General features: G+C 38.1%; 2 protein-coding genes and 2 pseudogenes across 2 annotated transcripts; 3 read left to right on the forward strand and 1 right to left on the reverse strand.

Moving 5' to 3' along the window:
- Positions 1-80: 80 nt before the first annotated feature.
- On the reverse strand, positions 81-3,098 carry LOC149258935 (alpha-galactosidase-like; annotated as a pseudogene).
- Positions 3,099-38,867: 35,769 nt separating this feature from the next.
- LOC149258936 (pentatricopeptide repeat-containing protein At2g13600-like) lies at positions 38,868-41,971 on the forward strand (annotated as a pseudogene).
- Positions 41,972-43,218: 1,247 nt separating this feature from the next.
- On the forward strand, positions 43,219-43,963 carry LOC149258937 (TMV resistance protein N-like). The gene is made up of 2 exons (XM_089442642.1): positions 43,219-43,349; positions 43,444-43,963. Exons 1-2 carry the CDS (start codon positions 43,219-43,221, stop codon positions 43,961-43,963), a joined length of 651 nt encoding a protein of 216 aa, XP_089298768.1.
- Positions 43,964-44,032: 69 nt separating this feature from the next.
- On the forward strand, positions 44,033-45,142 carry LOC149258938 (disease resistance protein L6-like). Its single transcript, XM_089442682.1, has 2 exons — positions 44,033-44,539; positions 44,659-45,142. The coding sequence occupies exons 1-2, from the start codon at positions 44,033-44,035 to the stop codon at positions 45,025-45,027; spliced, it is 876 nt and encodes a 291-aa protein (XP_089298808.1). The 3' UTR covers positions 45,028-45,142.
- The last annotated feature ends 26,947 nt before the right edge of the window (positions 45,143-72,089 follow it).

Raw genomic sequence — 72,089 nt, forward strand, 5'->3', positions numbered from 1 at the left:
TACGATTGAACATACATGAACAACGTATATGAAAAGTGAGATGTCGATTCTCTAGTTCCAGCTTGTAATCTGTGAAAAGCTTAAACTGGGACAGAAGTATGGTATTCAATCATTTCCAATTGCAATTCTAAGGCCTGCACCGCTTCTGCTGCATGAAGCCCATGTAGATCTAAATTCCAAATGTCCTTATGTTTTTCATTTCTAAGTTGAAGAATTTCTGCAGCTGCCTTAGCATTTAGTTTATCTGCAGCCAAATGTTCCTCTTTTGATTTTAGAGAAATATTCCTAGCAGTGCTGTGATCGCCTCGCAAATAAGCTCTTTCAACTTCCCTTGAATGTCGATTTGCAGCCCTACTTGAAAACAAGCGATGATAATATATGTTCATGCCTTCCTAATTATCAGTAATGATCACCTAAGACATTGGCATGTTGAATACCTTCATAAGAGCCCAAATGCTGAAATGTGAGTGGTCCTCATCTGCAGTCATGTTGCCATTCCCAACCTCTAACATGTCCGGATCTGAAGATATGGGAAAACATACAAGGTGTCCAAAGAAATTAACAGAGGACAATATTTATAAATCGTTTCATTTCCTTTAGTCAGATATAATGTTTCAAATAATGCTTGTAATGATCTGGAATCGGTTGATGGTATTTATAGCGGTTGTTGAAGTAAGAAGTGTATGATAAAAAGATAAAGCTACTAATAATTCTCTGATCTAGATGTTGTTGAGCCTATATGGCAAAAGCATAACATGCTAGGTCTCTGTAGGGAGAGGGAATTTGTGTGATTGCGTCTTCTTGATATGCATTTATCTTGATTCATGATGAAATAACAACAACTAAAGTCATGACCAAATGATTGTAAACATTTCATTGGAGCATATCTTACCCAATATAAACAAAAGCCCAAAATAAAAAAGAAAAACAAAGACCTAAATTTCAAAGACATCGCACAGTAAATTTTAGTAGCAAGAAAGGTCGTTACCATTCCATCCACCAGGTCCTGCATAGTCGGCCCAAATGTTGTTTTGGTCTGCCCGGGATGTTATATTGGACCAGAGCAAGTCATAAAGTGAGTACAAAACTCTCCAAACTTGCTAAAAAAAAATTCTGAATATTTGCTTTCGATTTGCAAATAAAATGAATTATAAATAGTGCATTTCAATCCCTTCCACCATGTAGTATGGCCGACACCATACTATTCATGGTCATGCATTTCAATCCCTGGTTTTCACACCATTCAGTGGAAGTTGAAGCCAAAAAAGAAAACATAGCAGCAAAATTCGGTCATATTGGACTTTGTTGTATGGAAATTTAGCAAGTAGTAAAAATCCAGCAAATTTTCCATACAATATGGATACAATGTGATCATCTTACTTTTGATTGTCTTTTTGATAATATACCTCATGTATTTCATCCCGATCATTCCATAAACCCAAAAAAAAAACAACCCAAAAAGCTCTAAAATATTGAAAGAAAATCTCTAATACATCTTATAGATATAATCAAAAGACAAAATTTTCAAGAAGTGATTTTTTTTTTTTTTTCCTTTTTCTTATTTATGAAGTGTTCTCAAAGCTGAAATTCTTCTAAAATTTGGAACAAAATGCATATTTTGTTAGCTATGAGAAGTATAATTCCGTTCTGGAGCTGTAATGGATCTTTTTGTTACATAATTTTTCTGTATCAAATTGTATTCAAATTCAAACTTATATACGAATGTTTCTTTTATGCTAGAAAGACATGACCTAAATAGAGCTACAAACTACTTATGTATGAAATCTTGTAATATATGAGTGAACTTATAACCAAATTGAACGTGATATCAAAGATTTGTAAGCAGATGGTGCAGACCTCTCAAGCCACAAGTGAAAATGTGTAAGCCTCATAGTATATGGACTTATGTTTCAGTGTTGAGCTTCGCAGGCTCAAGAAAATTGTAATTTTAAATATGAAATCATGGATCTTTGATAATAAGAACAATTTGCAAAGGTCCAGTAAATTACCTCTCCCATTTATTCTATATGTATAGTGTTGTTCTCCAGCTATTTCCTACATTTCGAGCCCAAGTAGCCGGATTATCGACACCCCTGCAAAAATACCAAAAAAATTGGAAGTCGCCAAAAAAATACTTCTAAAACTCAATGATTTGAATGTTAATAAGTATACACTTTTAACAACATCCAGTGGTATACAAGTGTCCACAGAAAATAGAGAAGTCTTGCATACCACTCACACAAAGAATAGAATATTGGATGGTCTGTCTTAAGAAGTGCATCCCTCATCCTTGGGTACCTGCTATGCATACAAAGATAAACCCTTCTAACAACTGAAAGTATGAATCTACTCCAAAGATGAAACCCTGATGGAGAAGAACTTCACCTGACTTCAGGTTTTGAACCATCATCGAAACAGTTATCATACTTGAGATAGTCGATACCCTGTTGATGCAACATTGTTGATATTGTAGCATTTAATTTTTCTTCACAATTTACCAAATCTTAACTTCATACACACTAAAGAATATTTCTGACATACCCATTCAGTGAATGTCCGGGCATCTTCTTCCTCAAATCCTAATGAGCCAGGTTGCTTTTGACATGTGTATTGCCTAAAGCCAAAACCCCAAGTCAGTAAGTGGTTTTACAAATGGAAGAAAGAAAAACAGGATCTTACCTGAGATCAGGTAAGCTCACGTAAGGTCCCGAATGGGTTATGGTTTTCAAGAATAGGAAAGTCTTGCTAAGCTTACCCTGCATCTGAATATATGCCAATCTTCAGACCCTTCTCATGCACATAGTCAGCAAGGGCATTGATGCCCAATGGAAATGTCAAAGCACGAGGAATCAACTTTCCCTGTAAGCAAACACAATTTATATTATATTCTCTCATTGTTTGTGTTTAACATGAAACAAAAATGGCAATTATCACGCATAAAAATGCAGGAACTACATGATACAAATCATTTTTCTCCGAGTTCCTGTGAATATAATTAAAACATTATTTTCTGCATCTAGGCTTGGATTAGCTAGGCGGATATTTCCTGTATCAATTACTGACAGCCAAAAACACGCAACCCAAATCTGAAGGGCCATCCCCCACATTTTCATCACATTTTATCTTAAACGGCCAATTTTCAATCACAAAATAGAAAAAGTAGGGAGATGATCCTCAAATTCCAAGCCTGTTTGGAGAGATTGAATTTGAAGGACAAGATACAGAAATTTACGGCACATATTTCTTCTCAAACAGTGTGGAAGTCTCAGCTGAGTCTTTTCTGGCCTTCCGACCATGCCCTAAAATAAGCCTTCACCATTTAGGTAAACTAAAATCGGTTCATGCACTAAAAACAGTAAATTGATCCTAGCTCAATATCACCATGATAGATGAAAATACAAGTAGGCAAGAAGGGAGGAGATGGGGGAACCCGTCACCATCAGTGGCCAAGAAGGGGCCGATTTTCCTGCAAAATATAATTTTTTCAAGTTTGTTCCCTGTTAAGTTCAGACAATCCTTCTGACAAGTAACAGAAAACTCCAATCACCCACTATGGTTGGAATCCAAATGATATAACAAAGTTAGATATTTATGTCAGATTATTATCAGAGCCACCCGTCTGTACTTCCAGAGCTCCCGAAACCACGTGCAGGATTTCAGAAAAACAGAGTCGCTGGATTGCTGTTGTCGATTTTGCGTTTGTCTGAAGGATTTGATGTACAAAGATGAAGAAGATGCGTTGAACTTGCATTGAGAATTGGACTGAGAAACCATTAACAAAGCGCGTGAGCTCTAAGAAATTTTGACCCCCCTCAAGAATTGCAGGCTGAGAACAGACCCAAATCGAATTACTCTCGGCTCTTGCCCTGTTGCTATAGAAAAAGGAGCAGTTGGATTTCTGCGCGAATATATACACGGCGCTATACTAACCTACTAACCTCTAAACCCTATCGAATGTAGAGGGAGGAGCTGAGTTTGTTCAGACAGGTGCGTGCACCTGGACTTTGGGATTGTGCTGCACGCAAGTGCTGTCCTGGAACTCCAGCGTAAAATGGGTAACCACCGACTGTAAAATCGGCTGCAGAAACCACTCTTTAAATCAATGGTTGAAAGTGGGTCTAATTTGATCGAACGGAGTAGAGTACGCCGTAAAATGGGTAACCACCTACTGTAAAATCGACTGCAGAAACCACTCTTTAAATCAATGATTGAAAGTGGGTCTAATTTGATCGAACGGAGCACAGTAAATAGGACGACGAAAGTCTGTTCCAAAGGAAGGCCTATCGGCCTAATTACTTTTAAAACATATTTTTAACTATTTGTATTGTTTTTTAGAAGTGTTGCAACTTACATCATGACCATAGAAAATAAATCATTTTGTTATTTAAATATTCATGACACAAAATTAACTTAGTTATCACCATTCAACATCAATAGCGTAGTGTTATTGTTCTAAGAGTTCCTCTCCATCCATGCATAATCTTCCATTCACATCCATGGATGGGGTTTGTTGAAAAAATAGAGTTTTTTCATACAAATATATACATATAATCGATTAAAATGAACAAATATGACATTAAAGTTTATAAAAAAACTATACACAACTAGAATTATTCTTTGTCTAGTAAAAAAATATGCAATTATGAACTATATTGCTATAGAGCTTGCAAAAATACATGAACACCACCATACAAAAAGTTGTAAAAGGAGAAAAATCTCACATTTCACTTTCCCAATGCCACCCATGAAAAGCACTAAAGCTCTTGAACCAATTGGCGCAGTAGATCACACATTAAAAGAAAATGACAAATTGTTATATAGCATCTTGGAAAAGAAGCAATATGACAACCACGATACTTTTGACCATTTTTTGGACGAATTACATTTAACCAAAACTAATTACATCATAGCAATACAAAATAAATTAGTAGCTAAATTAAACTAAGTGATAGGGAACACTAGCTATGTGGCCTTGTTCAATAACACAACACATAAAAAGGCAACTATTCAACGCAACTCAATGTAGCCCTTAAAAAAATTCAAGCAACATACCATTCAACTCAATAAGAATTTTGACCAGCGTTCGTCCAGAGTCCAGGTTTAGAGTTTCAACCAACCTCAATGTAGCAAAAATTTAACGCATAGTGAAGAAGTGACCATAGCATTCATCATCGCTCACTTTCACTGCTGCAACAACTTCACAACGGGCATAGACGACACTTCAAATTCATAACCAATGACAGACAACATTCAAAACTTAATGCACAGGGAATTAATCGCTCCAGCAATACAATGTAGAGAATAATAAACGCTTCAAGAGTCGATGCAAAGGGACAGAGCATTCACTGAACAAAGAACATAGCATGGAATCTAGCAGCGGATAGGAGTTACATGAGAAAAGAAACTAATTTTGGGAGCAGACTCTGATACCATGTCAAGTCAAGAGGGTACCTTCACAAATCAACTTGTTTATTGCATTAGCCATATCATGAATTTATATATGAGTGGAGAGACTCTTGGGATTCCAATTCCAAGGCTTGGCTAACAAAATGCAAAACGAAAAACAAATAATATTTAAAAAGCACGGGAAGATTGATAATTTGTTAAACAACTCACTACATTAATTGACAGAAACTTTCAAGTTTTGAAGTTAAAATATTTGGAGGAGTTTAAGGGTTGCATTTTTTAATTAATTGCTTAAAAGTATGTAAAAGTGACTTAAACTTTTAAGTTTTGAAGTTAAAATATTTGGAGGAGTTTAAGGGTTGATTTTTTTAATTAATTGTTTATCTTACATAATTTTTTATCTTATTTTTATGTAGGGAATTTGATTTTATTATGGATGATTATTTCTTTAAAGTCAACGAGATTTCTAGAAAGTTTTATAAAATTATTGAAAGGGATTGGATTCTTTTAACTTAATTTATTTTATTTTATGATTATAGGATTAGTTTAATAAATTAGGGATTTATTTTTTATGGACACATAATTCATAATTTCAAGTGATTTGTTAAAAGATTTAAAGTTTAGGCTAGATGAAATATTTTTTTAAATAGATGATTTGATCCATTTTTAGTTGAATATAGCTAAACTATTATATTGTATATACATGCAATGTGAGCTCATATTGTATATACATGGAAGGAGAGTTCTAAAATAGATAAAGGAGAGTGTGTAGGATAAGAGAGAGCATGTAAGAGGGAAAAAGGTCCAAGGAGATCAAAAGGTGTGATAGGAAAATAACACTACAATTTTGTAGACATTCACCCTGTGTTTTAATGAATGGATAAATGACATAATTTGGTTGTATTGCTTAGTTGAAGGGAAAATTGGTATGTTTGCATTCATGTGAATTCCAATAAGTAATAAAATAGTGTTATGTGCGATTGTTGGGTTTGTATTTGTCTATTGAACAATAACTCTGCATCAAGCATTGAGGCCCATCGATATTCTCTCATACCTAACAAAACTGTGTAGTGAAAGGACGAACTAGTCAATGTTCCAACTCTGGAGTCCAACATTTGCTTTTATTTTCCTATTAGATAACCATCTATCGTGCAATTCCAAATTTAGGGTTTCACACAGATCCATCTGCATAGTGGCAAAGTTATTTGTTAATGGTTTCCAACATGGAAGTTCTTGTATATCAGAGAAAACTGCATAACACATAAAGTCATGTTTTTCCCAACTTCTGGTGGAGTATTTGTTTACTAACAGAGGATTGTATCAAACATATTATTTACATTTTCCACCACTCTACTAGAGCTTGATCTTTCAATAGCAAGATTTTAGTGTAGGGTGTTGCCTTGGCCTTGGAGTTTTGATGATTGTTTGCTTTGCATTGCATTTCAGTGAAATTATGATATGTTGGTGTCTGCCACTATTAACTGATAGGAACTCTTGAAAAAATATTTTCTTACAGGTAATGTTTCATTGATAAGACCGATATCATATATTAGAGAACTGCTATATTGGAGGTTTTTTGAAGTTTTGTTAAATGCTGATTACCCTATATATGTTGATCGCCATTATCTTGAGAGAGTTGATATTCCAGTGTTGTTAAGTGATGTAAGGCTATCTAGTGGTGTTAGTTAATGGGGAATTATATTAGGAAGATATAAAAATGGTTATGCGTCAAAATCCTACTCATCGATATTGTTGATATGTTGATATGATAAACACTTGGGCACAAAACTTGGTTCTAGGGACTTGTTTGGTGTAGCGCTTGGTGCTAAGGTATTAAGATTCCTTGGTGTTTTTTCATGGTTGTAGGGTTAAGTAAAGAGCGGGTAGTGAGCTCAATCCAATATGATTAGTGCTTAACACTAATTTTATAGAACTTGGTAATATAAAGTGGGTTATATGGTTGGGCTAGTTCTCAAGCACTTGAACACTGTTAAAGCAGGAATTAACTCATGTTAAGTTGGTAATAAAAGAAAATACGCTTCAACAAAAACTAGGTATTCAAAGAAGAATGATCTTTGGGAGATAATTAAGATTTTGAAAGAGAGAGCACAAATATAAGGAAATTTTAGAAGGAAGAATATGAAAAGAAACAGGAAGTTGTTGTAGATAGCAAAAGTAGGAACTCAGGGCCATTATAGAAACACTAGAACAAAGGTGTTGGCATATTTGGTGGTGGATCAACACAAATCCAAAAGAATAATTTAAGATATGAGATTAGAGTAGGAATGCTCTTGAATTTTGACAAGTTATCAAAGAGAATAAAAGAAGACACTAGCATATTGTTAAGAAAATATTGAAGAAGGAGAAGCAAGAATAAAGGTTGTATATATTGAGGCAATGGATTTATCTTTAGTAGATCCAATTTTACTAGATGGATATGAATATATGTTGACAAATGATGATCAAGGAAGAATGATAGATTATTTGATAAAGAACTAGAAGATATGCAAACAAAATTTGCAGCAAAGAGGTCTGAAATAGGGCAATGTTCCAGTGAAAGGAAATAGTTGGGAAAAAGAGAACACAAAAGGTATTGAAGTTGTAGGTCTGGTAATATTTTGCAGGTAAATATGCTTTTGATAGTTGGACAAAGTATGTGTTTGTGCAAGTAGTAGAAGAGAAAGAAAAGAGAAGTGTGGTAGAGACTATTACAACATATAAGCTATAACAACTTACAACTAAGGTTGGGTAGAAATTGTTGAGGAATAAGAGTAAGCTAGTACGAGAAGTGAGTAGAGTGTAGAATTCTAGGACAAGTAGAGGAATCCCAAGAGGTTTTAGAGGAAAAAACTATAGGTATGAAAAGACCAAGTTTAGGAGAGAATATTGGAGAGGTATAGTGTAGCAAGGTGAAAAGGAATTTTCACTATAGAGCCTTATCTGTAGCTTATGTTTGAGCATGGAGAAGCTCATAAAGAAATAGATGGAGATGACTAATTATAGTCAAGTAAAAATTCCAGGAGAAATCTGTAACAAGATGATGGAAGATGCCAAAGAATTTGGAAAAAAAAAGTGAGTGATAAGAAATGGGGCAAGCAATTGTCAAGCTAAAGGAACAAATTAGTGTAATGATGACTGTTGAGAAATGGAAACAAGAAATTCCAATTTAATTTGTCCTTGAATTAAACTATGAATTAAAATAGAATTCTTTTCTCAATGCAACTTGAAAATAATTAATTAAGTTTAATTAACTTAATTAATTTAGGAAATTTGAATTGGAAGTCTTTTAGAAGACATGTATATGTTCTCCCTAACTTATAGGAGTTCAGGATGAGTTATGAATGAGTTGTAATTAGTTAACTCAGTTTATTGAGTTAAGTCCAGTTAAATTAGTTCTAATCAGTTTCAGGAACTAATAGTGAGTAAACAGTCAGTTGGGACACTAGTGACCTAATTAGTGCTATGATAGTTAACTGAAGATTCGACAATCATAAACTCATGCATGTTGATTCTGAGAAAGACCCAGTTGAGACTAGAGTGCAGGGACAATGTACTATTTGTTTTAGATTTTTCTGAGTTGCACTGGCAATGCATGTAATCAGGAATTGGTCCTTGAGGGATTGCGCTATTTTTAGAGGTTTATTTCCCTTTAAATACAATCTATCCTTCATAGGAATTACACATTGGAATAGAGACTTGGAGAGCTTGTGAATTACCTAAGATTTGGCCTTGAGCTTGCTTATGAGTTGGAGATTGAATTTGTTGAGTGATGGGATTGTTCTAGAGAGAACAAGCATTGTAATTTCATCTTGATTTTTCGGATTAATACAAAACAGACAGTGGGGTTTTGAGTTGTGGATTTCCTCAGATATTTATTGTATTATGTGTCTTTGATTCTCTTCCTCTATTGATTATTGTTTGCTCGATGTTTATGGGCTTACACCGTAAAGAGAAAAAGTAGATTCTTGTCTCTTGCTTTAGCAAATTGCATTAGCTTGTGAAGCTATAGGTTTTTCTACATGGTATCAGAGAAAGATTGTTTTTTGGGCCGAGAGTTTGCAGAGAAGATCTGAGAATTTATGTGCAAAATTTTCAGAAAAAAGAAAAAGAAAAAGAAAAAGAAAATTGCAGATTTAGATTCCTTGGGAAAAGATACCCAAATTCAAAGAAAAAATCAGCCGAATCGAAGTTCGGATGAGGGAGATATCACTGATTTAAAATAATCTCTCTAGAGGAGATTTCAAAGTTTTGAGTTTCTGGGTTACATGTGAAAGTTGAATTTGCAATACATACTTCAGTATCGGCAGATGGGATTCCATGGGTTGAGGCTTGAGTATGCCTTAGAAGTCAGCTCAAATTTCATAGCCTGGAGGGACAGGGTTGAGGCTCTGCTAGAAGATAATGGCTTGAAGGAATTCATTGATCAAGAAGTCCCCAAGCCAGTAGCTACAGATGCATAGAACTTGGCCGAATGGAAGAAGTGTGTGGCAAAGGCAATGCAGATAATACTTGAGAGAGTTCGAGACCACATTGTCTCGAGTCTCCATGGCAAGGAAACTCCACATACTATGTGGAAAACATTGATGGAGTTGTATCAACATAGTAATGATCAAAGGAAGTTGGCGTTGAAGGATAAACTTCGTAAAATCAAGATGGAGAAAGGCGAGACGATTCCAAAGTACTCAACCAAGTTCACTCAATGTCGAGATGAACTTGGAAGTGTTGGAATCACAGTTGCCAAGGAGGATATGGTGAGCCTTGTTCTTCTTGGACTCCCCGAGAGTTGGCATAGTTATCAGGCTTCTGTTAATGGTCGAGAGAAGTTGTCAAATTGGGAACGACTATGGTAGGATTTGATGCAGGATGAGATCAGGAGGAACACCAGGGATGGCTCTTCATCAAAGACTGATGATGAAGAGAATTGTGCCTTAGCGATTAAGGCAAGGAAGGGGAAAGGTAAAATTTCTCATTCCAAATCAGATTCTTATCAGGGAGGTAAGAAGAAGGACGTGACGAAAGTTAAATGCTTTCATTGTCACAAGATGGGTCACTTTGCTACAAATTTTCCATTGAAGAAGTCCAAGGAGAAGTCCTTAGGAGGAGCGACAGGTGAGGCTTTGGCCTGCCAATTCGAATTGGGATTTTCACTCATTGCATGCATGGTGCCTTCAATGATGGGAAGTGTCCCGTACTTAGATAGTGGAGCTTCTTTCCTCATGACTAGAGACAAAGAGTTATTCAATGAATTAGAGGAGAAAGATCTCAAGATGCATATTAAGATGGGTGATGATGGTAAGTATAGTGTTACTGGTGTGGGCACTATTACTTTTCAGAGGGAGCATGCAGCTCCACTCACCTTGAAGAATGTTATTCATGTACCCGGACTGACGAAGAACTTGGTATTCGTTGCCATGGTTGAGGATAGAGGCTATGATGTGATCTTTTCGAAAGGAAAGGCGTTCCTTCGATACATAGCCACAAGTCAAGTAATGAAGATAGGGATTCAAGTTCAGAATCTCTATAAGATAGAGGTACAAGATTGTGCTGCTTTGAGTTCAAAAGCAGAAAAGATGTTGACCCAAGACGTCGACGAGTTGTGGCACATGTGATTGGGCCACTTGCATCATGGGGCTTTTAAGATATTGCAACAAATCTCTACTAGTCTTTCCAAAGGTATGCTTGAGAAAGTTGATACATGCAATGGTTATACTTTGGGAAAATACACCAAGTCTTCCTTTGGAGATATAGACAGCCAAGCAGAGTTTATTCTGGAGAGAGTCCATTCAGATGTGTGTGGGCCATTATCGACAGTATCTTCCGCCAAACACATGTATTGTGTTATATTTGTAGATGACTATTCTCGTAAATGCTGGATATTTTTCATGCAGAGAAAGGATCAAACATTCACAAAGTTTTGTGAATTCAAAGCATTGGTCAAGAAAGAGTCAGGCAAGAAGGTTAAATATCTATAGAGTGATAATGGTGGAGAATATGTCTCCAATGAGTTCAAGAACTTCTGTGCAGCGGAAGGGAATAAACGAAGTTGATGACACCTCATAAGCCTCAACAGAATGGGGTTGCTAAGAGGAAGAACATGAGCATAGTAGGGGCAGCAAGGGCGATGTTGCATGATCAGGTCCTACCACTACACTTGTGGGATGAAGCATGCAACACAACGGTTTATGTTTAGAACTGTAGCCCACATTAGATACTTGAGAGTAAAACAACAAAGGAAGCTTATTTCGGTAAGAGGCCAAATTTTGGTCACTTTAGGATTTTTGGGTCATCGGTTTATTGCCATGTGACCAAAGATGCACAAAAGAAGCTTGAGCCAACAACAGAGTTGGGGATATTTTTGGGGTACACTGATACTCCCCACAACTATCGGGTGTACAAGCAAACCAGTCAGATGACAGTTCGCAGGGATGTCAAGTTTGATGAGGAGAAGGCCATGCGAGTATCCCTTGAGAGGGAGCTTGAGCTACATGCAGAGGAGGAAATTTTAGTACTTAAGGCTTAGGAGCCTTAGATTGATGTGGAGCAACCACATGTAGAGGTTCCGGGAGTGGAGACATCCACTTAGGCAAAGTCTTCTAGAGAGGGAAGGAAGCGCACTAGAGAGGCTGACAGATTGTTGGATGATGCATGGGAGAATGTGGGAGCACCCTCTTCTCAGTGCATACAGAGGAGGTCACCAGAGAGGTACACTAGATACATGACTGTTATAGACAATTTTGTGCCTTACAGGAACAAGCATGAATTGTCAATAATCCAAGGGATCCAAAGTTCCCTAAACATGATGTTCCTACCCCTAGAGGAACAAGGTCAGCAAACCAACAGCTCTCAGATCAGTTCTCCACCTGAAAACACTCAAAAACAAGCAATCCTGAAATCAAAGCAGGTGCTCCACTGGGTTTCTGCGCTGAAACACAACTGCTCCATGGTGTACCTGCGTTGCAAAGCAGGCAGAACAAAGCCTACCTGCGTTGGGCGAGTTTGGACATGTGGCAGAGTGAGTCACAGCTTTGGAATCTTCCAAAATTGACACTTGGATCAGGTATTTCACCTTGAGATGAGTCAGAGGCTTTGTTTCTCCAAGTGGAAGCAAGGTTCACCAAGTGGACTCAAGAACTGAAGATCAACTAAAGATTAACTGAAGAGAGAGAGGACACAAGGCAGCTACACATCAGTTGCAAGCTGACTCATCCTTTCTCAATTCATCTATATATTGAGCTCTCTCCTATGAGCTCAGGAGGCTGGAATTTTGTGCAAAGTAATGCTATGCTATTGGTTTCATTCTTGAGTTATTGGGTGATTGTTTGAGAGAGGTGAAGAAGAGCAATTCTTTCTGCTGGGAGGTGTTGCTGGGTTGGAGCCTGCAATGGTTGTAATCCTCTCAGAACCTTTATTTCTTCATTAATAAAAGCTATTGAGGTTCTTCTATGTGCTTTTTGTTCAATTATATATTGTGATGATTGCATGTTTGGTTTACACTAATCCATGAACCAATTATGATTGCATGCCTCTTGTAGTTTCCTTCTTTGTCATTGTGTAGGATCTCATTGTAGCTGGGCGAGCAGAAGGACAAAGAGCTAGGAGCAATCGGCCAAAGAGGAGAGTTTGGATTCGACATTAAGCGCAAGGCAACGGTTAGTGCTTCCTCCATCCTCTTTTGCTTTCATAAAGAAGAAAACCTTCAGTAGTTTGCTTTACAGTTGTTGCTAAGGAACTGTCACCCTTAGAGTGGGTTAGGGTCATCCGAGTCGGATACTTTTCCCTACAACAAACTGGCGACTCCGCTGGGGATCGTATCCGTTTGATTGTGTTTGTAGTATCTTTGCTATTCATTTCCTGAACCAAAGAGTACCAAATCGAAAAGCTTTTGACTATATTAAAAGCGAAGTAGAGGGGCAGCTACTCTTGCTCATTTTCTGAGCAGATTCATGATTTGAAGAGCTGATCTACAAAGATCCTTGTAAGCTCTTAGTGATAGCTTTGCACCTTCTAAATCATCCCTTTGAGTATGCTTGACTGAATGCTTCTGATTTGAGCAAAAACCGTGCATTTTTGAGAAAATTATGACCCGGAGACTGTGAAAACGCAATTCTCGTTTTCCAAAGCAGGTAGTACACAGGCTACCTGCTTTGCAACGCAGGTCCCGAACTGACTACCTGCGCTGAGAGCCAGTTTGACTGTGCAGAGCCTGCGTTGACCCAAATTTGCTTAATGCATTTGGGGTTTCCTCTTTTCTCTTGCCTGTTTTCACTTAGTTTTGCTGCTAAGTGTCAGTCTTGTACCTGTTTTGAAACCAATATTACTTGCCATTATTCCGCCTCTGTTATATAACGAAATTGTACTTGTTCTTTGTATTTCTTATTCATTTACAATTTCCCATAACGAAAAGTAAACTAGTCATGCTTTTGGCCTCTTAGATCTGAACCTGTGTTAGGCGTTTTGTTGGTCTAAAGAGTTAGCTTGTTTGCTGTCCATAGCTGATTAGTCATTTTACTTTCGTCAGTATGGTTTGATTTCATGTATTTCCAGTGATTAAGCAAGTGAATCTTAAGGTGTCTTTTGATTTTGGACAAACTTGTTTACTTTCGCTTTAAATCGAAATCAAAGTTATATACCCACTTTCTTTTTGTATCCATCCACATTAAGAAAGGGGAAAAGAAAATACATGCATTGTGCATTTTGCATTTGAAAAAGTTTGCATGATGATTTAGGAGAAAGTGCATTAGTTTGTGCTGTATGAACTGTGTGAAAAGAATTTGCTTTTCTTCTCCCTCAGTAGTTAAGATTTTCATCAGTCAAAAAGATTTGAAAAAGCTTGCTTCTCATCTTAGGCTGCATTTAGGAATTTGTCATATACATCTCGTGGTGAACCTTGAAAGGAAAACTTTAAAAAAGATCAACTTAAAATATACTGAATGAACCTAACAACGCATTTGAAACATAACGCAAACATCTAGAGGTCTAGGTAGAGACGTGTTCCGGCGTCATTAAACATAGTGACTGTCGATCTCTACGAAGGTGGGTGATTCCTCCTGAGAGTCGGTGGCACTAATACGGACTTGTGCTCCCACGTACCGTCGCGTATATATTGGGAGACCCCTATAGGCAATTATCTTTTATCCATAGGAAGCCGTGTCGACCGCCCTACTGATCGCGATGCAGTGAACACAGCATTCACGAAGATCGACCACCCGTACCGTAAAACGTATTCTGTGGTTTCGCGAAAGGTTTGGCACACCCTCTGCCTAGATCTCCAGAGCAGTTTCTTTTGGCCCTTTTCAAACTCTATAACTGAAAAGGTCCAACCGAGCATTTGTCACTTCGGGCTCGTTAATACATCGAAGGCGACTAGAGTCATCTTTAGCTTTTTCTCGACTCTTAAAACATGAAAAAGCAAAGTTATGTTTAAAAGCGTCTAATAAAATTCATTCAAATCGGAAACACAAATTTTCCCCTTTATATTTTAGTTGATCGAGTAATCCGCAATCGTGGAAGAAAGTCAATTGAATATCTGTCGTTCTCGGAGGATTGCGAGTCAACCGTCTTTGTCTCCGGAATCGAAAACAATCCGGACAAAGCGAGCTCGTCGAACCAGTTCAAAATCTCCTTTAAAAGTTAGAACAAGCGTTCCAACAACATCTGAGATTCTGGTCCCTCCAAACATTTCCGGAAACCCTGCCTCTATAGAAGAAGTTCAACCGCCACAGAGGGACAGTAATACTGATCCTAGTCTGGGGGCAAATACTTGTATGACTGAACCAGTTCCATCTGTAACCGGTCCAGAGAGTTTTGTTCCTCAAACATCCGTCGCGGTCGATACAACCCCTTCTTCGGCACCGGAAATCTTTTACGGACCTGACGGTCTTCCTCTTCCACCTGGTCTGATTGCGATAGAGGAAATTATAGAGGAACCGCAAGTATCCACTCCAAGTCAGTTTGGAGTAGGGGTCGCTCTATTTCCTGCTACAACAGAATTTTGTCCATCACCAGTGGAAGTTCCTGTAGAATCACTAGGTGATCAATTGGATAGACTAAAAATGACTGAACAACCGTCGACATCTAGGACTGTGTCGAATGACACGGCGACGGCAGAATTACCTGCTGCAAATCCAACAATGTTCGCCGGCATACCATCTGTCCCAACTAGCTCGCAGTCGCTAGAAGGAGTCCAGCAAGAGACTATCTCGACAGTATGGTCTGTTCCTGTTTGTTCCGGAGTAATGTCTGGTAACTCTCATGGTGAGGCTCATCAAATTGACCCTTTTGGGAATCTAATTAGGCCATCCAGTCCTCCAAGGCAGGCAGTTGCCTTGAGTTCTGGGTTGCTACCGTATGGGGGGCAGTACCCATATGGGAGCTCTCAACCTTATTCAAGTTATGGCAGAATTGCAACGAGTAGTTGGGTACCTGTGCTATCCCAACCACCGAGAGTTGTATATTCTATGCAACAGTGTGTACCTGTGACAAACATCCCAACTACACCGGCTATTGTGACCGTGTCGCAAGTTCAAACAATGCCTGTTGTGTGTCAACCTCAGATCGCTCAGGTTCTCATGCAACAGCCACTTGACCCTGCGACCCAACCACAATCACCTACTGGTGGGACAACACAAGTACAGTTGGGTACAACTACCCCACATCTTGGTCCAATGGTTAGCATAGCGCAACAACCCATGGTATCGCAACCGTGGATAATGCAATACCAGCAGCCGCAATTACAACAAGTGTACCAAGGTTCTGAACAGCAAATATTTGCGAATACTGGACAACCATATATTCAAAATGGTCAAAATCAACCACTTTATAGTGGTCAAGTCCATCAACCGTATTCATCATACCAACATCAGCTCCATTATGCTGGTATGCAAAGACCGACTGTTCAGGCGATTCCATCGTATCCTGGTTACGCTTCACCTAACTTGAACCAGCAGTTACCATTCGTGGCGACTTTAGAGTTGCCTGATCTACATTGGTTAACAAACGATCCAACTGCTTACGCCCCTTGGTGGCCAGTGATTCCACACAAACTCCCATCCGACATTCCTAAATTCAATGGAAATCCAGGTGAAGACCCGTCGAATCACGTGATGACATTTCATCTATGGTGTTCGTCGAACACTTTGAATGACGATTCGATAAGGCTTCGCCTCTTTCAGAGGACATTGACAGGTCCAGCGGCAAAATGGTATATAGAATTGCCTAGAGCTTCGTTCGACAATTTTGGCTCCCTTGCCACGACATTTTTGACCCACTTTCAATTACCAATAAGGTATGAAACAGGAACAGAGATATTGACTAACTTCAAACAGACAACCGCAACTCATATATCAGATCATATACATGAGTGGCAACGTCGACGAAGAATGGTTACAACATACGTTCCTGATCAGCTTTTAGCTGAGTGGTTTATAAAGTCATTACTTCCGGCTATAACGGAAGATGTAGCAAAGGGAGGAGTCGTAACAGAAGAGCAAGTTATCGCTCGTGCACAATACTTGGATTTAGTATATACTCAGTCCGGCACGCTCTACGACAAAATACCAGACGCCCCTAGACCAGAGTTTTCAATCCCTCCTCCTCCTAAATCCAACAGTGACTCTCATGCCGGCGATGGCGTGATTGGCACGGCAAACACGAATCCGAAAAGGACCAATCAAAAGAAAGCCCGTAAGGATTCGAATCAAAATGCGCATGAAGAAGTTCTTGCTTCGGAAGTAAATGCCGTATCGACAGATAAGGGCAAAGAAACCAATCAACCAGGAAGCAAGAAGAATCAAAACGAAGGGAAGAAAGATCAAAGAAAATCATCTCCTCGAAAAAATCATCGTAGAAAGGAGAAAACAACTAGGAGATGTCACATATGTGACGATGATCATTGGACGTCAGATTGCCCATACAAAGCTGAGTTTAAGAGATTCGTAAAGAATCCGCATACTCCAGCCGTATTGACTGATCCATTTCCCGACCCAAGTCAGAATCTGGTTGATAGTGGAAACACTTCTGGGTGCCAAGTTCTAATGTTGTCGAGTGCTAAGCAACCAAACCATGCTTTAACTTTGACAATGAACAAAAATCATGGGAACCCGCAGTCGTTGAATGGCGAGAGAAAAGGTCGACCAGACAGTTCGACAACAACTTCGACAGAAGTTGTGCCGCCATCCAACACGAGAAGCATTCCAACGATCCATGGAGGCAATCATCCTCTCCAATATATCGGAGTAATTTTCCTAAAAGGCCCTTCTTTAATGGGCACTTTTGCCCCACCACCACCAAGTAATCTTACGGAGATGGGTGCAACGGAATATGAAGCCTTCTATTTTTAATGGATCTAAAAGTTTCGAGGATAGTTCCTTTCTCAAGTCAAACTCGTTTAAAAAATGAAATAAGGAGTAAAAGAGGATAGTTCTTTACGATGTCAACCTCTTTAAAAAATGAAATGTCCCCTTGTGATTTAGGGGACATGTGCCTCATCTGCATGCTGGGGGCATCATCGAGCAGTTTTAGCAATGTTCATGCTCGTTAAAAAATAAACGTAGATTGTGAGCAATCTTTCCCTAGCAGTTCAAGCTCACGCATAAAAAATGAACCGGTAAACAACCTTGAGAAATATAACCTTTGAAAGCCATATTAAAAGCCCTTGGTCGTGTTTTATATGCCATCACCTCCATCTGTTCATTTGGCCAATCGTTCACCTCCATATGTTTGTTTACCCATTTTGAGGAACAACTGCGAAGAGTGATTTCACTTAGCCATCCTTGTGACACTGCCGTGATTGGAGAATTCCAACCCGTACCTGGAATCTGCTGCTATCCCTGTTCATCACTCGTTCCTCAAAAGACGAGTCTTCTTTGAGCTCTTTTCACTGACTCGTAAAATATGAAAAGTTTGCCGAGTTTTGGCCTTCCAGCTCGTTAAAGCGACCGGAAAGCTATCCCTCCTCTAGATTTTAATCTTTTTGGACCTGAGGGATTATTGCACAAAAAGATCGAGCGCTTGTTTTGTTCGGCTCGTTAAAGCAACCGAAAATTCATCCCTTCTGTATTGTTTTATACTTTTTCGGACTTAAGGGATTAGAAGACGAAAAAGGAATTTTGGAGTTAACTTTTCGTACCTTTTCAGACTCTCTAAAAATGAAAAGGACCGAGTTTTCCTTGTCGTTAGACTCGTTAAAATGATTAAATAGCGACAAACTTGTCTTTAGACGAGAACGAGTTTCCCTATCGCTAGGCTCGTTAAAACATAGCGATGGGCTTGCCTGAAGGGCAGGTTATAGAACAAGCATATGTTATCCTCCTCAAGCTTGACAAAAATAAAGAGGTACTGGTCAGCAATGACTGGGGAAAAATTGGGAGAACCTCACAGTATTAATGGTAGCAAGTCGTTCTTGAACATGACACTTTGTCCTCCGTCCGCTTCGGGTTGGGTTGTTTCATTCACCGATCGCAGAATCATGGTCCTCGCCACACCATCCACAATTGGGGTAATGCTACCAATCCATCACATCAGTGTCGTTATATGTTCAAGAGATGTGGTTCTGTAAAGAGTCAACCCTGTTCCACCCACTGCCATACATTATCCTTCATCCACTTCATGACCGCCACCCTGAATCATACATCACAGTTTGTTTTCACCTCATCATAATCACTAGCTCCGTTCCGTGTCACTGATGTGGGATTCATTAAGGCCCTCCTTTGACGGATTGCTCCTTGTCGACATCAGCTCATTATCCAAGGAGTTGATTTAGGAACACCCCCCTCAGTACTTTGAAGCTTGCATGCCTCAATGGCAAGTTTCTCACTTCCGGCGACAGGTATACATCAATGACCTTCGACCAGAAGATTTTGCATGGTGGTCGACGCCAAGTCCTTTATTCCCACCATGTTGATTGTACTGCCGTACCTTGAGGGTCATCATCCTTATCGGTGATTCCTCTCGTGCTTGTTAACGGTTTACATCATTGACCGGTAATCAAGCGATGTCTTTCCATGTTCGACTTCAGGAAATTCTCACATGGATCGACTTGTACATCGAGTGAAGATCGGAAGAGATTGAAGACCCCGGATCTAGTTTCATCCATCCGGGCTGCGATATATATTCAGGACATAAAGACATTTGATATGCACATCATTGCAACAGATGATCATCCTTCTCAAAAGATGATAAATTCGGCAGAGAATTATCAGTGAAGGATGATAAATTCGGCAGAGAATTATCAGTCTAGCATCAGACGATCGTCTGTTCTATGTACCAAAATGTATTTATAAAGCTGAGCATGGGAATGCCCGCCTCAGCTAGATCATGAAAAATGTATGAAAAATAATGTATTGCATTGTATCTTATTACAGGACACTTATCAGCAGATTGAATGAACTTCGGATCCTCTCAATAAAGCATTTCACCCAATAAACAACCTCATACTTTAGGGGGCATCTGTTATAGACAATTTTGTGCCTTACAGGAACAAGCATGAATTGTCAATAATCCAAGGGATCCAAAGTTCCCTAAACATGATGTTCCTACCCCTAGAGGAACAAGGTCAGCAAACCAACAGCTCTCAGATCAGTTCTCCACCTGAAAACACTCAAAAACAAGCAATCCTGAAATCAAAGCAGGTGCTCCACTGGGTTTCTGCGCTGAAACACAACTGCTCCATGGTGTACCTGCGTTGCAAAGCAGGCAGAACAAAGCCTACCTGCGTTGGGCGAGTTTGGACATGTGGCAGAGTGAGTCACAGCTTTGGAATCTTCCAAAATTGACACTTGGATCAGGTATTTCACCTTGAGATGAGTCAGAGGCTTTGTTTCTCCAAGTGGAAGCAAGGTTCACCAAGTGGACTCAAGAACTGAAGATCAACTAAAGATTAACTAAAGAGAGAGAGGACACAAGGCAGCTACACATCAGTTGCAAGCTGACTCATCCTTTCTCAATTCATCTATATATTGAGCTCTCTCCTATGAGCTTAGGAGGCTGGAATTTTGTGCAAAGTAATGCTATGCTGTTGGTTTCATTCTTGAGTTATTGGGTGATTGTTTGAGAGAGGTGAAGAAGAGCAATTCTTTCTGCTGGGAGGTGTTGCTGGGTTGGAGCCTGCAATGGTTGTAATCCTCTCAGAACCTTTATTTCTTCATTAATAAAATCTATTGAGGTTCTTCTATGTGCTTTTTGTTCAATTATATATTGTGATGATTGCATGTTTGGTTTACACTAATCCATGAACCAATTATGATTGCATGCCTCTTGTAGTTTCCTTCTTTGTCATTGTGCAGGATCTCATTGTAGCTGGGCGAGCAGAAGGACAAAGAGCTAGGAGCAAGCAGCCAAAGAGGAGAGTTTGGATTCGACATTAAGCGCAAGGCAACAGTTAGTGCTTCCTCCATCCTCTTTTGCTTTCATAAAGAAGAAAACCTTCAGTAGTTTGCTTTACAGTTGTTGCTAAGGAACTGTCACCCTTAGAGTGGGTTAGGGTCATCCGAGTCGGATACTTTTCCCTACAACAATGACACTTATGGGTGCACGTGTTTTGACAGAGCCATCTTCCTTTCAGTAAATAGTGCGACAGCCAGTTTGGGTTGATGTGATGGTGGAGGAGTATGACTCCATAGTTTGAAACAATGTTTGGGATGTGGTCCCGAGACCGAAGGAAAAGTCAGTTGTGAGCTCCCGTTGGCTTTACAAGGTAAAGCAAGCTGCATATGGTAGTGTGGAGAAGAATAAGGCCAGATTTGTGGTCTGTGGCTTTTCACAAGTAGAGGGGATTAACTATGATGAGACCTTTTCTCCTGTTGCAACGTACTCATCTATTAGATCTATTTTGGCAATATTTGCACAAATGGGTTGGAGTATCCATCAAATGGATGTGAAGACTTCCTTCCTCAATGGCATGATTGAGGAAGAGGTGTACATAAAGAAGCTCGAAGCTTTTGAAACCTTGGATTGCGAGTCACATGTGTGCCGACTCAAGAGAGCGTTGTATGGGCTAAAGTAAGCACCCCGTGCTTGGTACACCAAGATAGGTAGCTACGTCACTGGGTTGGGCTTCACGAAGAGTGAAGAAGATGCAAACCTGTATCACATAGTGGTGGAAGGTAAGATTTTGATCATTGTACTTTATGTAGATGATCTCATACTGACAGGTGATGAGAAGCTCATCAAATCTTGCAAGGAGGACCTTGCAAGAGAGTTTGAGATGAAGGACATGGGGCTCATGCATTACTTTCTTGTCATGGAGGTATGGTAGGGAGATGGGGAGTTGTTTGTTTCTCAAGGCAAGTATGCCAATGAGATACTTAGGAGATTCCGCATGGAGAGCAGTAAACCCATGGAGACTCCTCTAGCTGGTAACTGGAGGAAGGAGGATGCTACTTCAGGAGAAGTAGTGGAAGCTATTGTTTACAGGTAGCTTGTGGGTTCACTCATGTATTTGGTGAACACACGACCATATATGTGTTATGCAGTTAACCAACTTATTCAAGCGATGGTTAGGCCTACCAAGTTGTATTGGAAGGCGGTAAAGCATGTATTGAGATACCTCAAAGGCACTACTCAGTTTGTGTTCAAGGCTTCACCGATGCATATTGGGCGGGGATTCCATCCGATAGGAAGGGCACATCAGGACAGATCTTTAGTATTGGGTCAACTACAGTTTCTTGGTACAACAGGAAACAAAGATCGGTTGCACTTAGTTCGACAAAGGAAAAGTACATGGTTGCAAGTCAAGCAACATGTGAGGTTATCTGGATGAGGAAGATCCTGGTTGGTTTGTTTGGTTAATAGATGGATCCGACAGTGATTTATTGTGATAATCAAAGTTGTATCAAACTCTCTAAAAATCTAGTTTTTCATGATTAGTCCACGCATATAGATATCTGGTATCATCATCTCAAAGATTGTGTATTGAGGTGGATCATGTTGTTAGATTACATTCCCAAGGAGGAGCAAGATGTTGACATCTTGACAAAGGCATTGCCAAGATGTAAATTCGAGTTTCATAGAGACAGGATCAGGGTCGTGGATAATTCCTTTCTTGTTGAGAGGGAGTGTTGAGAAATGGAAACAAGAAATTCCAATTTAATTTGTCCTTGAATTAAATTGTGAATTTAAATAGATTTATTTTATCATAGCAATTTGAAAATAATTAATTACGTTTAATTAACTTAATTAATTCAGGAAACTCGAATTGGAAGTCTTTTAGAAGACATCTATATGTTATCCCTAACTTATAGGAGTTCAGGATGAGTTATGAATGAGTTTTAATTAGTTAACTCAGTTTATTGAGTTAAGTCCAGTTAAATTAGTTCCAATCAGTTTCAGGAACTAATAGTGAGTAAACAATCAATTGGGAGCCTAGTGACCTAATTAGTGCTACTCTAGTTAACTAAAGATTCCACCATCATAAACTCATGCATGTTGATTCTGAGAAAGACCCAGTTGAGACTAGAGTGTATGGACAATGTACTATTTGTTTTAGATTTTTTTGAGTTGCACTGATAGTGCATGAAATTAGGAACTGATCCTTGAGGGATTGCGCTATTTTTAGAGGCTTTATTTCCCTTTAAATACAAGATATCCTTCATAGGAATTACACATTGGAATAGAGACTTGGAGAGCTTGTGAATTGGCTAAGCTTTGGCCTTGAGCTTTCTTATGAGTTGGAGATTGAATTTGCTGAGTGCTGGGATTTTTCTAGAGAGAACAAGCATTGTAATTTCATCTTGATTTTCCGGATTAATACAAAACAGATAATGGGGTTTTGAGCTGTGGCTTTCCTCGGATATTTATTGTGTTATGTGCCTTTGATTATCTTCCTCTATTTATTATTGTTTTCTTGATGTTTATGGGCTTCCGCTGTAAAGAGTAGAAGTAGAATCTTGTCTCTTGCTTTAGCAAATTTCATTAGCTTGTGAATCTTCAGGTTTTTCTACAATGACGATGTTACTATGAGAGAGAATTGCAGAAGAAATGAGACATGGATTGAGGTTGAATAAGAAGATCAAGTGGCCTATTGTGCAATTGAAGTTGTGGAAATTCTACTATAGGAAAAAGTCCTTATGAGTAGGAAAAGTAGTGGATTTTAGTGAACCATAACAAGGAACAATGCTTGGAAGGAAGGATGAGGGAGATGAGGTACAAGATGAGAGTATTGAAGAATAATTAGAGGAAATAATCAAGCAACAAGAGAGGATGCTAGAGGAATCAATAGAGAAAAAAGAGTCTTGTGGTTTTGAAACTAAAATTTTGTGTGTGTATGTAGGTTATGAAGATGGGTAGGCTCAAGAATCTATCATGAAAGAAGATGAAGAATTTCCTCATGAAGGAATAGAAGAGTACAATATCATGAGAGATTTAGAGATAGAAGGAAGTGTAGGAAGAGGTCAATAAGACCTCTTATTAATAGATCCAATGAGAATTTGGGTCAGATGACATGATAGCAAAGAATATCTAGTAAAGTAGATGACAAATTTTGAGAAAGAATTGAAATATCTGGAAGAGTTGTTAGAAAAGATTAGGATTGAAGAAGATTTTATAGTACTTGTAGACATATAACATCTACAAATTTCTAATTGCAATGTTATAGTTAGAGAAGCTAGAAACAAAAAAGGTGAATTCAAACGAGGAAGACAAAGCAACCTTCTAAAGGACAACTAAGGATAAACTTAATAGAAGAGAATTCATCTAAAGGTAATTAATGGATAAAATCTTTTGAGGAAGTAAAGTCAAAGATAAAAGAAAAGAGAAGTTTTCAAATTAAGACAACATTTGGAGAAAAAGGAATACAAAGGAAAATTATCCAATTCAGGACAATATGAATTAGGTTTTGAATAGAATGAAGAACATGAGAAAATAATTATGTCATTTGCACAACAACAAAATAATAACCAAGAGGATATGTTTGAAGGAATTAAGGAGAATATAGAAAAATACTGAAGATATGAAGATGAAAGGAGCAATTCTTCCTTAAAGGAGTAAGAAATATGGGAGAAGGCAACGAGGTGACTTAAATATTTGGGCAGAGAAAAGGACAATTCTTCTAACTCTTACACGGGGTATTGTTGAAGCAATGTTACAAGAAAAGAAGTCTAGTGTACATGGTCAAAAGCGTGTTTTGATAGAAGATTAATACCCTCAGGAAGATGAGGATCAAAGAAGATGTGGCATTACAAAAAAATGGAGTAAAAAATATGAACATATTCTCTCATCTGCACATAAGAAAGGAGGACATCAAGGAATTGTCTAGGAAGGCAACAAAAAGGTGGAAGATGTAATTGAATACAACATAAGTATAAAGTTCAATGAACGGATTACAGAAGATCAAAGAAAAAAATAATGCAAGACAGTGATAGCATGGACAAAAGAGTAATCCTAGATGTGTGAATAAGTGGTTGTGCATTCTCATATTGAGTAAGGAATTGATTGATTTTGAGGTTGGGAAGATTCCACTAGAAATAATGGACAAAGAAAAAGGGGAGATATATGTTCTATGGCTATATATATATAGAGGAGATATAAAAATTTTCATAGGTTCTCAAGATCATCAAGTCAATGAACTATGGATTGATGAAAAAGATGAACTAAAGGAAGCATCTTCAATACAAAAGATGATACTAATGATGGAATCAAAAATTAGAATGTATAATGAAGTACAAGAAAAAATAGCTGGTAAAAGATGCATGGCACAAAGTTTCAAATGCTTGGAGGCATTGGTAAGACAACTATGTGATTTTCAAGTGTATTGTGAGGTAAGTATGTTGGTAAAATATGTAGGTGTTGAAGATAATGGCAACATCCATACAAAGAATTTATACATAAATAGAGAACCAAATGCAAAAGAGTGGCAATAATATACACTAGCAACAAGTAAAAGTGAATATGATAGAATTATTGGAGAAAATTTCAAGCAAAATTTAACATCAAAACCCAGTTTGCAGAGAGTACTTATGGCAACAAAACAAGTGGACAAAAATTGTAACAACCCTTGTGAAAATTCCATGTAATAAAAGTAATAAAGGAAAAATAATAGCTATGGTTGATGGGACACTTATTCCAAGTTGAATGTTGGGCAAGACATCCTAGTGTGGGTGTTCATTTGGTTGTTAAAGGATAAGGAAATTGGCTAAGGCAATGGTTATGGCTTTGGAAAGGCAAAATGGAATTTTTGGCACATTTATTTATGAAAATAATGGAAATTAGGAGAAAAGGGAGGTGAGAGGTCACATGTTGCATGTGAGAAGGAAAATGAAGGAAAATAATGGAAAATGAATAAAATAGAGGCCTCATTGATAAAAAGGATTATGAGGATCAGTTGGTAACCTTTTTGTCCGTTCAGTTTTGGAGCTCTCTCATTTCCTCTTTCTCTCTCTCATTACTGGACACTTAGAGTTTTCTTGGAGCACTCTTGGAGGGTGTGGCAAGAAAGCGCAAGAGGACATTGGGGTCAACAACTATAGAGAATTTAGCTTGCAAGTACTGAGTTGCATGTATGTTTCCTCACTAGTTTTGGCATGCATGTTGTTTATTGGTCACGATCTGTCACTGGCATAGAGGATTTCCTGAATTGATAGTGAATTTTCCTAGCCTTACCATTTCCTGGATAACCATAGTGTCGTGGGTTCATTTTCTTTGTTTTATGGTTGGTTCTCATGTTTCCTTAGCTTGGGTTGAGTTACTAGTCCATGGGGCCTTAGTTGGACAAACACTTTGGAGCCCTATAAAAACTTGGGCTGAGTTATTAGTCTTGGAGCCTTGCTTGGAAAAATGCTCTTGAGCCCTTGGTTGGTTGAGTTACTAGTCCTGGAGCCTTGGTTGGACAAATGCTTTGGAGCCTGACAACATTTGTGGGTTGACTTACTAGTCTTGGAGCCTTGGTTGGAAAAAATGCTCTGGAGCCCTAGAAGGCTTGGATAGAGACCAATCTAGTGATGATTTGGTGATGTCTGACCATGAGGTGGAATCATTGTTTGATGGGTTGACGTGATTGACCTCTTTAAGCCCTGGATGGTTTTCGATTGATTTTTTTATGAGATCCCACATTCATGCTTAGAATATGGCACGGGGTTGAATGGTTCAAGAGAGATATGATTCAACCATTCTATGGTCGAGTGGAACTTGGAAGTCCCATCCCGGTTTTGGATTTTTCATCATCAATATGAGGTTATTTCTCCTTATATTTCTATGAGTATTATACTAGATTATATGTGGATCATATGGTTGTGATTTCCTTGGTATTTATGTTGCTATTATGTTGGTTATGTATATGTTTTATGACAATAGCTATGTAAGGCTCTCATCATGTTTTTACTTGTAAATGAATGACCAATGTATCTATGACCTAATGGATGAAATGGAAGCTAATGTGTTGAGGTATCAATGCTTCTTAGCGATTCTCAAGTAACTATGAGACCCCTATGCTCAAATATGTTATTTACACCTGTAGATTACATATTCATGATATTTTTGACAAAATTCCTGTCATGGCTAGTGGGGGTCCAATCAAGGTCTTATTCAAGTAACTTCATTTTTACTATCATTTCCTTGTTATCTTTTTGTTCTGAAGGTGTCATTCATTTCTAGGCAGTGACCTTGCTCTAGGCCTGAAAAAGTGGCTCAAATCCCAGGGACACTGACACAAATTTGAGCAAAATAATACTTGGATGTTGGCATGCCTTGTCATGAGAGCATTCAGAGCCTCCTAGACACTTGTAGGCCTATAGCATGGGAGCATCTGGGGGTCAAGTAGTCTAAAATCTCAGTAGGACCTAGGGGATGATTGGCAAAAAGATTGGGATGGTTCTTGAGGGTCCTACTGCTGATTGTGAAGGTCTGTATGGTATGTTTTTGTCGGTTCCACTTCCTTAACGTGACTTAGGAGGTCATATCATATCACAGTGGTCTCTTGTCGCATGTTTACCCCAGTTGGTCAATTACATGGGTAGATGTGGGAGGAGGGTGTTATAGAGTGGTATCATAGCATGGTTCACCCCTCGAATTGGATGGGTTGTGTGTTGGTCATGCATGCATGTCGGTTGCGTGTGTGTCTCTCGTGTTCCGAGACCATGTTCTTGTTACACTTTCATGCTATTGATCATGGTTGTGAATATGTTGCTATGTGGAAGTTGATGATGTTATTGTGGAGTGCATTGTCATGAGTGTATGACTAGTTACATGTTGTTGTATGTCGCTTACATGTATCATCCATTTATGCTTGATTACATCCTTGTAGGCTTGGTTACAAGTGTTGTTCATTTATGCTTGATTATATGTGTTTATGCATGTGTGTTGTCCATGGTTATGCTTGTGTTGTTCGCACATGTGTTGGTGTATCGTCTATGTTTATGGTTGTCCATTGTCTACATACATTGGTATGGTTGATGTCATCATGTATGAGTTCACTGTATGTGTGGTTGACATGGTCATGCATCGATGGCTGGACTCTAACTAGAATGATGGTGATAAGGTTATATGCTTATGAGTTATATTTTTATATGTTGTTGTGACTATGATATACATGCATTACACTGATTTTTTGATATTGCAGATGAGATGTCCTTCCCGAACTATGTTAAGGTACATTGGTTTATTGTGATTTGGTTTAGCTAACATGATATACCTTGCAAGAAGAATATCAAAGATGACTAGCAAGATGGTGAACTACAGTTCCCGAGACTCTCCCTATGGATCAGATGAGTAGCATGGTGTTAGGAATTCTTCTGATCTGGCAGACACATTGAGAATCTTAAAGGAATAAATAAGGAGTTGTAATTCAAACAATGACAGAATCATACAGGCACAAGAGAAACAAGCAGAGGTAAATGCAATGATACTTCAGAGTTTGTCAAATTTGCAGTTACAGGGACCACGTCGGATCAACCATGAGCAAGAGGACAAAAATAATGGGGGCATATGGTAGTAGGTCCTGTGGTGGTCACGGGTTAGATCAATATGACACAATCGAGAGATGGCATATTGTTGGACACTCTGTATAGGAGAGGTGATGGACATAGGTACTATTCTATTTTTGGTTTAGATAGGCACTATGATTGCCATCGTTATCATCCTTATAGGAGGAGTGATAGGGGATACTTGCCAAATGAGTTTAAGAAAACAAATCCACCTTCTTTTGATGGATATATGAAGAAACCATAGGATGTAGAGGCATGGTTTCTTGGCATGAGGAATTTATTCAGGTTACACGATTATTCAAAGAACATGAAAGCTAGAGTAGCTACATTCAATCTCAAAGGTAAAGAAAATATTTGGTGGGAAGATGTGAATGATGTTAGATATGTTCATTAGGAGGACTTGATTTGGAGTGAGTTCAAGAGGTTATTAAAGAAGAAGTATATTTCAAAGAGATACTTTGATGAAAGGGAAAAATAATTCTATGAGCTAAAGATGGGATCGATGATAGATGAGGAGTACACTAGCAGGTTCTTGGAGCTACTAAGGTATGTTCCTTACCTCACAGAGGAGAAGGAAAAGATTCAGAGGTTCATTAGTGAATTACCGGTTGCATTCAAAGACATGATTGAGTTCGACGAGCCTAGATCATTGGAGGATACCATTTGAAAGGTAAGGCATTGCTATGAACAATCAAAGCACATATCTAAGACTAAGATGGACTAGAAAGGTAATGCAAAGAACAAAGGAAAATGGGAAAAGAAGCGAGAAAGACCTCAGGGTATAGGAAATAAAGAGAATGTAGCTAAATCTAATAATTTCATTGCATTTGATAGAGGACAGGGACATTGCTCTGAGGAGTAGAATAAAGAGCCCGTGCGATGTTGGACATGTGGAGGGGATCATCGCAGGAGAGATTGTCCATAGTATCAGGGTGTTAAGCCTCAGATATATGTTGTGCAGGAGGTACAAAATGTTGGGGATGTTGGTCAAAGAAGTCCTCGTATTTATGCATCATTAGATAAAAAACAGGCAGACCATTAGGCATCGATCATTGAGGGACGGTAAGCTTTGTGAGAAAGCTATTTCTATTTTGATTGACCCTGGATCTAATTATATCTATGTTAGTCTTAACTTGGTGCATAATTGTGGTTTGAGTAAGGAATTGCATGCAAAATCTTGGTTAGTGCAGTTGGCTACAGGTACAAAGAAGCAAATTCACCATTGGGTAAGAGCTTGTGCATTTGATTTGAGTGGTATGCCTATCACAACACATTTGAATGTATTACCGTTTGGATCATACAATATGTTGTTGGGCATGAATTGGTTGTATCTTCATAAAACCAAGGTGGATTGTTATGAAAAATCCATTGAGTGTGTGGCTCACAATGGAGAACCTAGAGTCTTACAGGGAAAGAAGAAATCCACATCAGTTAGGATGGTAACAACTATGCAAGCCAAGCGTAGTTGTAGGAAAGGGTGTGTGTTATTTGCAGTGCACATTTCTAGTGACAAAGGTAAGGAAGTTGAGGATGCAAATATTTTGAGCAGGTACCCAATTCTACAAAATTTCCATGATGTATTTCCTAAAGACATTTTAGATTTTCTACCTCACGAGGAAGTAGACTTTTCTATTGATTTGGTGCCACAGGTAGCTCTGACATCAAAAGCACCTTACATGATGAGCACACCTGAGTTGGTAGAGTCAAAGTTGCAACTGAAAGAGATGCTTGACAAGGGATACATTAAGCCAACTGTATCACCTTGGGCACATCGATATTATTTGTGAAAAAGAAAGATGGTACTCTTAGATTATGCATTGACTACAGGCAGTTGAGCAAAGGGACCATCAAGAACAGGTATTCGTTACCGACGATTGATTAATTATTCGATCAGCTGAAGGGAGTAGAGTGTTTTTGAAGATTGATTTGAGATGTGGACATCATCAGGTACGCATCAAAGAGGAGGAAATTTACAAGACAGCTTTCTGGACCATGTATGGGCATTATGAGTTTGTTGTAGTTCCATTCGGTTTGATTAATGCTCTAGCTACGTTTATGTGCACTATGAATAGTGTGTTACATATGTACTTGGATAAGATTTTTATTGTGTTCATTGATGACATATTGGTATATTATAAAAATGAGGAAGAGCATATCAAGCATTTAGTAGCAATGTTGAGGTTGTTGAGAGAGCATGAGTTGTATGCTAAGCTCAACAAGTGTAGTTTCTTCTAGACTGAGGTACATTACTTGGGACATGTCTCCAAGGAGGGAATTGCAATAGATCCATAAAAGATAAGGGCCATCATCGAGTGGGTAGCTCCTATAAATGTAGATGAGGTGAGATCCTTCATGGGGTTGGCAGGCTATTACAAGAGGTTCATCAAGAACTTCTCGTAGATTTCTTATCCTATCACATCATTGCAAAGAAAAGGTAAGAAGTTTGAATGGACAGAGGAGTGTGAGGCTCATTTTGAGCAGCTTAAGCAGTTGTTGATGCATGCACTAGTGTTAAATATTGCAAACTAGACAAAGACTTTGTAGTATGCACAAATGCTTGCAAGAAGTGACTTGGTGGAGTCCTTGTGCAGGATAGACAGGTGGTATGCTATGAGCCATCAAATTTGTAGATATCCAGCTTGGGTGTTTGGTGGCTAGAATAGTGGTGACCTCCATGGAAATGAATTTGATGGTTGTATTCTCCTTCTACGCGTGCCTCCTATGGTCTTCCCCCATGGGTTCACGTGACTTGGTCAGGGCACACAATGCTTGTGAGGTTTTGTCCATTTTTTCTTCAATGGATATATGGAATTCATTGATTTTTTTTCAAGGACCTCGACTTTTTTCGACGTCATAACTCGACACCGAGTAACATACATACACTATCCCTCGTCAAATTTTGAGCTTACTTCATAGTAGTATGGTTGGAAAGAGGGAAAGTTCAGGAGTCTAGTGATGTGGGTCACTTTCAACTGCGTTGGGTAAAGTTTGGGACAACTTGAAAATTGGGGGCTTACAGGTGAATGGTACCACTGTGATTAGCTCGTCGTCCATAATCTTATAGGATAGGTGTAACACCCTCCTCCCACATTTACCCAAGATAACCATTCCACTAGGGTAAACATGTGACAAAGAGTTCCTATAATAAGATTCAACTCCCCAAGTACAATTAAGGAAGTGGAATCGACAAATCAAAACCAAACTGACCTTCCTTAGGAGCTAGAGGACCCCTAAGGGCTAACTAACCACTCCAGGTGCCCAATACATGAGTTAACTTGCTTTTTAACTGAGCTATACCCTTAGTTTCTCCCATGACAAGCCCTCCATGTGAATGTAACCCTTCCATGGCTCCCATAATAAGGGCATCCATGCGACTGCAACCTTTTTTAGGCAGTTCTGTGTCAGCGAACTTGAATTCTGAGCCACTTTTTCAGGGTTAAGTGTTGTTCTCTTGACCTGCAAGAAGATACAAGAATACAAAATATGCGAATAAATATACCCAGAACACAAAACAATAAGAAATAACATCAAGTATTTTATTATTCAGAGAGAAATGTTCACTTGCCTCTTCGAGGGGGAAACCTCCAATAGAGTTGAGCTCAAGTACAAAATAAGACACTATGCTCCTCGAGGGGAGTCTCTATCCTTTATATAGGATTCATACATGCAATACCATGGGGAAATATCATGTTTCTTATTAATACCATCTATCTAATACCATGGCCCATTTGCAACTAACTATGGTCCCTTCATTAAATGCGGGTCAACCACTTACAATTATTATATGGGTTTTATTGACTCTTTACTTAACTATAACTATGACTCGATCCTATTACATAAATATGGGGGTTAGGGTTGGACCCTAACATGCCCTCCCCCATAAGAATAACCTTGTCCTCAAGGCTGAAGCTACAGAAACTGCTGAAGGATAGTGGCTAGTTCCCAGGTCGCATCTTCCGGAGAGGTCTTTCCACTTGACAAGGACTTCTTTGATCGCGCGGCCGCGTAGCTGCATTTCCCATGTGTCAAGAACCTGTTCAGGTTGGAGCCATATTGACCCTTCTTCATCTAATTCAGGTATACTGGTTTGAATTCAGCAATGGTTCCCAAACACTTTCTTGAGGCATGAGACATGGAAGATTGGATGGATTTTTGCAGTAGGTGGCAAAGATAGCTTGTAGGCGACTTCTCCAATGTGTTGAAGTACTTGATACGGTCCATAGAATTTTGGAGATAATTTCTGACAACCATTATCTTTAAGTGTTGTTTGCTTATATGGTTGCAACCTCAAAAATACCTGATCCCCTTCTTGAAATTGGCGTTCTGAACGATGTTGATATGCCTGTTGCTTCATGCAGTTTTGAGCTTGATGAAGATTCTCTCTGAGGTGGGCCAACATGGTTGTGCTGTTCTCGATGTACTGTAGCAGCAAGACAGCCGACAGTTTATCTATGGTGAAGTTTCAAGGGAGCTTAGGGGGCTTCCAATATACCCAGAGGGTACTTGGAAGACAGTCCATGCGTGGTTCTGTCTAATGCGCTACTACTCGAAGGGGTACCCACAGGGGTTACAAGGGAGTCCAATAATCATGACCACCTCTTGTATTTCCTGCATGCATGCCTCCCAAAATCAACAGGTTTATGCAATCAACGACAGATCCCATGGTTTAAAGACACCGGAACACGTCTCTAGCCAAAAAAAAAATTGCCAAAAAATGGAGATCCCACTTGCCCTGGAAAGTGCTTTGATACCACTTGTTATGCTCTTAACCCATAAGAAGATACCAGAATACAAAATATGCGAAGAAATATACCCAGAACACAGAAAAATAAGAAATAACAACAAGTATTTTATTATTCAGAAAGCAATGTTCACTTGCCTCTTCAAGGGGGCAACCTCTAGAGCTAAGCTCAAGTAAAAAATAAGACACGATGCTCCTCGAGGGGAGTCTCTATCCTTTATATAGGATTCATACATGCAATCCCATGGAGCAATACCATGATTCTTATTAATACCATCTATCTAATACCATGGCCCATTTACAACTAACTGTGGCCCCTTCATTAAATGTGGGTCAACCACTTACAATTATTAATGTGGGCTTTATTGACTCTTTACTTAACTATAACTATGACTCGATCCTATTACATAAATACGAGGGTTAGGGTTGGACCCTAACATTAAGACTCAGGCCTCTACCTAGAACTTGATGAAATTGTTAGAAATGATAAATAACAAGAAGACAAGGCCTCTAATGCAAAGCTTGAACAAGGACCTGACCTGACTCATCCTAACCATGACAAACATGTTGTCAAACACATCATGGACATGTAATGTACAGGTCATAAAAACACCTCTGAAGATAGGAACTTCATACTCATCTAAGATTCCTCAAGAAGGTATGGTTCCCTCTCATAATAGCTGAAAGATCATCTATTAGGTCTTACATTCATTAACCATTCATTCACTAATCAAAACATGATGAGAGCCATAACTCAATTCTGTCATAAAACCATGCTTATAACCATGATATAACCAACATAATAACAATGATATAACAACCATTAAAACTACATAATAATAAGTACATTTACCCATCAAATACAAGAGGAGATATCTCATATTAAAATATGAAAAATCCAACTAAGTCAAGGACTTCCACGTACCACTTGACCATAGATTGGGTTGAACCAAATCTCTCTTTCAGCCAATCACCCCCATGCCATACTCCAATCATGAATGTAGGATCTCATGGAATAAACCAAGAAAACCAAACCAGGGCTTCCAAAAGTCAAACCACCTCAACCATCAACCAATGATTCCACCTCACGATTAGACATCACTAAGCATCACCAGATTGGTCTCCATCCAAGTTGTCCAGGGCTCTAGATTGTTTGTTCCAACCCAACTTCCAAGATTAGTAACTCAACCCACAGCTGTCGCAGGGCTCTAGAGAGTTTGGCCCAACAAGGCTTTCAAGACTAGTAACTCAACCCACCAAGGGCTCCAAAGATTTTGTCTAACCGAGGATTCCAGGACTAGTAAATCAACCCAATTTGTTGCAGGGATTCCAAAGTGTTTGTCCAACCAAGGCTCCGTGAACTATTAACTCAACCCAAAACCACATGGAACATAAGCACCAATCATAAAACAAAATGGAAAACCCACAACACCATGGCTATCTAGGAAATGGAAAGGCTAGGAAAAACTACTGCCAATCTAGGCAATCCTCCATGCCAATGATAGATCATAACCAAACAACCACGTGCATATGCCATGCATGCCAAAACTAGCAAGGAAATCATACATGCAACTCAGTACCTACATAGAAAATATGTTGTAGTTGTTGGTCTCATTGTCCTCTTGCACTTTCCTTCTTTTTCTTTGCCTTCTTGCTCCAAAACCCAAGTAAGTCACACTCCTCCAAGAGTGCTCCAAGAAAACTCTAAGTGTCCAAGAGTATGAGAGAGAATAGAAGAGAGAGAGAGGTCCAAGCTAAAACTGGCAAAAAGCTATGAACTGATCCTCAGAAGCATTTTTATCATTGAGGCCTCTATTTTTTTCATTTTCCATTATTTTTCCTTAATTTTCCTCCTCACATGCAACCTATGACTTTTCACCTTCCTTTTCTCCTATTTTCCATTATTTTCATAGATAAAATTCCAATAAATGCCTCATGCCTTTCCAAAGCCTTTGTTATTAACTTTGCCAATTTCCATAGCCATTAATTAATCACAAGTGATCCCTGTCACTATGTTTTTTGCCCAACAATCACCTTGGAATACGTGTCCCATTACCTTGGTTATTATTTTATCTTTATAACTTTATTACATGGATTTTCAACCAGGGGTTGTTACACAAGGTCTCTTGTAAGCATCTCGTGTTTTTTTTTTACTCTGAATGGATTTTTACTTCTGGATGATCAATACTATGGTGGCCGAAATCCAAAATGCATGCTACTGCCAAATATCTTGAAAAAATTGCACTGGATTGTAGTAGCAGAAACCCCACGGTGTTCACAGTGTAATATGTGTTGCGATAATATGATCTAGAAAATGGTGGCCAAAATCCTTACTGCAAAAAGAGTTTGATATGCACTATGAAAAACCCCAACTGTTGAATTTGATTTGTACGATGGCAACAAAACCCCAAATATTGGATCTGATTTGTACGACATCAACCGAACCCTAACTGTTGGAGTGTTAGGTGGTGATCTTGAGGGTACTCTCATAACAAAGGACTGTTAGGTGCTACAAATCGCAATATATGTAGTGGTCCAACAATAGTACTCATTCCAATCTTTCATAGCACTAAATAAGGAGGATCAATCATGCCCTTAGCCACAATACCTGACTACCCTATTGTACGTTCAAGTAATCTCCCCTAGTGTTGTTCTCAGTGTATTTTAGCAGCAAGATGGTCGACGGATTATCTAAGGTTAGTTTTCTAGTTACCCTAGGGGGGATTTCGATATACCCAAGGGTACGTGGAAGTGTAGTATGTTTGCAATTATGTCTAATGCGCTACTACTCAAAAGGGTACCCAAAGGGGTTATAAGGGATTCCAATAAATGTGACCACCTCTTTTAGTTTATGCTTGCATGCCTCCCCAAATCCACAGGTTTATGCTCTCAACGACAAATCCCGTGGTTTGAAGATGTTGGAACACATATCTAGCCTAAAAATAAAAATTGTCAAATTATTGGAGGTACAATTAGCCCTGGAAAGTGCTCTAATACCACTTATTATGCACTTGACTTGTTAGAAAACTAGAATGCCAGAAATGTGAAACAATATAGCCGAACACAAAAATATCAGATGAATTGATACAAGTTGCAAAAGAGATTTTATTATTCAGAAGCAAAATACAATGTTCACTTGCCTCTTCAAGGGGGAAACCTCCAATAGAGCAGAGCTCGCTTACAAATAAAATTGATGATTCTTCCCTTGCTATCTAAGATTATTTATAGCTTTATGACATCTAAAATCCTAAGTACTAGTGGTACCTTACATAATACCGATTAACCACTTTATTTATTAACTATGGCCCATTTATAACCAATTGTGGTCCCTTTTCTATAATGTGGTTCAACCACTTACAATTATTATTAATGTGAATAATCGCTTACGACTTTATTATCTCAACTAACTAACGATGACTCTGACTAGGCCCTTCGACTTATTACATAAATAAAGGGGTTAGGGTTGGACCCTAACACGTTTTCAGAACCATTGTAGCTAACCCATGGATCAATTCTTTTACAAATGGCACATTGTGTAGAGCGGAAGGAAGACCTTAACTTGTACCCTCAGCCTCTTAACCTTATCCATGAGCAAGGATGGGTTATTGAGTCGTGTAATGATCAACTTGGAGGCTAGGTTGCAAGCCATATGCCTCATTGCATAACCGAGTGTGAGGCCAACATAATGAAGGGTCCATGTTAGCGTAATAGATCGGTGACTGAGAAGCAACATAGCATGATGTAAGCCTAGAGGTTACTTTCCCGAAGCCCACGGAAGGTTGCGCCAAAGAAAGGTCGAGCTGACGAGGAAAGGGCTAGCATGGCAGGGTTGGTTGTGTGGAGTGGTTCAGGATAACTTGGAGGTTGTGCATTGGCCGGTGGAGAAACCACTTCGGTGTAACAAGGGGCATATAGTGATGTTGAGAAATGGTAAGCGAGACCCATTTAGACGGGGAATCTAGCAACAATTGGCGGGAGATTTTATATCTTGGATTTTGTCTCCTGGTAGTAGTCATGCACAAGGCTCAAGGGAGAGTCGAGCTGACTCAACATCAGGCTGCCATGGTAGGAGAAAGGGTCATTAGAGCTAATAAATGGGAGCATTGGAAAAGTGGAGGTGTGGGCCCGCCATAACACGTAAGCTTGGAGGTTGAACGCTAACAATCCAGTGAGGAGGAATGTTCAAAAGGGCATGGGATGACATAAGCCTTGCTTGTGGTGGCATACAGGTTAGCCCAACAGTTTGTTCATTAGTACAAGGGTAGACCGACCACACAGGTCATCCCGGAGGTTCAACCCCATAGTAATTCGTTAATGTGCAAGGTAAAAGGGCCAGTAACAAAACTCAGGAGATGGGAATGCTTCCGTTAATGGATGATCATCAACTCACGTAAGTGCAAGGGGAAAGGAGTTAGGGTAACGGGCTCAAGAGACAGGAAAATTGTCGATAATGAATGTCTGTTATATATATATATATGTGAGGATTGCAAACTATGAACGGTTGATAGCTAATACGCTTGTGCCAAGTGGTGCTAGGTGATTGGCTAGGTAGCTTCGTAGGCACCACAAGGGCACCGCATGGGTGCCATGTGGTGGTTTAATGGTGTGGCGCCATCTTATTTCACCAAAATTAAAATGATCATATATTTTTAGCCAAAGGTCGGATTGAAGTAAAATTTTATATCGTCGAAATTGTCTTGACGAGATGGACACAACGGTGATGTTTGTTTGAGGATTTAAGCTAGTTAAGAAGATCGAAAAAATTTAGACTCCATTTCCATATTGGCACCTTAGATCTTGGGTTAGCATACTAACCACCTCCTTTTAACTGGTGTTTTAGTGGTGATTAGGAGGGGGTGTGTTACACTAATATCATAAGCACTTGGAAAAGATACTTAGTTATAGGCACTTGTAGGCACTTGTTTGGTGTACTTAGTTATAGGCACTTGTAGGCACTTATTTGGTGTAGCACTTGGTACCAATGTCTTAAGAGTCCTTGGTGTTTTTGCATGGTTGAAGGGTTAAGTGTGGAGCGAGTATAATACTTAGTCTATTATGATTGGTGCTTAACACTAATTTTATAGAGATTGGTAATATAACATGACTTATAAGATCGGGTTGGTGCTTAAGCACTCGAATAAGGTTGAAGCGAGAATTAGCTCCCTATAATTGATAGTAAAAGAAAAAGAGATTCAACAACTAGATATTCAAAGAAGTTAAAAGACAATGTTAGAAGAAAAAAGTGGATTTCCCTTTCATCACTAGGTAAATTAAAATTTCTATCAAAAGTTTTGTTTTAAATAAGATGACCACCCAAATGTTCATGAAGGTGATGAGAACTTCAAGAATTGGAAGTATCCCACATGGAAACTTACACCAATATGTTAATTATTGTAAAAAAGTTAATATAATTGGGTGATGCTTTAATACTCGTAACTTAATAGAGTAGCAATAAAGAACACATATTTATTACTAATGATTATATTTTATTTGACCAACTTGGAAGAGAAAGAGTAATGGTGTTTTTATAGATTGACTTAAGATTGAGATACCATCAACCAAGGATTGCATAAGAAGAAATAAATAAGGTTTTGTTTATTATTATGGACGGATGGACATGTTAAATTTGTGATAATTGCTTCAAAGTCATTATCAAATGCATCGAGTGAAGATTTTATGTACTTGATGAACAAATTGTTTAATGGACTCCCCCAGCTGCCCCCGTGTCTTATTGTTCACCCTTAGATGGATGGTGTTAGACGATTGAACGAATTTCGATCGTTGATCGAAAACTAAAATAAAACTGCAATAAAAAAACGGGGAGAAAATGGGCAGGTAAAGCGGTTCGGTATGACTCTGAGTCCCTTCATTGTGCGGGTTCGCATGGCATTTGCTAGGTATCGATTACCAGTTCGCGGAAGAGAATCTCAGAGCTGCTCCTGAAATACATTGGAACAAACGCGTACTCGTTGCAATGGTCCCTAAAAAAACGGGGAGAAAATGGGCAGGTAAAGCGGTTCGGTATGACTCTGAGTCCCTTCATTGTGCGGGTTCGCATGGCATTTGCTAGCTATCGATTACCAGTTCGCGGAAGAGAATCTCAGAGCTGCTCCTGAAATACATTGGAACAAACGCGTACTCGTTGCAATGGTCCCTGCTGCCTTGCGGCAGGTAATGGGGGACTAATAAAATAGCCATGGCAATGGCAGCGAGAAACGATCATAAGAAGAAAAATGTTGTCAGTGAAACCAGTTCTCGAAATTTCCAACAGATGCAAAGCTACAACAGATACTCTGAAAACGAAAGAAGGGAATGATGGGTTGGTAAAAAGTTTGTGTAAACAGGGTCGGTTGAGGGAATCACTGCGCATTTTGCAGGACATGGTTGAGAATGGGATTTGGCCATACTCCTCTACTTACGATTCTATGTTGCAGGGATGCCTGAATGCTAAATCTCTTCCAGATGCCAAACTAGTCCATGCCCACATGGTTCAAACGCAATTTGAATGCCAGGATATCTCGCTAGGAAATAAACTGGTTAGTATATACGTTAAGTTAGGGAGCCTCATAGAGGCTCGCAGGGTTTTTGATGAAATGCCTCTGAAAAATGTGGTCTCGTGGACCGCCATGATTGCAGCTTATGCCCGGCACGAGCATGCTCAGGAGGCCTTGGGATTTTTTCATGAAATGCAAGATATGGGTTTACAGCCCAATCATTTTACCTTTTCCAGCATTCTCCCGGCGTGTACTGATTTGGAAGTCCTGAGGGAAGTTCATGGTGAAATTCGTAAGGGTGGATTCGAAACGAATGTGTTTGTGGGAAATGGACTTGTGGATATGTATGCCAAACACGGGTTTATTGAGTTTGCACGCGAATTGTTTGACAAAATAACTCAACGAGATGTTGTCTCATGGAATGCTATGGTTGCAGGCTATGTACAGAATGGACTGGTCGGTGATGCCCTGAAGTTGTTTCAAGAGATGCCCAAACGAGATGTCATTTCATGGAATACAATGATTGCAGGGTATGCGCAGTGTGGGGATGTGGAAAACGCGGTGGAGCTGTTTGAGAAAATGCCTGGACATAATTTGGTTTCATGGAATACTATGATTGCAGGGTATGTGCAGAATGGATATGTTAAAGAGGCCTTCGAGCTCTTTCAGATCATGCCTGAAAGAAATGTGATCTCGTGGAATGCAGTGATTTCTGGATTTGCACAGAATGGGCAAGTTGAAGAGGCTCTAAACTTGTTTAAGACAATGCCTGAATCTAATGTTGTCTCGTGGAATGCAATGATTGGAGGATATTCACAGAATGGGCAAGCTGAAAACGCCCTGAAACTTTTTGGACGGATGCAAATGGTAAATATAAAACCGAATACAGAAACCTTTTGTCATTGTCTTACCTGCATGTTCAGCTTTGGCAGCTCTGGAACGAGGCAGTGAAGCCCATGAAGTAGTAATTAGAAGTGGGTTTCATTCTGATGTGCTTGTGGGAAATACCCTTGTAGGCATGTATGCAAAATGTGGGAGCACAGAAGATGCACGCAAGGTGTTTAACAGAATGCGCCAACAAGACACTGCTTCCTGGTCTGCAATGATTGTAGGGTATGCAATAAATGGATGTGCCAAGGAGTCCCTGGAACTCTTTGAACAAATGCAATTCACTGGCATAAAGCCTGACCGTGTTACTTTTGTGGGTGTTTTGTCTGCTTGCTGCCATGCAGGGTTAGTGGACGAGGGAAGGCAATACTTTGATGTCATGACTCGATTTTATCACATTACTCCTGCAATGGAGCACTATGGCTGTATGATAGACCTTCTTGGCCGGGCAGGGTGCTTGGATGAGGCAAACGACCTTATTAACAAAATGCCATTTAAACCGGATGCTGACATGTGGGGTTCGTTTCTCAGTGCCTGCAGAACGCATAACAATATAGACCTCGGAGAAAAGGCAGCACAACACCTTATTGAGCTGAATCCCCAAAATCCAGCACCGTATGTACTGTTGTCAAACATCTATGCAGCAGCTGGTAGGTGGGATGACATTGGCAGTGTGCGGAACAGGATGAAAGAAAGGAAGGTGAAAAAGAAACCCGGTTGCAGTTGGATTGTTATTAACAAACAGGTCCATGCTTTCCTCGTAGGGGGATAGACTACTCCCACAAAGAGAAACAATTTATGCGAAGTTGAAACTTTGTCTGATCAGATGAATGCTGTGGCATATACAGCCAACGTGGGAATTCTACCAAATGGTTTTGAGGAGTAAAAGGATGACGTTCGTTTCCACCATACCCAACATGGGATTTCTACCAAATGGTTTTGAGTAAAAGGATCACGATCTTTCCCACCATAGCAAAATCTGGTCATCGCATTTGGACTCTGGACTTTATAACATGTTCAGTTCTCCTAAGACAGTCGTACATGTACAGAAGAACCTTTTTAAGTTCTAGTCATTGTCACTCTGCTATGAAGTCCATGCCCAAGCTTCTTATGCAGGAGATTGTCGTGAGGGATGCTCATTGTTTCTATTGTTTCAACAAGAAACTGTGTTCTTGTAGAGATAGTTGTGGATGTCTCGAGCATTGAGTGAATGAACCCTGAGTTAGTGAAAAAAGAAAAACCCAGTAAAACAAGCCATAAGCATTGGTTTGCATAATGACCAAGCTTATGCATGTTGGCAAATCTTGCACTGGTGAAGATGGGCAGTGTTCCACTGTGGATTACGACTTGCCTACTAGTCAAGCTTATTTACGTAATCAATTATGATTGGTAGCCATGGAATAGCCGTTAAATTTTGGTTGCATGATGACCAAGCTTATATATGTTGGCAATCTTGCATTGGTGATGATGAGCAGTGTTCCTCTGCGGATTATGACTTTCCTACCAATCAAGCTTATCTATATTCTCTATCATGGATGTGTAGCCAAGGAATAGGTGTTATATTTTCTATTTAATATATGTAGCATTTCAATGTCCAGAACATATTTTCACTTTACCATTGTGTTATCAGAGTTATGAAGCACGGTTAAATTGACAGGAAGATACGTACTCATAGGTTGGGAGAACCAGAGAACCATTCTTTTATGATATTTATGTAACATGGATAAATAAACAGGTAACTATATATTTAGAGAGCTCTATGAGCAAATTTTGGGGATGGCAAACTAAAATTCACCAACATGGAAGTACCATTGCAGTAGTAAAACATGCAATTGGATAATGACAAGAAGCCAAAGATGGTGATGTTTGTAGCAAAGACAAAGGGCGCTATTACATGTAGGGATTTGGAGATTTGGATTCAAAGCCAACTTCCAAATTAATAAAGCTTTTGGTATAGGGAATTTTTTATAATGTACTTATATTTCGGATCTGTTATGTATGTGGGTGTAAATAAACAGTTTTTGATTGTATTTGAAGATAGAATAAATCCGTAATTGTATAAATGTATTGATAGATAAATAATTGATAGAATGATGAATACTACAATGAGGGCGCTCGTTATAAATATCTAAGTCGGGTGTTCTTCCACTAATATCTAAGTCGGGTGTTCTTCCACTAATGGACATATTTTTTTAATAAGACATATTTCATCTAAGTAATTAACTAAGTTATAAATATCTAAGTCGGGTGTTCTTCCACTAATATCTAAGTCGGGTGTTCTTCCACTAATGGACATATTTTTTTAATAAGACATATTTCATCTAAGTAATTAACTATTTATTATGTTTACGCCGTAAGGCGTTCCCATCTGAAATGGACTCCCCCAGCTGCCCCCGTGTCTTATTGTTCACCCTTAGATCGTTGATCGAAAACTAAAATAAAAAAACGGGGAGAAAAGGGGCAGGTAAAGCGGTTCGGTATGACTCGAGTGGCATTTGCTAGGTATCGATTACCAGTTCGCGGAAGAGAATCTCAGAGCTAAAAGCGAGCTGCTCCTGAAATCGAACCCTGTTCGCAAGAATTCCCAAAGATCCATATGACCGAGCCATTGCTCGTTTCTGGGCTGCCTTTGTAGACGATAAGGTAATTTAGTTCATTCTTACTGTTATTCCAATCTTTTATAATGTTAATCCTTGTGATCTACGGATCAGGACAGATGACAGGCAACATGGACTATTGGGTCAAATCTTGAGATTTATTGGTTGCGCGGCGGGCAACAATGGAGTCTATGGTTAAGCCTTGCGAGGTCATGAAAAGAAAAGGAGATACCCACAACAAAGAATTGCAGATTGGAAAAAAGCATTGCTTGAGGTTTCACACTTGCGGTTTGGAGCTAAAGGCATATTATGGGTAAGAACTTTTAGTCTCTGTGTCCCTAATAGTTTGATTGTATTGATAAACGAAGTTTTTCGCACTCACGTTTGGTTTTACTGTGAATAACCAGCGACGAAGGCAAACTCCTGGAGAACGTAGTTCAATTGGTGGAAGAAAAAATTAGAAAGCCTCAACTGTTTGTAGCTGAATATCCAACTGGTTTGGACGAAAAGCTACAAGATTTTGAGAAAACAGTGATGCTGCAGCAGCGACCCAGCGTGGAGACCAAGGTTGTGGGGATTGTGGGTTCTGGTGGTGTAGGGAAGACAACCTTGGCATTAGAGTTCTTTAACCGCAACAGGTCAGCCTACCGTGGATCTTGTTTTTTGGAAGATGTGAGAGCCGAAACTTCTTTAATTTCTGTGCAAAATAAACTCCTCCAAGGCTTGACTTCAGGGGATCTGGCAGTTAGTAACATTGTTGAAGGTAAATCAGAGCTTTCTCATCGTCTCTTGGGTTATAAAGCCCTCATAATTTTGGATGATATCAATGATTCCAGGCAGTTAAAAGCATTATTTTCACCTCTTAAAGATATTCTTAGTTCCGATAGCTTAATCCTACTTACATCTCGCAATAGGGATTTTCTTTAAACCAACGGAGTCTCGTTGATTTACAAACTGTCAGGCCTCGACAGAGAACAGTCACAAAGGCTTTTCTGCATGCATGCCTTTCAGGAGCCTAAACCCCGTGCGGGATTTGAAGAAGTGGCTGCAAAGTTTTTGGATGCGTGTGATGGATTGCCATTGTCTCTCAGAGTGCTAGGGTCTCATCTTTATAAACAATATTTAGAGTATTGGGAAGCCCAATTGCTGAAATTATCGGGTTTAGTACTTCCCCCCGAAATACAAAACAGTCTTAGGATTAGTTACGACAGTCTCGACACCCAGGAAAGAGAGATATTCTTAGATATTGCCTGTTTCTTCATAGAAGAAGATAAAGATCTGGCCATAAGCATATGGGACAGATCTGGTTGGGGAGGAAAGTTGAATCTGCAGAACCTAGAGTACAAGTGTATTCTGGAGATCGACTGTCAAAACCGTATAAAAATGCACAATCACCTCAGAGACTTGGGCAGAGATTTCGCTGATAGAGAACTTCCGAGATGTCATCGTCGTCTTTGGCGCCCCACTGACGGCCTTTTTCGTAATGCGGTTATACAACCAAATGTACGTGTTTGAATCAAAATGTTAGTTCTGAAAATTTTACAAGTTATATATTGTTAATACTGTTTGGATTTACGAGTAAGTCCATATTGTTTTCTAACAGTTTTCAGATAATAATTCAGGTGCGCGGGATAAACAGGGTTCAAGGAATACCTGACCAGTCGTTCCACAACTCTTTGCAGCCTTATGTTGATATGAGCACGTTGCACCTATTGAGGGCCGAAGGTAATTGTTTGAGAAGCATATCCGAGTTTCTGAAACAAGCGGATCAGCTTCTATGGCTTTGCGGGAGTAAGTGTCCAGACACTTCCCTGCCTTCTTGTCTTCGAATTCGGAATTTGAGAGCTTTACAAATGACCGGTGGCGAATTGGAAACATGGTGCCATAGTGAAAGTGTGGTAAAGAATGCTTCTTTTTTTCCCCTTTTTGGTTGTTGTCCAGAATACTCAAAATTTACGGTTGCTAATTTTGTAGATGTATTATTAAATTAAATTGAAAAAGGTTCAAAGATAAGAGAGAAAAAATGTAGCCCCAGGGGCATTTCAATTCGTTAATAAGTTTGTTGAAACAACACAGATTCAGATTCAAATCCCCTATAGTGAGTCGTTTAGGGCTTGAACCCAAGAAGCAACAGGCTGCTTTTTGGCTTGAACCCAAGAAGCAACAGGCTGCTAGTACAAAAAGAAAGAAAGAAACAGATAAAAAAAATGTATATGCATCTGAAATTTTTTTGCTTGCCAACAAGTTTTTAATGTATCTCTCCGATACTGTAGCTGTCATTCCGCTGTTCAATGTGCGTTGATTAGGAATGTAATAGAAACCATAATGAAAAGGAAGCTTTGGTATAGAATGTAATAGAAACCAGAATGAAATGCAATTAATTTTTTGGAAAGATCCTTTATACCTAGTATAAAGTGTTGCATAAAATACAAAATTTGTAAAAAGTGTTGCATAAAATACAAAACTTGTAAAGAGTAATTTTATACGGGACCTTGCTGCATTTTGGAAAACAATCCGGAATGTGAATGGTTCTGGGCTTCAAATTCTGTTGTTGGTTCAATATTATGAGTTATCTCGGAACCAATTTTTTTTAAATAAAAAACGCCATTTTTTTAAAATAAAAAACGCTTCTGTATTAATAAAAATAAAAAAAAACAGATAGTAAATATAACATATTTCTTGATTACAGGTGGCTTCCACAGCATTCATTACCTCGAAAAAAAAAGTGAGGTCTCGGCTTGCTTGACATCGCATTGGGTGGTTTGTCAGTGATTATCAAAGGCTACCGATAGCGTTTTAATAGATCCAGAGAAAATGCCATTGCTGAGCGCATGGATTGATCGATTCTATAAATCCGATGGACTGAAAGAAGTAATCCCTGATTTTGCCAAGCTGCCGGAATTTATGTCCACTAGGAGAGCCAGTGTGATCACCGCCTACAGCTAAATAGGGCAAACTTAGCACAGACAGAGGTTGTATTTGTTAAAGTACATTAAATTTAGGTAGTCGAGTCAAGTTAAATTTAGAAAGTAGCCAGATCCAGCCAATCTGGCAGAATGTATATCCATTAGGAGAGCGAATCTTTTGGGTATGATATCACCACCTACTGCAAATTAGGGCGAACTATGCCGGCCTTATAAATGGAGGACAAGCAGAGAGATTTTATTTAAGATGAGTTTATCACCTACGTCAAGAAGTAAGATCACCCAGTAAGTTATTATAATTAAATCCAAATAGTGAAGGGAATAGTGATAATAATCAGAATAGTGGAAGTAGTCAATCAAGATCTAGGATGCCAAACAAATCAATCAAAAGTTTCATAGTGTGGAACTACGTAGAGAATGGTAATGGACGTTGATCCTTCTATGCGAATTACGTTCTTTCACTGTGTTGGATCGGAGGATCCCAAACAAAATATTTTTGTATGTGAGAAAGTTTGGAATGTTAAATAGGTACTAGATGAATAGAAAAAGGTCGCACAATTGTATACCACTATTAGACCACATGTTAACATGGTACATGAAATTAAAGAACATTGTGCCAGGAGGGAGAGGTAGAGGATTATGGGAGATCAAGAAAGCAAAGGAGTTTCGAAAAAAAACCAAAGTCTAGTGTATCACATAGGTCAAGGAGATTGAGCAGTACGTTAGTGAGTCAGTATGGGATTAAAACCATACATTCAAAGAATTATTAGAATTATTATCATTTCCAATTCCTAGTGTGTTGCATAGAGAATCATTCATTGTAATTTCATTTCCCAATATACATGTTTTGTGGAGAACCTACATTAACTTAGTACATTGGAACTTAATTATTTAGATCCTCCTGGTGGCAATCTAATTATCATATGTACCATTTCCATGGATAAATCATGTGATTGATGTGATGTTATTAATTCTAAATGTAACTAAAGTGAATTGTAATGCACTCATGTGTATTTAAGTCAAGATTGAGTATATGAAAAATAATCATGTGATTGATGTGATGTTATTAATTCTAAATGTAACTAAAGTGAACTGTAATGCACTCATGTGTATTTAAGTCAAGATTGAGTATATGAAAAATTTAAGGGTCATGTATTAAATACTAATAAAAGAATTTGTTGTGGAAAAATGGCATTGCCACAGTAATATAAATCATAGCAAAGATCTTCATTCATATATATATAGATATAACAAGTATGTACTATAGAGATTTATTTATCTCAATGATAACTTGAGATTCTTCTGTATGTAAATGAAAAATTAATAGATCAATTTAATCTTAATTTTGAGAGAATTGATTATTTTTAATAATGAAATATTTTTTGATTATTTTTAATAATGAATTTTTTTTTTTTTTTTTTTAATAATGATTTTTTTTAATTATTTTTAATAATGAAATATTTTTTTATGATATTATTTTTAATAATGAAATATTTTTTTATGATATTATTTTAAATTAAAATTTAAATCAAATTTATATTTTCATAATATATATTTTTATGCATAAGAGGTTGAAATAAAAATATTTTAATTAAAATAGAAATAAAAATATTTTTTTATTACTATTTTTTTTATTAATATTTATAGATATTCTATTTAAATTTCATATTAACATTAAAATAATTATACATGTTTAATTATTTTATTATTTATATAGAATTATGAAGGAATTATATATTTCTTTTATATTAGGTTATAAAAAAATATATTTCAATACAATAAATAGTTAAAAGAATTAATTAATCTACTTCTCTCTTATCAAATAATGTAAAGTTAGTTAAAAGAATTAATTAATCATTTTCAATAAAATATCTACTTTCCACTTCCTCTGGGTACGTTACTTGGAAATTATCTATTCGAAACTCTGGGTGAAAGAGAAGAGCGTTTTAGCTTTGCACAGATGGTTTATTGGTTTTAATCCGCTTCGTTGCACGCCCCAAAACAATTACATTTGGCCAAAATTGCCTGGCCTGCCTCTTGAACTGTGGACCAAAGAATCTATGGAAAAAATAGGAAATGCTATTGGGCGATTCATATACGTCGATCCTAGGTGTATTGGGGCAAAAGACAAGCAGGTGGCCTAGATTCTCATAGAAAAGGAATTCAAAGGGGGTTTTCCATAGTCTATTGATTTAACTTGGGAGCTGTCCAAAATTCAACAACGATTAGATTATTGGGGCGTCCCATTTAGGTGTTCAAATTGTCACAAAACTAGACACCTTTTTCGTAATTGTCCTCGTCGCCCCAATGGTAAACAGAAGAAAAAGTTCCATGCTGTAAATATTCCTGTTTCGACATATGAAAGAGAAAATTCGGCATATGAATGGCCTAACACCATGGAGGTCTATCGGGCTCCAGTCAGAACTAATGACGTCCTATCCTCGCCGAAAGGCCGTTCCCTAGATTGATCTGCCAGTCTTCCGCAATCTCGATCTGTATCTGTGAACCATACAAATCGTAATTCTAACTATTTTTCTGATCGACCCCGTTCTTCCACTGTTTTTGAAACTCCCTCGCTGTCCTTTTTTGACCTATCGGCCAGAGTAACGGGCTTCTCCAATATTTCTCCACCTCATGAATTGGAACCAAACCCTGAGATTCCCCTCCCTCCTGCATCTTCTAAGCCTCCATGTATTGATCCTGCGTCTGCCCATATTCAATACATATCTTCATCACCCCAATCCCCTTCCTCTCACATTCCACCCATCCAAAGATTCCCGTCTTCCCCCTCACTTGGTCGCTCTTTTGATATAAATAATAAATCTCCATATATAGCTCACTCCCCTAAACCTCCATCCCTTGGACATGTACTTGACCATAAAGGTAAGGCTCCATATATCCCTATTTCCCCTCCACTATCCCCTCGAACCTCTCCCCGTAATTCTTTTGATCAGGATATTGACCTCCTTAAAAAAGCGTCTTTAAAATTTCAGCCATTAACTGTCCATCGACCCAATCGTTCCCCCTTGCCCAATATTAGCCCTAATTCAGCTAGAAACATAACTGTCCGCCGCAAAGAGAAGCGTGGTAGTAGACACTTTCGGGGTAGGAAGGGAAGACAGGACTCGTCAACCCGAGATCTTTCCTTAATTGAAATTCCTATTACAGAAATTGCAGCTGAAGATATTCCTCTTAAAAGGCCTCTTAGAGCATGTCGGCCTAATGATTTTCCCAAATGATCGACATTCTATCAATGAACATTCGGGGCCTTGGAGCTGACCCCAAATTTCTGGCCCTAAAAAATCTTTTTGTCTCTTCAAAATCTAAAATGCTTCTTATACAGGGAACCATGCACGATAGCTCACAAACCATTTCTTACTTCAGGCGGATGTTACCAACATGGCATATGGTCGCTTCAAATGCTGTGGGCATGTCTGGAGGACTAGCTGTATTATGGGACCCTAAATGGATTACGACTGCTGCTTTTCAATGTTTCACTGGCATTCTTGTGCTGGCCCATTTCTGTGGATCTTCAGACCCCATTCACATATTGAATATTTATGCTCCATATAAAAACCAGTACCCTTTCTGGAATTATCTTCTTTCTTCTGAACTACTTGAAATTGACTCTTTGATAATTGGTGGAGATTTTAATTGCACCTTTTGTAATGACGAAATATGGGGCAATGGAAAGAAATATGATCCGATGGGGAGATTCATTCGGGAATCTATTATACAAAATAATTTTATTGATATCTTGCCTATTGGTCAGGGACCAACTTGGGACAATGGGCGATCCAACAATTCCTTCCTGGCGAAAAGATTAGACAAATTTATCTACCATGAAAGACTGACAGAAAGATATGGGCCTCCTACCATGAACATCATACCATCTTTCATATCTGATCACCGCCCCATTTCTTTTCAATGGAAATATGCTAGACGCAGATTTGGATATCCTTTCAAGTTCAATTGTGCATGGCTTGCTGTTGGTCAATTCAGCAAATTTATAAATGATACATGGAAGTTATCTCCCATGCAGGAAAATGACTCTTCCCGGCAATTCCTTGATCCCCTGCAATTTCTTCAAAAGGAGGTTAAAAAATGGCAAAAAGAGAAATCGGCCTCCAATAAAAAGGAGCTGAAGGACATATGTAGGAAACTGGAGTACTTATCTACACTTTTTAAAAATCCCTCCCTGACATCCACCATCAGAAAACATATATGGGATTTAGAAAAAAGAAAACAAAAGATATTAGAAGAAGAGGCCTCTTGGAGGCTCAAAAGTCGAGCATTATGGCTCAGAGAGGAAGATAAAAACACCAAGTTTTTTCACAGGTTTGCAAATAAGAGAAGGGATACAAACGCTATTTGGGAGATCAAGGATGAGGAAGGAAATTCTCACTCCTCACAGGAGGCTATTTCTAGAGAAGCTGTGAAATTTTACAAAAGGGCTTACAGTGAGGATTCTGTCTGTGATATTGAGGATATTCTATGGGGAATAGACCCATACCCCACTATGTTTGATGAAAGTCTAAGCAAAGCTCTATTTGGTGAAGTTTCAAAAGAAGAATTATTGGCAACAATGAAATCATTCCAGAAAGACAAGTGCCTTGGGCCGGATGGGTGGACCACCGATTTCTTCATCCACTTCTTTAAATTATTCAAGACAGATATCCTAAAGATGGTCGAGGAAATGAGAACACAGGGTTTCATAAGCCAAAAAATCTCCTCAACATATATCGCTCTAATTCCAAAGAAAAATCTCTCCTCCACATTTTCAGATTATCGTCCAATCTCATTGTGCAACGTATTATACAAGGTCATATCAAAGATTATAGCTATTCAAATTAGAAACACTCTATCTCTACATCTATCTCCAGAGCAACACGGGTTTCTTAAAGACAGAAATATCTTAGAAGCAGTGGCTCTCACTCAAGAATTATTACACTCAATGCATAGCAGGAAAATAGAAGTTGCTCTTTTAAAATCGACCTTAAAAAGGCATATGACTGTGTGAACTGTGGCTTTATTCGATGCCTACTAGCTAGGATTGGCCTAGATGTTAGGTGCATCAAATGGATCATGGCCTATGTGGTGGTAGTAAATTATGCAGTCCTAATTAACGGTGTCCCAACTCCTTTCTTCAAAGCGGCCAGGGGCTTACGTCAGGGTTGCTCCCTATCTCCACTCCTTTTCATTCTAGTTATGGAATCTCTGAGCCTACACATAAAGAAAGCGATCCAACAAGAGATATACAAGCCTCTCCCCATTTGCAGGGATATATTCATGTCGCATAATCTTTTTGTTGATGATATCCTTCCGTCAGCCATACTGTGCAAATCAACATGGATATGTATCTATGAAATCTTTGGGAGATTTCAAAAAGCCACCGACATGTATATCGACGATTTAAAATCTTCATTCTATGTCGCTGATGTGAATGGAGGTATAATCACATTTCTAACAGATCTTTTCAACATTAAAGCATTTCCTATCCTGAAGGGCTTCAAACATCTGGGATTCAATTTGAACCCTGTGGGTTACAGATTGGCCGACTGGTCATGTATTCCAAATCGGTTCTATAAGAAAATATCTACATGGGAATACAGGTGCTTATCAATTGGAGGTCGCGCCATTCTCACACAATCCCTGCTGCTACAAATCATGGTTTATTGGGCACACCTTTTCTATATCCCTTCATCTACTATTAACAGTTTAAACAGAATGATAGCTAATTTCATATGGGGAGGACAGAAGGAGAAGATAAAATATCACCTCAGCAAGCTTTCGAAGTTGACACGGCCAAAAAATATGGGAGGTTGGGGCATATTGGATTTACACTCCTTTAGAAGAGCCCTTCTATGTAAATCAATGTGGAAAGTGATTATGGATGAATCCAACTGGAGCAAAACCATTAGAGCTAAGTACATGGATGAGCAAGACATGACATATTGGTATAGACAGCGCTCCACTAGATCCACCAACGGCTCATATATATGGAGAGGTTTTAAAAGATTGGAGTCGTTCTTTAGAAAAAATTTGATTTGGAAATTCCAATCCGGATCCAATATTATCATTGGATTTGATGAATTCGCAGGTATGGGAGAAAAGATCCGTATCTCCTCTCAACTTTTGAGAAATTTACACAACAGGGGATATTTCTTTTGGGCCAGTGCAATAAAAAAATGGGATGGTGTTATTCCAATCTGGAAAACTGCTACAGAAATGCAATTACCCGGTGCTCTGGAATCCCAATGGAATGCTATCACTATTTCATTGCAATCGCGTGGATTGTATCGCTCGTCAGATAGGGATTGCCTCGTTTGGAAAGGTCTCAGTGGTGCATCGGCTGTATATGCAAAGCATATATATCTCCAAATTTTATTATCAGAGTCCGATACATATCATAATATTTTCCCCCCAGCGTTTTGGAAATTTGGATGCCCTTTAAAAATCATTATTTTTTCTTGGCTGGTTTTTCATGACAGGAATCTCACTTGGGAGAATCTCCAGAAGCGCAAATGGTGTGGGCCTGCCATATGCCCCCTTTGTAGATCAAATTCTAAAAATAATTTGCATATTTTCCTACAATGTCCTCAATCCCAGTTGATTTGGTAGAACTTAACTACTGACTTTGGTTTCGTCATCGTCAATGCTCCTTCTATCTATGAGGCTTCCAAAGCACGGAGCAACATGTACTGCAAGTGGAGGCCCATTTCTTTGTTAACAATCTGGGCCATATGGAAATGGCAAAATCGAATGATTTTCGATTCCAAAAGGGAACCGTTTTATAAATTTTTCGAATCTATCCTTTGTTTATATGAAGCGCTAGCTTAGCCATGACATCCCAAAGTCAGACAAGGAAGGAATCAATAGCCCAACGATGCCTATGGATATCCCTGTGCTTTTTTAAAATACACATAACTAATACTTTCAACTGTAACTCATTATCATCCACCCTTTCTTTCAACAACGTCCATTCACATGTCGCTATTCTTCCACAACCTATTATTATTTACAAAATATCCATTTTCAGAATACACATAACTAGCTATTGCAATTGTAACCCATTATCATCCACCATTGCTTTCAACAATGTCCATTCACATGTCCCTATTCTTCCCCACTCTATGCCTTACGACGTTTCCTTTGCAACATAAGATGCAAATGCTAGTTGTATAAGTGTGCATGCTCATAGAAAAATAATAACAATTTGCATAAGAAATCATCACATATATAAAGAAGTATTATTTGAACCTGCCTTGGCATTAATTGACCATTTCATTATAATGAAAATGCACTATGCCATTTCATTATGTTTAGTGTGTAATGGAGAAACTTAGCATTCTCGTTTAATTATAGTGTTATATGTTAGCATTTATATATTGTGATGAAATCCATATAAAGGTGGCGGTGATCATTGGTTATTTTGTTGGTACAATTTTTTCCAACGCTGTCCCTCATCTCTTCCTTTCCAATGCTCATAGTAAGGCTAGGCTTGTCCCAATTTGTGCATACCTATGTCTTCCATTATGAATCTAAGAATAAATTTATTTATTTTCTCTTTTCAAAACCTACCTTTCTTTGTTGGAGCATGTTTCAAATTTTTACCTAATTTTATATGGTTATTGTGAGTGGGGATTCTATATTTTTTTATTAACAATAATGTTTCCGAATCATCGAGTGGTGATTTTAGGTTCTTTCATTCATAGTAACGTTTCTCAACCATCTTTTCTTATTTTTAGGTAACATTTTATTATGTGTCCAGTTTTATTCAAATAATTCATTTTAGTATATTTGAATTTCATTATTACTAAAGGGTTGGATCTAATAATAAAATGTGGTGAATTTTATATTATTGGGTAAAGTTTAATTAATATGAGGGTTTAACTTGAATTCAAAGGTTATTTTGAGGTATTGGTTGAATTTGTGGATAATGCACATAAATAGATCAAAATTTCAAAATTTTAAGCCTAAAGGGGTTGAATCCAGTGGTGAAAAGTGAAGTGTTTTTCACCATTAGACAAGGATAAATTATTGTGAGTGTTTAACTTTGAGCCATGGGGTCACCTTGAGGTAGTGGTTGAATGTGTGGTTGCATCCAAAAAGATTATATTAAATGATCGCATGATCAATCCACACATAAGTGGATTGAACCCCACCCTCATTTCCTTCAAAATTTTCAAAATATCATCAAGGGTAGTCCTCATAATTAAAATATGTTAATTTTCCCTACCTCGATTCAAATCCCTTTAATAAATTATAGTGCAATTGTAGGCTTTGCATGTAAAAATTGGTGTTTATAGTGGTAGCCTGAAAGATTGAACCTAAGTAATGTAAGTGAGAGTCTACCCAATTACCAATTTCCCCAATTTAGTTCAGACAAAAATACAAAAAACAATTATATATTTAATACTGATGACCTTCATAATTTGTACCTATATATGCTTTCTAATTCCCACATAAAAATATTTTCTCCTTTTTGAACTCTTCTTTATTTGGAGCATGTCCCAAAGTTATATCTTAATTTTGGCATTATGCCCTCTTAAAAATGAGTGGTATTTCTAATTACTTTCTTTAATATTTATATTCATAATTTATCTTTCTTTTATTTTTAGGTAATATTGTACCATATTCTATTCCCTTTAATTAAATAATTATTTTTTACTGGAAGTCTATATGTAATTGAAATATGTATTTTGGATTCAAAATATTTTAAAATAAAATTATATTTCTATTTTTTAGCCCTACAAATAATTAGGATGAAGAATAACATCCACTACGACATATATGGTTTATCAAACCTTAAGAAGGTAATAATCATAATTTTTTAACATTTTATTTATATGCTCACAAAGAAGTGAGATAAACACTCCTAGATCACCATAGTTTTATTGACTTAAAAGGTTAAGTAGGTCGATAGTGTGACAAATATTTTGAAAATTAGATTGAATGTGAGTACAAGATGGGAAATATAAGAGAAAGTATCTTTCATCTTCAACCCTCTTAGGATTGCATAGGTGACAAACTCTTTCATCCCATGGCATTTTGAGAATTGCCCAATGCCCAGTTTCACTAATCTCATGAGAATTAGTTCTTGTTTCAGAAATGCTCATTTTCTTCTTAATGCTAGTCAAGACAGAAAGATAATTTTGGTTTTCAAGATTGGAGTTGATCACCTCCTTATAATTTCTTAGTTTCATTTTTCCTCTAACTCTTTATCACCATATTAGTGTCAATCAGTTTTTCCTTCCACCAGTGATCAAATGTTCTCTTTCAGAATGTCCATTATGGTTTAAGGTTAAGTTTTTTACATTTCACTAGGTCTTCCATTCAAAAACTTTGGTCACTCATTAGTGTGTCTAGGTTGTCAATTACTCATTTACAAATTGCCATGTTTTGGGCACTGACATCATACATTTGGATGTACCATCTCTAAAAAGTTTTATGGTCATCTCAATCTCATTATCATGGTTTTCATCCAACTCACTATCATCCATTAGGTCATTAGGGTTTCAGTCATTGAGTTTCTCATTCCATTCATAAATTTGGCATGTAAAGGAGTAATGGTACAAATTGGTTCAAAAAGGTTTTTATTTCAAATGAATATGTTGTAATAAGTACTTCAAAGTTCCAAAGGTTGCAGTTTAGAGTTCCAAAAAAGACCCAATGTCTCAAGAAAGCCAATAAAGTTACCAAGTTTCAAATTTCAAGGTCATAAACTATCACGGTTCCAAATTTAAGTTTAAAAGGGTGAGATGAGTTGTTTTTAACTCATTTGCACTCTTAAAATTTCAAGCATCTCCCAGTCATCATTGCGCCGAAGAAAAAATTGTGAAAATCGAGGGTTTTGTTGCATTTTGAGAGAAATGTGACCTTTCTGTAGAGAAATGTGATCCTTTTAGGAAAAGCACGACCTTTCTATGGAGAAGTGCGACCCTTTTAGGAGAAATGTGACCTTTTTGTAGAGCAGTGCGACCCTTCTGGTTCTGGCGCGGCCCTTCTGGATACACCTTGGGAGAATGAGTTTTTGAAGGTCTTCCCATGGGTCATTTTAAAAAATTCGAGATGTTCGAGAAACTAGAAAAACAAGGCTAGTGTACCATTCTTTCATATTTCAATTTTTACTTCAGGACGGAACCAAAAAATGGCCTCAAACTTGGTGCTATGCTTATGCAATTTTATGAGATTTTGATTAAAATTTTCAATGTGAAATTTTTCATAGTTTCTAGTTTGACTTTTGTAAAAGTCAAAAGGTGAAAGTGGATGAATCTAAATGGTCAAATGTAAATGTAAATGGGTTACCATATGGGTAAATAAGTTTCATATCTTCCATTTAATGCTTTGGATAAATATCTTGTGATAGTTAGATAAAAGAGGAAATGGTTGAGTAACCTCCCTAGTATGTAGCAGTGATCAGATAGGTGCATGTATTTGACTTTCTTTGCTGGAAATTCAACCTCCTAGGGAGGATTTTGACTTCAGAGCCTATATGAGGCCTTTTGTAATCATTTTCAAGGGTTGGATGCAGTGGAATTAAGCCTTGGATGCTAGTGTAATTGAGAATTTGGCAAGAACTAATAGACAGAGTTTGCAGCTATTATAGTGGGATTCATGTGGTATGTGTTTTAGCAGTGTTTTTCCTTCTGTGATCATAAGTTTGAATGTATTGTATCTTTCATTTCCATTTCCATATTTCATGTGCTTGTTTCCTAAGATAATAAACAAAATTCATTCATGTAATGCTCTATTTTGGAGAAGCTTTCACATTATTGTTCATTTTTCTTCTGATATAAACAAATTCATGAGACTCATGCTCGTTTAGAAACCCTACCTATCTCCCATATACACAATGAAAACCCTAAAGTGCTAAAGTGTGTGCATACCTTTCCCCATTACATCTCTTCAAATCTGATTCTCAAAGCGTAGACCTAGCTCCCTAGACCTAAGCCACCATCCAACAAACAATCAAAATTAAATCAAACCATGAGCCTAACATATTTAGCCTAAAATCATTTACATTCTAGTCATATCCTGGCTCTGATTTCATAGAGAGATCCCTATCTTGTTTGGTAGGGTGAGCTACCAAAATAAAAGCTTGGTTTGTGGTTACCTCCGTTGATTACTCTCAGCCCGGGACATTGTGGAGGTTAACACACCCCATAATTGATCTTAAATTTGGAAGTAATAATATTTTTAATATTATTTATATTCTGCAAGATAATATCCTCCTTTATTCCCCAATGGTCCATCCAAGTCTAGGCATCATTATGCCACCCTCATTTGAGTCAAAGTTGGGGGTTTTGGCTAGAGTTTAATTTTAGGAAATCTCTTGGTGTCCATGTTGTATAACTTCTTCTTATACATAAGGTATGTAGTCATACTTATTCTTTCAATGGGGAAAAGGCTTGTTTCAATAAGGAGGATAAGGTAGGGAATATATCCTTTAATATTGAGGTTGTAGGTCATAAAATACTTTTGTATTTGTTCCATATTCCTCCAAAATTCTTTGGATATATTGCGACCCAAAACCTCACCTCCATATAAAATAACATGAGGATAAGAGTCTCAAAGAAGATATCTTTATCCCAAATTCAAATATTTGTTTACTAACTATTGTTTTCAAGCCCATAGTAAGCTTTCCAACCTCCATTTATCCTTTTCTCAATATTTTAATTCCAATTGAGATTATGGTGGATGTCAATTCCCATATATTTTTATGAAGGATATTCCTCCAAGGAGCTTTTGTCATAAATTAAAATATTATAGGTGATATTTTTGGATTTAGTTATCATGACTTTAGTTTTGTTGATATTAAAAATCATACTCATCTTGGAGATGAAATCTTGGAGGATTCTCAGTTCCTTTCCAAGATCGTAATGGCCCATTGTCAAAAGAAAAATATCATCAAAATAAAGGAGAAGATTTACAACTATGTCAATGAAATTGGGGAAATTAAAACTTGCATCTTCCAAACACACTTCTAGCTTATCAATTTATATGTCAAAAATGGTAGGGGATAAAGGACACCTTAACTTGACATTGATATTGCACTTAATTTTTTTTTACCAACCCTCAATAGTCATAAGCTTGGGAATAACATTCTCATTTAGTCGTGTGGCAACAACCCTCAACCTGAGAGAAGTCATTATCTCTTCTAGCCTCTTCCATAGCTTTGTCGTAGGAATGGTGTCAAAAGCTTTTCTATGTCAACAAAACAATATAAAAGATCAATTTTATTATTGTAGAATACTTTTGCAATTATTCTAAGAGTAACAAGATGGTCCATGGTTGAATGATATCTCCTAAACATAGATTGGCCTTTGGATCTTTTACCATGACTTTTAAGTAAATAGCCAATCTTCTTTTCCAAACTAAACCTATATATCTTGGCTAAAATGTGTCTAATCATAATGGTTTTGTAATCAGAGGGAACATGTTTCTCCCCACTCTTAAAGATGTGCACAGGATCTGCAATCGAGGCTTAGGGAAGCCTTGCTTCACTGCCAAATAAACGATCTTGTGTATGTGCAAAATGAGGACAAGTTTTCCCTTTTTTAAAATTTCAGCTTGGTAACCTTCAATTTCCTTAGCTGTCCCATTACTGAGTTGCTTAATCCCAAACTCCATGTCTTCCAAAGAAAATATATCATCTTCTACAGGGGAATTCAAAATGGTGTCCACGGAATTAGGTGATTCATTAAGGGTTTTAAGGTAAATATCCCATTTCTTCAAGGGAATCAAATGATTTTCTTTAGTATTGTGAATCCAAATTATCCTCCAAAACCTTATAGGGTTAGAATTAGAGAGGTACAATAACTGCTTTTGCTTTCAACTTATATAGTATATTTTCTTTCTTTCAATAAAAGCATTGTATGTATTTATCTTATCAAATTTAAAAGTTTCATTATGAGCATCCCTAATTACTTTTCTAGCAATTTTCAATCATTACCATACCAATGGTTGGTAGTTTTATTATTCCTTTTATATAACACCTCAATAGAGAACTTGTTATTGGTAGCAGAGGGTGTTGTTGTAAATTATTTTAGAGGTTTTCAATGTTATCCTTATAAGTTAAGAGGCGTAAACCCGTATGTAAATCCTTTAAGAAGAGTTTTGTTTAACTCTTGTAAAAAAGTAGGTGGCTTTTACTGTCACAATTTTCATGCATGTGCTTGTTGTGCATGGCAAAGTTTAGATTTAAAGTTAAATGTCATTGATCAGAGTCATGCTTATGGTCATTTAAGAGGTCAAAGTTTACAATTTGGTTGGGAATAGGGATATTAGATATCACATAATCCACAACACAACTGTTAAGTCCATGAATACAAGTCATATAGTTGGAGCTTGGTCATTTGATTATGCCATTGCAAACTATAAGGTCTTGAAAACTATAGAATTTGACTAACTCGGTACCAAATAAACTCTCAATTAGATCTTCAAAGTTTCTTTTGAATCCACTGACTAAATCAAGCCCTCATCTAGCAAAAAAGCATAAAGATTTGAATCATTACTTAGAAAAATAGCTTGATTAGATACAATTCTAACATTAAAATCTCCTAACAAAAAAACGTTACCTTGATTTTTTAAACTATAAATATCTTATCAATAAAAATAATTCTTATCTAAATTATTTTTCTTATAAAATATAAAATATTCTTTTACTATTAATAATATTTAAAAAATACTTATATATTTTCCCTTAATAAACCTATTTTGTAATTATCTAAAAAAATTCCTTATTTAAATATGATTAAACTCGTTTTTTTATATTTTTGGATCCTAAGTGTTTTCTAAGATCAGTGACAATTAATTTCTAACTAGTTAGAAACCATAAAACACCAATTTACTTACAGCCTTTTATATGTTATTTAATAACCTTGCCATTAGCTACTTAATACTTTTAACTTGTTTAATGGCTTTGACTTGAGATTATTTCATGACATTGACATGAAATACTTGATATTTTTAAACTATTTGATGACTTTGACATGAGACAAATATTATGACATTGAGATAAGGGTTGACTTTTACTTCATATGGAAAAGGTTTTTGAGACCCCGTTTTAGCTAGTCGATAAGATTTTATTAAAACCAATCTATTTAATACCTTTCAGCTTATACATATGACAACCTTGACACGACATACTTGATAATTTATTAAATGGCCTTCACATGAGATAAGGATTGAATTTCATTTCCCATATTGAGGAATTTTAAGATATCCTTTCAATTTTATTATTATTTATTTGATATATCAACTATGGCACTTCAAATGTTTCCAAAAATAAAAGTTAGATTTGTCATCCTTGACCCAATACAATTAAATAGGTTTTTAAAATGATTTTTAAATTAATAGACTCTAGTGGAGGAGTGCGATAGGTGTTTTGTCTCATTTAGGATGAGGACAAATATTAAATTTATTTGTTTATTTCTTTTCCCGGCATGCTTTCCAACCCTTCCAAATTAGAATAAACAAATACGGAGTCGATAGTGGATGTCCTTTCCAAAACCACCTTGTTAATTTCGAAGGGCTTTCTCTAAACATAAGTTATCTAATGTGTAGTGAGATCATATATATGATATTTTAAGGGTTTTATTAAAATTCGATTAATTCATGTGTGGTTCAGAATAATAATTAAATTTTAAGAGGCATATATTATTTGAAAAATTAGTTATATTTTAATTGGAAAAAAAAAGACATACATTTCATTTAAAATAAAAAAAATTAAATATTGTTCTTGAAATTCTGCAAAATCTTTAATTAATTACCTAAGTCGAAGATCTTTGCTTTTTAGTTTGCATGTGTTTTGATTTTTACTCTTTAACATTCTCTATGCCTGGTTTTTTTTGTGTCACCTCGCATGGCAGGGATTGCAGGAAGCACTTCTCCCTCCTTTAGTGTTGTTGTCTTAGGCAACAAGAACTTATATTATCAATGGGCTTATCCAGACCATAAGAAAATTGTCTTTCGATTAGTTTTGGAGACAAAGGTATCGATGAAGAGTCAATAATATCCTCAAACCCCTATCCTCAATGGCATTCTTCAAATAGTTGCTTGCCTAATGCAACTAATGACCTTAAATTCAAAGTAAAATCAAGTAGAATTCACAATTATATCTAATATATGAAGGATCTCCCATTAATTGGAAAAAATTTAGGGATCTAGCCTTCATAAAAAGCTCTTAGATAGTGAATTCAACAAAAATGGAAACCCAAAGTACAAATCAAACTTGAAATCGAAGCAAAAGTTTTCTTTATAGTAACCTTTACAAGTCTAGAAGATAAAATGTGGATATTTGAAGGTCTAACCCATACTTGTTCAATTCAATTGACTTGTACATTCAATTATGGACAGATCATACTACACAAAGAAGACTTGAAAGCTACACCATTGTATATTCAAATGTATTCTGAATCAATGGAATTCTGGGAGGAAGAGATATTAGAAGTAATCAAGAATGTTATGGAATAATTTTTCAAAATCTTAGAAGCCACCAAACAAGCTTTCTATATCTCTTATACTTGGATCTGTGTTTATATGAGCATAGTTGATCCCTTTCCCAAGTCAATTGACATATGTTATCAAGATACGCTTTGAAAGCAAACCCTGGACTAAAAGCACATTCCCTTTAGATGCTCTAGATGCCATGATTATGGCCACTTATTTAGAGAATTTCCACTCATGGCCCTTGCTACAACTCTGCTACCCCCATATAACAAGGATTTAGATGGGTGCACTAAAGCCCAAGTAAGTAGGAGAAATGATAGAATTCATCTACCCCACACTCTAGGAAAATGCCTAAAACCAACAACATCTTTGTTCCATTAGTAGATATGGACCCAATCACCTCTTACGACCAACCACTCTTAGATCCATATCAAGATCTAGATCACATTATGCATGACAAAGACTCAGGATTGTATCCCTCCCTCAAAAACGAAACCTCATCAAATGACCTAAAAGCTTCCTCAAAGCTAGTCCTTCAAGAATTCCTTAAGATGGAACCAAAAAATAATCTCAAGCTTGATGAAATAGAGGACATGGATCTAGATGCCCTTAACCTCACAAATATGTCCAAAGCCTAGAAATGTAAAGATCATAGTATCATCCCTGAGCATCAAGTGAAAATTTACAAGCAAATATTACCTCAATGCTTGTCTTCAAGCACAGAAAACACTTCAAGTGTGTCTCCATCTAGCTCTCAACTAGGACTACAAATTCATACATTTAAACATTCTCCCAAGATGCATAAAGAGGAAAAAATAAATGGAAGAAAAAGAAATCAACAAATCCTTAAGGAAGTAGGTGAATTGTTAGTTAACATGAAGAATAAAGTTAATCTCGAAGGTTTATCCATCCACCACTCATAATTTTAAATGAAAGTTATCTCTTGGAATATAAGGGGCCTGATCCAGGTGGATATTGGTGGCCACCTGCCAAGTCCACCTGGACCCCCACCATTGTCTTTCTCAGCATTTTCAGCTTCCTTAATTGTAGCACAACTTACTATTTTTAGCAGTTTTTCGGGTCCTGAACTTCCGGAGCCGTTTTAAGGCCCTAAACGACGTTTTTTGGGGAATCCAGGGGCAACATGGGTCCATCGAATGGACCGATGTTGCCCGTTCCAGCAATGATAGTGCTCGGATAGATCTTTCTAATGAGCTTTTGTATGCGTCAAACAGAGATCATATGCCAAAGTTACGACCCCGGGAAGTTGATGTACCAATTTACCCCAAACGGGGCCCACAGTTTGGCGTTTCATCTCCTAGGGTTAGGTTTTGGAATGTTGAGGGTTTTCCATTGTTTCTCAACAATAAATAGGCCTTCGAGCCTCATTGTAACACAGTTCAGAGGCATGTAGCCATCACATCTCTTCTCAGAGATAAGCTACCATCGCCCTAGCTGGTTTATTTCCATTTCTGGTTGTAAGCATATTTCAGTATTTTCCATTAATGAAATGAAGTATTATTTCCGCTGCATCTTTGTGTATATGGTTATCTCTGTAATTTGTTGCGTTCCTGTTTAAATCCGGATCAGTGGTATCGGAGCGGTCTGCTTTTTCTCTGTTTTTCTTTGCATGTCCCCAACAAGGTCGGGATATAAGGAGTTAGGGCTTGAACTGGTTGAACCTTTGCAAGATCAGCCTCGCAAATCCCGACGGCCTCCCATGGCGGACGAGAAGAAAGAAGAGGGGGCAGGAGATCCCATCAAAATCTTGCTCGAAGAAGCCCTCGAGCGACAACGGAACGCGATGATGGACAACTTTGCCCAGATCCTTCAACGGCTACCCAGAAGCAACGCATCGGCTTCCAGCAGCTACTTTGGAAACGCCACACCCTTTAAGGTACAAGTTAATTTTGAAATCCCCATATTCGAGGGTCAGATAGACGCATATGCTGTAGATAAATGGTTAAATCTGCTAGAGGGTTATTTTTCTGTTCATGAATTTTCGAGTCGGGAAAAGATTGTTTTTGCTCTTCTCAAAGCAGCCCCCCACGTCAAGGACTGGTGGGAAACCTACTGCGAGTAGAAGGATGAAAGTATTGGCTCACTATTTTCAGCCGCACCCACCTGGGATTCGTTCCAGGATGCCATCAAGGAGCAGTACTACCCTGTCGGAAGCTATGAGGATGAATACATAAAGTGGACCACGCTGCGGCAGGGAAGGGACCAAGATGTGCCGGAGTTCACCAATCTTTTCCATACCCTTCGCACAAAGTTGGGTATCAAGGATTCAGAGCAACATTTGGTACTCAAATACCGTGGCTGCCTGCACAAGTACATCCAGGAAGAAATACAATTCCTAAACATCCCCTCGCTCGGCGCAACATACCGATATGCCGTCAAGGTCGAACAAAAGTTTAAACAAAAGAAGCGAGACTTTGGATCTGCGAATCCAAAGCAGGGGAAAGGTGCCCCTAAACCACAGAACAAAGGACAAAGCCAAGGCGGGACAACCCAAGACAACCAGCCGAAGCTGCAAGCAAAGAACAGCGCCGCGAAGCCGAGAAAGGACACTGGAAAATGGTGCGAGTTCCATAAGAGCTCCACTCACAACACAAGTGAGTGTCGGGCCAAGCAGTCACTGGTGGCTGAGCTAAAGGTTTCAGAATCAGATGCATGTTCCGAATCTGAGTCAGAACCCGATAAGGGGTATGAAAAAGGGAAGTAGATCATTGATGCAGATCCGAGCGCCACTGTTGCTACCGCAAAGATCCAGAAAAATGAACCCGAAGATCCAGAGGAGGAGGAGCGTCTCTTCCACTCCCAGATGTGGGTAAAGGGCTCCCCGATACAGTTCATTGTAGATAGCGGGAGTCAAAAGAACCTCATTTCGGCAGAGGTCGTGAAGCGGTTGGGCTTACCGACCACAACACATCCACAACCATACACCATTGGGTGGCTTCACCAAGGACGAGATCTTCGCGTGAGCCAGCAGTGTCGCCTTCCATACAACATCAAGCCCTTCACGGATGAGGTATTGTGTGACATTGCTCTCCTTGAAGTTTGTGATGTATTACTAGGACAACCATACTTGTGGAAGCGACATGCTGTGTATGAATCAAGGCCCCGTGCTGTTATTATTACATTGGGAAATAAGTTTTTCAGGATACCAGAGGTAGCACCACCTGCCGCCATTTCTTTGATTACTGCAAAACAATGCAGTAAGATCATTTCCAAAACCAGGAAATTTGTTTTCCTGATGATACGCCCTCAAGGAAAGAAGAAGAAAGTGGCTGCGGCCTCCAAACGAGGTCCCTCTGCACGACAACTACATATGGACACGGTTGTGGAGGAGTACGAGGACATCTTTACCTCCCCGACAGGGGTTCCTTTGCACTGTCAAGTCAAGCACTCCATCGATCTGACCCCAGGTGCGCCGCTACCCAATGGACCAATTTATCGGCGCTCCGTTCTGGAGAACGATGAAATCAAGAGGCAGATTCAGGAGCTCCTGCAGAAAGGTCACATTCGTCTGAGTTCATCGCCCTGTGGGAGCCCGATCGTGTTGGTATAGAAGAAGGATGGGACGTGGAGACTTTGTATTGACTATCGGGCGCTGAACAAGATCACTGTCCGTAATAGGTACCCGATCCCGCGGATTGATGACCTCCTAGACCAACTAAAGGGGGCGAAATATTTCAGCAAGATCAATCTGAAGTCAGGATATCACCAGGTACCAATCGAACCCTCCGATGTGTGGAAGACTACCTTCAAATCCAAGGAGGGCCTCTTCGAATGGTTGGTCATGCCTTTCGGATTGACGAATGCTCCTGCAACCTTTATGAGGCTAATGGATGACATCTTGCGGCCATTCACCAACTCCTTTGTAGTAGTATACTTGGATGACATTCTGATCTTCATCCAGAGTTGGGAAGAGCACCTCCACCACATCCGACAGGTTCTCCAAACACTGCGGCAACACAAGCTATGTGCCAATTTGGAGAAATGCACTTTTGGCATGACCCAGGTTCAGTATCTGGGATACATCATTGATGAACAGGGGGTGCATGTCGATCCAGCCAAGATCCAAGTCATTCGGGATTGGCCCTCTCCAACCACTCTAACAGAGCTCCGCAGCTTTCTAGGTCTTGCCAACTTCTACCGCAGGTTTGTGTTGGGGTTTTCTCATATTTCTTGGCCCTTGAGTCAAGTCACCAAGGGCGGGGCGAAAGCAAAATTCTTTTGGTCTGAATCTCAACAGAAGGCATTCAGGGATTTGAAGGATCGCCTCTGCACGACACTAGTGCTCGCGTTACCAGATTTACAACAACCATTTGAGGTCGAGACAGATGCCTCTGACTATGCTATTGGGGCAGTCCTTACTCAACATGGACATCCAGTGGCATATCACAGTGAAACACTTTCAGACACAGTCCAGAAGTACCCCACTTATGATAAAGAGATGTATTCCATTGTACAGGCCTGCCGACAATGGAAGCATTACATTTTGGGGAAGGAAACGGTCATCCACACAGACCACCGACCTCTGCAGTTCATACAGACGCAAGGGAAATTGTAGAATGATCGCCATCAGAAGTGGTCTACATACCTGCAACAGTTTCACTTGAACATCAAGTATAAAATAGGCAGCACCAATAATGTTGCAGATTGCCTCAGTCGGCCACCGATCATGGCGCTAACCACCGTGCTCAACTCTTGTGGGCACGAGACTTTTGATTGGCCACTTCTCTACAAAAGCGACCCAGAATTCGGCCACACATACCAGACACTCTTGGAGGGTCGGAATCTTGCAGATTTTCACCTCTAGGATAACCTATTATGCCACCTCGGTCACCTTTGTGTTCCTTCAAGCGAGCGTGCCAAGATGATTTGGGAAGCACACTACAATCGGGATGCTGGGCATTTCGGGGCCGAGAAAACAGTGGCAGTACTGCAAAATTATTTCTATTGGCCGAATCTTCGACAGGATGTTGGGAAGTACATCCGATCATGTACTGCCTGTGCTATTGCCAAACCAACCATTAAGAAGCATGACCTCTATACCCCGTTGCCTACCCCTAGTCGACCTTGGGAATCCATCTCCATGGATTACATGTCAGGCCTTCCTTCCACTAAGCATGGAAATGACTGTGTTTTTGTGGTCGTCGATAGGTTCTCAAAGATGGCCATTATGGTGGCCTGCAAGAAGAATATCACAGCAGAAGCCACTGCTAAACTCTTCTTTGAACGAGTATGGGTGCACTTTGGGATCCCACAGTATATCATCTCAGATCGGGACAGTCGGTTTCTCAGCACATTTTGGTCCAGTCTCTGGTCAATGCTGGACACCAAACTCACGAAGTCCACAGCTTTCCATCCTCAAACTGATGGCCAGACAGAGGTTGTCAACAAGATGATTGTACACATTCTGCGCATGTATAACTCAAAGCATCCACGCACATGGGACGAGAGCCTCCCCTATGTTCAGCACAGCTACAACCGAGCTCTTCACAGCTCCACTGGCCATAGCCCTTTTAAGGTGGGTTTGGGATTCCAGCCACTATGCCCCATTGATGTGGCCATGCCACTTGCAGCTACTCACATGAATTCAGCTCATGTCCAGTCCGAAACAGATAAGGCCACCAACTTCATTGAGCGCATCCAACATATTCGCCAGCAGGTCCATGACATTCTTGAGAAATCAAATGCCAAGTACAAGCAGCGACATGATCAACACCGGATGCCACACAAGTTTCAGGTGGGCGACAAAGTCTGGTTGCATTTGAAAAAGGAACGCCTTACTGGAGCCTATCGGAAATTGAGACCACTCCGATATGGTCCTTACACCATTACTAAGGCTATGGGAGACAATGCATTTGAGCTCAACATTCCCCCATTCCTTGGCCTGCACCCAGTGTTCAATGTGGACCGCCTTCGGCCATACTTTCCACCATTGCTAGACACATCCGACATTGCAGAACAGCTCAAACCCACAGAATTAAATCCAGATTGCATGGAACAAGCTGCAACTGATCGGATCATGGACACACAGATCAAGAACACTCGCCAACAGAATATCCAACTGTATCGAGTTGTCAAAGCAGGCCAACTCCTTCAGCAGGGCAAGTGGCTCACCAGGGAACAAGTTCAGCAGAAGTTTCCTCATCTCATGGAGGAGCTCAACGCAATGGGGACCATTGCTTCCTACGGGGGGAGGAATGATCCAGGTGGATATTGGTGGCCACCTGCCAAGTCCACCTGGACCCCCACCATTATCTTTCTCAGCATTTTCAGTTTCCTTAATTGTAGCACAACTTACTATTTTTAGCAATTTTTCGGGTTCTGAACTTCCGGATACGTTTTAAGGCCCTAAATGACGTTTTTTGGGGAATCCAGGGGCAACATGGGTCCATCGAATGGACCGATGTTGCCTGTTCCAACAATGATAGTGCTCGGATAGATCTTTCTAATGAGCTATTGTACGCGTCAAACGGAGATCATATGCCAAAGTTACGACCCCTGGAAGTTGATGTACCAATTTACCCCAAACGGGGCCCACAGTTTGGCGTTTCATCTCCTAGGGTTAGGTTTTGGAATGTTAAGGGTTTTCCATTGTTTCTCAACAATAAATAGGCCTTCGAGCCTCATTGTAACACAGTTCAGAGGCATGTAGCCATCACATCTCTTCTCAGAGATAAGCTACCATCACCCTAGCTGGTTTATTTCCATTTCTGGTTGTAAGCATATTTCAATATTTTCCATTAATGAAATGAATTATTATTTCCGCTGCATCTTTGTGTATATGGTTATCTCTGTAATTTGTTGCGTTCCTGTTTAAATCCGGATCAGGGCCTCAACTGTAAAGGTAAGCAGAGGATCCTTCAAAATAGATGGTGGAAACACTCCCCATCCTTCAATATTGTTCAAAAGCCAAATGCGCAAATGAATTCATCTCTAGAATGATTTCCAATAGATGGAAAAATTGTTAATATCTTTCCTAGATGTGTAGTGTCATGCAAGAGGCTTAGCCATTTTTTGGAACACTTAGGAAGTTATAGTGATAGACATGTTTTCCTCGTCTGTGGTTATAATTGTCAAATACTTGCCAATATGTTCAATATAATCTTGTTATCTCTCTAAAGTATGTGGTCCTTCGTTGCAACACCATAGGGTGAATTTTTTATAATCTATAAGTAATCCTCCCCTAAAACTAGGAGATACACCTTGGATCATAGGGGAGAATTCAATTTGATCAAATAAATCCATGAAAAAAGGGTGGTTTCAAAAGAATGAAAGTTAAGGAACTTCTGTTTGCAGAAATAATGACAAACTCCAAGAATTTGGGCATAGATACCATTAATGAGATCCACATGTAGAGTAATAGATGGGGAGGTTCCCAACAAATTGCATCCCGACTGACCACTTGCTAATCTCATCATTTATGATGGCAAAATACCTCTTTATGGAAGCTTCAATTATCCATCATGGGGGATTAGATCATTAGCCCATTAATATAAACCTGGATATTTAGGACAATCTTAAAAATAAGCCATTCAAATTTGAAAAACTATGGATATCACGCCCAACCTTCATGGACAAAATCCAAGAATGATGCAACGAGCTAGACAATGTGGAAGCCTTTGCAATATGCAAGCTTCAACAGAAGCTAAAGCATGCCAAGTGTTGGGTCGCCAAAATGTCATCTTTTTCATCATCTTTTCATTCAATTTTAACTATATTCCACTATAATATAACCTCACACTAAGACCATTTTCATGATCATATATGGGTTTATCCTTATTATTTTCCAAAGCATTATTTTAGTATTTTGAGTGATTTTATGGTTAAATATTAGAAAATAACATGTATTCACTTATATATAAAAGTTGGATGAGTTTTGTGATGTGTGTAGGCATATTTGAAGATTCCAGCAAAGTCATATTTGGACTCTAAGTCTCAAATTCAAATTTCCTCTTCAAACTTTTGAAGATTTGAAGAATTATTGAGATAATCATTCCAACACATTTGATAGAGAAAAATCATGAAAGTTTTGATAAGATTTCTTATCAAATATTTTAGAGATTTATAAGAAGATATATAGAGATGTTACTTGCTAGATGTTAACACATGGTTGTAACCACATGAGATATTTGTGGATCTAGGAAAGATTTGTGAATCTACATTTATTAATTAGTTATCTTAGTTTTTGTATAAATAGGAGTGCCTTCTCCATTCAAAAGGAGGAACTCTTGGAGCATAATTCCAAACTTTGATGGAGTAAAATGCATTTGATAAGTTCGTGTGTTATTTATTTTGGAGTTTTATATTCTTATTTGTTGTAAACTGTAGTTTTATAATTTATGTAGTTTCATAATATATGTAGTTTATATTAGTTTTCTTATGTTTTAAATTAATTTCTTTTGCAGATCAATAATAGCACTTTGTTTAATGTTGCAATTGTGAGCTTTCAACACTATGAAAGATGTTGATTTAGATTAACAACGATTTTTGAGAATCCAACTTTTGATGCGGTTTCTAGTCAAACTAAGACATATCTTGAAAAACTAAAACATGGGTGTTATGCAAAATGAGCCAATTTAGTTGTATTTTGGGAATATCTTCAAAACATTGCATGGTTTTGGATTTATTTGTGGATATTTCAAATGTAATTTTTCAGATTTTATATTTTGGTCAGCTAATATATTAATAAAAAAAAAATGAATTGTCCATCAAATTAAAAAAGAGATCACTCATTTTAAACCTAAATCAATCTAGTTTTTGAAGTCATCACAATTCTCTAATCTTTTTAATTAAGAAATAATTTACATTTCAATGATCACTTAGGATTTGATTTATTTATTTGTTTTAGATGGTTTATTTTCAAGTTTCTAATTGTCACTTCATTATTTTCCATATTGCAATCAAGCAATTGATAAATATAAAAATACAAAAAAAAAAATCTAAAACATTCTCATTTGTGATTAGAGTTACTTTTTATCGTAGAAATAGATTTCAAATGCTTTCTAGATTAAAGTTACAAGCTTTCATAGATAAAATTTACTCACTTTTATAGATTAAAGATTTCCATGTGTTCATAGATTAAGTTTACATGCTTTATTAGATTAATTTTTCAATGTTTTCCTAGATTAATTCTTCAATGTTTTTCTAGATTAATATTTCACTTCATGTCATTTTATTTGTTTTTATAGAGTAGAAATTGTTTTCATCGCAATTTTTTTTTTTAGAATTGAAAGCTAAACTCCTAGCATATATTGTGTTGTATACTTCACTACTTTATGATCTTGGATTGACAATTTAATGTAAAGTAATTTAAATCATAATTAAACTACCCAACATTTTTAGTGTCATTGTCAGGGAAGTATACATAGGATTTAGCTTTCAATTTAGATTTCTCTTTAATTTACGCAATTTTGGAAAGGAAAATGGTATGATGAAAGGTAAGAATCTATGCATCACATTATGAGGTTTATCCTAAGCTTAGTTGTTGAATTCCATCTCATTCTTAGTTGCATCCATTTTTAGTTGCATACGTTTAATTTCATTCATTTTATAATGCATTATAGAAGTAGATTTATTAGAGATCAAACTTAAAAATAAAATAAAATCATAATCACCTACCATTCCCACTATATCACGTGGTGAAGTAAGAACCACATCACCATCCACATCATAAGTTCCTACTTTTTCAAGTAGAAGAAGACCACATCCTATAGGTGGAAGAGGTGGTAGAAGAGGTAGAAGAAATGGATGGAAATGATGACAACGAAGGGGATCATTTTCGATTTCTCATCCAGGATATTGATATAAATGTTAAAATGAAAAACATCTCTCCATTTGTACTTCCCAACTTCCATGGTATGAGATTAGAAGATCCAAAATGTTTCTTTTTGAATTTTAAATACTTTGAAGATCTTATGATTACTTATTAAACACTCAAAAATTGAAATTGTTTTCGGCTACATTGAAGGATAAAGATCTTAAATGGTTCATGTGTTTAGGGACTAATTCAATAAGATCATGGGATGATATGAAAAGGATATTTCTAGAAAAATATAAAGACTATTGTATACATCATGATCTTAAAGAGGAAATCTTTAAAATGAATCAAAAAGAAGATGAGAGCCTTGAGGATTTTGTAGAGATTTATGTATAATGTTAAGAGGAAAAAATTGCATAATTCAGGATTTGATACATTAAAAAACCTCTTACTTAGAGAAATTAGAGATGAATGGATTGATCTTCTTAATCTCATGGGTAAAGGAGATGTTTCTCTATTATCATTTGAAGAGATTTGTGAACTATGTAAGCACATATCAAGAGGAAAAGAAAAGTATGGTAGATCCCCTCAAGATTCAGTAAGTATGTCAACATCAGAGTCGATAAGTCGAGTTGAACTTGGAAATTTGCTTGATAATTTTAAAAATATATTCTTGGTAATTTAAGTGAATAGATTGATATGCTAATAATGCAAAATAAGCAAAAAATTGAGAATGTTTCTTTGTCTATAATTTTCCCTAAATGTAGAAAGAAACATGCTTTGCTTGAATGTCCAATTGATAAGATTGAAATTTGTGTCATATGTGCAGAATCACATGCTACTAAGGAATGTCCATCATTACCATGGTTGAAAGTAGTTTACCAAAATGTTAATGGAGCAA

Source organism: Pinus tabuliformis, chromosome 6 (genome assembly GCF_031772625.1).
Source record: "Pinus tabuliformis cultivar Carrire ecotype Pingquan chromosome 6, CPIR1, whole genome shotgun sequence".
Taxonomy (NCBI): domain Eukaryota; kingdom Viridiplantae; phylum Streptophyta; class Pinopsida; order Pinales; family Pinaceae; genus Pinus; species Pinus tabuliformis.

Bases quoted from the DNA above. Each gene is read 5' to 3' on its own strand.
- LOC149258937 (XM_089442642.1), top strand. From the start codon at position 43,219: ATGGAGTCTATGGTTAAGCCTTGCGAGGTCATGAAAAGAAAAGGAGAT. The intron at 43,350-43,443 runs GTAAGAACTTTT...GTGAATAACCAG, and splicing joins GAGCTAAAGGCATATTATGG to CGACGAAGGCAAACTCCTGG.
- LOC149258938 (XM_089442682.1), top strand. From the start codon at position 44,033: ATGCATGCCTTTCAGGAGCCTAAACCCCGTGCGGGATTTGAAGAAGTG. The intron at 44,540-44,658 runs GTACGTGTTTGA...ATAATAATTCAG, and splicing joins ATGCGGTTATACAACCAAAT to GTGCGCGGGATAAACAGGGT.